This window comes from Macaca mulatta, chromosome 5 (assembly GCF_049350105.2).
Source record: "Macaca mulatta isolate MMU2019108-1 chromosome 5, T2T-MMU8v2.0, whole genome shotgun sequence".
NCBI lineage: Eukaryota > Metazoa > Chordata > Mammalia > Primates > Cercopithecidae > Macaca > Macaca mulatta.
In genome coordinates this window covers 41,152,736-41,224,824 of record NC_133410.1, presented here as the reverse complement: position 1 = coordinate 41,224,824, position 72,089 = coordinate 41,152,736, and the positions used below count along the sequence as shown (strand labels likewise).

At 39.6% G+C, this 72,089-nt stretch overlaps 1 protein-coding gene across 3 annotated transcripts; it reads right to left on the bottom strand.

Moving 5' to 3' along the window:
• Positions 1 to 16,797: 16,797 nt before the first annotated feature.
• Positions 16,798 to 38,296, bottom strand: TMEM33 (transmembrane protein 33). 3 transcript variants are annotated; one of them, XM_078001741.1, is made up of 8 exons: positions 38,179 to 38,296; positions 37,916 to 37,984; positions 34,757 to 34,851; positions 34,074 to 34,261; positions 29,481 to 29,548; positions 28,358 to 28,491; positions 23,572 to 23,655; positions 16,798 to 18,843 (listed from the first exon to the last, which is right to left on the bottom strand). In XM_078001741.1, the coding sequence occupies exons 2-8, from the start codon at positions 37,958 to 37,960 to the stop codon at positions 18,753 to 18,755; spliced, it is 705 nt and encodes a 234-aa protein (XP_077857867.1). In that variant the 5' UTR covers positions 37,961 to 37,984; positions 38,179 to 38,296; the 3' UTR covers positions 16,798 to 18,752. The 3 variants fall into 3 exon arrangements, with proteins under 3 accessions (XP_077857867.1, XP_014993652.1, NP_001248064.1); XM_015138166.3 differs by having other exon boundaries at positions 16,798 to 18,543; NM_001261135.1 differs by having other exon boundaries at positions 17,568 to 18,543; positions 37,916 to 38,291.
• Positions 38,297 to 72,089: the final 33,793 nt, after the last annotated feature.

Sequence of the window (72,089 nt, the reverse complement as noted above, 5' to 3'; positions counted from 1 at the left end):
GTTTCTTGAACACTAAGCCCATATACTATGGACTAAGTAGGCCCCCACAAATTCCTATTTTGAAGCCCTAACCTCTAGTATGTCTGTATTTGGAGACAGGGCTTTTAGGAGGTAATTAAGTTTAAATGAAGTCATAATGGCACTGTATTAGTCCATTTTCTTTCTTTTTTTTTTTTTTGAGACGGAGTCTCGCTGTGTCTCCCAGACTGGAGTGCAGTGGCGTGATCTTGGCTCACTGCAAGCTCCACCTCTAGGGTTCATGCCATTCTCCTGCCTCAGCCTCCCAAGTAGCTGGGACTACAAGTGCCCGCCACCATGCCTGGCTAATTTTTTGTATTTTTAGTAGAGACAGGGTTTCACCGTGTTAGCCAGGATGGTCTCGATCTCCTGACCTCGTGATCCACCTGCCTCAGCCTCCCAAAGTGCTGGGATTACAGGTGTGAGCCACCACGTCCGGCCTAGTCCATTTTCATGCTGTTGATAAACACGTACCCAAGACTGGGTAACTTATATAGATAAATGAGTTTAACGGACTTACAGTTCCATGTGGCTGGGGAGGCCTCAGTATCATTGCAAAAGGCAAGTAGTAGCAAGTCACGCAAAGAGAGTGCCTGTGCAGGGAAACTCCCGTTTTTCAAAACCATCAGATCTTGTGAGACTTATCACAAGAACAGCACAGGAAAGAGCCGCCCCCATGATTCACATATCTCCCACTGGGTTCCTCCCACAACACATGGGAATTACAGGAGCTACAAGATTAGATTTGGGTGAGGACACTGAGCCAAACCATGTCATTCTGCCCGGGTCCCTCCCAAATCTCATGTCTTCACACTTCAGAACGAATCATGCCTTTCCAGCAGTATCCCCAAAGTCTTAACTCATTACACCATTAACTCAAAAGTCCACAGTCCAACATCTCATCTGAGACAAGGCAAGTCCCTTCTGTCTATGAGCCTGTAAAACCAAAACCAAGTTAGTTACTTCCTAGATACAATGGGGGTACAGGCATCGGGTAAATACAGCTGTTCCAAATGGGGAAATTAGCCAAAACAAAGGGGCTACAGGCCCCACACAAATCCAAAATCCAGCAGGGCAGTCAAATCTTAAAGTTCCAAAATGATCTCCTTTAACTTCATACCTTGCACACGGGTCACAATGATGCAACAGGTGGTTTCCCACGGTTTTAGGCAGCTCTGCCCCTGTAGCTTTGCAGGTTATAGCCTCCTTCCTGGCTGCTTTCACGGGCTGTTGTTAAATGTCTGCAGCTTTTCCAGGTGCAGGGTGCAAGCTGTCGGTGGACCTACTATTCTGGGGTCTGGAAGATGGTGGCCCACTTCTCACAGCTCCACTAGGCAGTGCTCCATTAGGGACTCTGTGTGGGCTCCAACCCCATATTTCCCTTCCACACTGCCCTAGCAGAGGTTCCGTATGAGGGGTCCACCCCCGCAGCACACTTCTGCCTGGGCATCCAGGTGTTTCCACACATCTTCTGAAATCTAGGGAGAGGTTCCCAAACCCCCATTCCTGACTTCTCTGCACTCGCAGGCTGAATACAACGTGGATGCTGCCAAGGCTTTGGGCTTGCACCATCTGAAGCCAAGGTCCAAGATCTGTGTTGGCTCAGCCACGGCTGGAGCAGTCGGGACACAGGGCACCACGTCCCCAGGCTACACACAGCAGGAGGACCCTGGGCCTGGCCCACAAAACCACTTTTTCCTGCTAGGCCTGTGATGGGAGGGGCTACCACAAAGGTCTCTGACATGCCCTGGAGACATTTTCCCCATTGTCTTGGTGATTAACATTTGGTTCCTCATTATTTATGCAAATTTCTGCAGCCAGCTTGAATTTCTCCTCAGAAAATGAGATTTTCTTTTCTATTGCATTGTCAGGCTGCAATTTTTCCAAAGTTTTATGCTCTGTTTTCCTTTTGAAACAGAAAGCCTTTAACAGCACCCAACTCACCTCTTGAATGCTTTGGTGCTTAGAAATTTCTTCCACAAGATACCCTAAATCATGTCTCTCAAGTTCAAAGTTCCACAAATCTCTAGGGCAGGGGCAAAATGCTGCCAGTCTCTTTGCTAAAACATAACCAGAATCCCCTTTCTCCAGTTCCCAACAAGTTCCTCATCTCCACCTGAGACTACCTCAGCCTGGATTTCATTGTCCATAGCATTAACAGCATTTTGGTCCAAGCCACTGAATTCCAAACTTTCCCACATTTTCCTGTCTTCTGAGCCCTCCAAACTGTTCCAACATCTGCCTGTTACCCGGTTCCAAAGTCTCTTCCACATTTTTGGGTATATTTTCAGCAACACCCCACTACTGGTACCAATTTACCGTATTAGTCTGTTTTCATGCAGCTGATAAAGACATACGTGAGAGTGGATAATTTATACAGGAAAAAGGGTTTAACAGACTCACAGTTACACACGGCTGGGGAGGCTTCACTCATGGCAAAAGGCGAGGAGGAGCAAGTCATGCCCGATGGCAGCAGGCAAAGAGAGAGCTTGTACAGGCAAGCTCCCATTCTTTAAAACCGTCAGCTCTAGTGAGACTTATTCGCTATTACAAGACCAGCACAGGAAAGAGCCGCCCCTATGATTCAAATATCTCCCACCAGGTTCCCCCCATAACACGTGGGAATTATGGGAGCTCAAAATGAGATGTGGGTGGGGATGCATACCCATATTAGGCACCCTAATCCAATAGGACTAGTGGCCTTTTAAGAGGAAGACAGAGAGATATCTATTTATCTCTGCATACACACACACTGAGGTAAGGCCATGTGAGCACATGGTGAGATGGTAACTCCCAACAAACCAAGGGAAGAGGCCTCAGAATGAAACCCATCTTGCTGGCACCTTGAAGTTGGACTTCCTAGGTTCCAGAACTCTGGGAAAATACATTTCAGTTGTTAAACCATCCAGTCTGTGGCATTTTGTTATGGCAGCCCATGATGACTAATACACCACATTATAGAAGGAAAAGGTGGTCTTGATATTGACCAATTACATATACACACAAAATTCCAAGAATGTTCATTCACAATTTCATCCTCAGGCCATATGATCAAAACCATACAAGGTCCACAAATCCACAAGCCAATGAGCCTAGAATCACTGTTTTGATCTCTTCAACTTAATCCCTAAGTTCCATTCACAGCCACAGGGTGTTTGTCCTAGACTCTGGGGGAGCAATGTGAAGTGACACTATGGTTACCAGAGAATCTCCAACAATCCCCTTCATACCCTCAATACTTGTACTGTCCAGTATATTAGCCACTAGCCATATGTACCTATGGAATATGTACATAAATATTTGATATGTAGTCTAATATGATATGCTATAAGAATACCATACCAGATTTCAAAGACTTAGTATGAAAAAATGTGAAATGTTAACTTTTATGTTAATTACTGCTGAAACAATATTGTTGATATATTGTGTTTAATAAAATATATTATAAAAATTAACTCCACCCTTTTGCCGTTTTAATGTGGCTAATAGAAAATTTAAAATTACATATATGGCTCACATTAGTACCTTGCTTTATATTTCTATTGGACAGTGCTAATTCTCTCTCTCTCTCTCTCACACACACACACACACACACACACACACACACACACACACAGTCTCTTAATTCTTTTGATATACAGTACTCACTCCTCCATTGAAGTCCCTGCTCCAGCTCTTCTTGAGTCTTGTCTCCAAAGGATGTTGTCAATATTTCTCTACTCAAACTGGTTCTGCTGTTCATAGCAGTCAGGTTTCAGAACATGAGTGTGCATGAGGCAGAGGGGAAAAGTTCTCATGGGGGTCTGCCCCCCATGTAAATATCTGATGCAATTAGATATATTTTTCCTCATCACACTGATGCTTTTTCTGCTTTACTACCTTAGGCAATATTAAAAACCCATCCTTTATTTATTTATATTTTTAAATTGAGACAGGGTCTCACTCTGTCAACCAAGCTGAGTGCAGTGGTGCAATCACAGCTCAGTGCAGCCTTGACCTCCCAGGCTCAAGCAATCTTCCCACTTCAGCCTCCCCCAGTAGCTGGGACTATAGGCACATGCCACCATGCCCGACTAATTATTTATTTTATTTTTGTGGAGAACAGGGTCTTGCTATGTTGCTCAGGCAGGTCTCAAACTCCTGGACTCAAGCACTTCTCCCACCTCAGACTCCCAAAGTGCTGGGATTATAGTTGTGAGAGAGTGTTCCTGGCCAAAAACACACCCTTCTATTAAGATAGCCTTGAGAGATTTAACATTCTAGAAAATGGGAGTGGCAGGGGAGAGAACCTTCCACCACACAAAATTATTTTGATTCAATATTACTCTCCCAGTTTCACAAGAGGAAGCAGATGTTCAGAGTGGTTAAATTTGTTACCCAAGGTCACAGAGCTGTATGTAATTAATACTGACGTCTGGTATCTGATCTTTATTCATTCCTGTTACTATTATATCACAATATCATGTATCTCCAAAATTTAAATTTTGACATTTCAAAATTTTAGACCATCTGGGATGGAATAAGATGGGGGGTGGTCATCATTACAAATATCAATTACCAGAAAGTATCTGAAGAATAGTTATTTTCTAACCCTTTGGAATATAAATATGTGGGAAAGTATGTTAACTACTCAATTTATTCAATAAAGCAATTCACAGAATTATTCTAATCATAGATTCTATTAGTCCTTTCTCATGTTACTAATAAGGACATACCCAAGACTGATAATTTATAAAGAAAAGAGGTTTAATTGACTCACAGTTCAGCATGGCTGTGGAGGTCTCAGGAAACTTACAATCATGTCAGAAGGGGAAGCAAATACACCCTTCTTCACATTGAGGCAGCAAGGAGAAGTGCAGAGTGAAGGGGAGGAAAGCCCCTTATAAAACCATCAAATCTCATGAGAGCAGCATGGAGGTCAATTACCTTCTACCAGATCCCTCCATGATACATGGGATTATGGGAGCTACAATTCAAGATGAGATTTGGGTGGGGAAACAGCCAAACCATATCATTCCAACCGTGGCCCCTCCCAAATTTCATGTCTTCACATTTCAAAACACAATCATGTCTTCCCAACAGTCCCCCAAAGTCTTAACTCATTCCAGCATTAATTCAAAAGACCAAGTCCTAAGTCTCATCTGAGACAAGGCAAGTCCCTTCCACCTACGAGCCTCTAAAATCAAAGGCAAGTTAGTTATATCCTAGATACAATGGAGGTACAGGCACTGGGTAAATACACCCATTCCAAATGGGAGAAATTGGTTAAAACAAAGGGACTACAGGCCCCATGCAAGTCTGAAATCCAGTAGGGCAGTCATTAAACCTTAAAGTTCCAAAATGATCTCCTTTGACTTCATGCCTCACATTTGGGTCATGCTGATGCAAGAAGTGGGCTCCCACAGCCTTGGGCAGCTCTGCCCCTGTGGCTTTGCAGGGTACAGCCCCCTCCTGGCTGCTTTCATGAGCTGGTGTTGAGTGTCTGTGGCTTTTCCAGGAGCACAGTGCAAGCTGTTGATGGATCTACCACTCTGGGGTCTGGAGGACAGTGGCCTTCTTCTCAGAGCAACATGAGGCAGTGTCCCAGTGGGTACTCTGTGTGGGGGCACCAACCACACATTTTCCTTCCACACTGCCCTTGCAGAGGTTGTGCATGAGGGTTCCACCCCTGCAGCAAACTTCTGCCTGGACATCCAGGCATTTCCATACATCCTCTGAAATCTAGGTGGAGGTTCCCAAATCTCAATTCTTCTGCGCACCCACAGACTCAACACCACATGGAAGCTGCCAAGACTTGTGGCCTGCACACTCTGAAGCCATGGCCTGAGCTGTACCTAGGCCCCTTTTAGCCACAGCTGGCACACAGAGCACCAAGTCCCAAGACTGCACAAAGCAACGAGATCCTGGGCCCAGCCCACGAAACCATTTTTAACTCCTAGGCCTCTGGGCCTGTGATGGGAGGGACTGTCAGAAGACCTCTGACATGCCCTGGAGACATTTTCCCCATTGTTTTAGCAATTAACCTTTGGCTCCTCTTTATGCAAATTTCTGCAGCCAGCTTGAATTTCTCCTCAGAAAATGGGTTCTTTTCTATCACATCATCAGGCTGCAAATTTTCCAAACTTTTATGCTCTGCTTCTCTGCTTTTAAACTTAAGTTCCAATTTCAAACCATATCTCTGTGAATATATAAAACTCAATGTTTTTAACAGCACCCCAGTCACATCTTAAACACTTTGCTGCTTAATAATTTCTTCCGCTGGATACCCTAAATCATCTCTCTCAAGTTCAAAGTTCCATAGATCTCTAGGGCAGGGGCAAAATGCCACCAATCTCTTTGCTAAAACATACAAGAGTCACTTTTATTCCAGTTCCCAGTAAGTTCCTCATCTCCATCTGAGACCACCTCAGCCTGGACTTCATTCTCTGTATTACTATTAGCATTTTGGTCAATGCCAAAATGCTCTAGGAAGTTCCAAACTTTCCAGCATCTTCCTGACTTCTGAGCTCTCCAAACTGTTTCAACCTCTACTTGTTACCCAGTCCCAAAGTTGCTTCCATATTTTTGGGTATCTTTACAGCAGTACCCTAGTACTTGGTACTAATTTACTGTATTAATCTGTTCTCACACTGCTATAAAGAACTGCCCCAGACTGGGTAACTCACTCACTAACACAAGAACAGCAGAATGAGGGTAACCACCCTTATCAATTACTTCCCACCAGGTCACTTCCATGGCAAATGGGGATTATGGGAACTACAATTCAAGATGAGATTTGGGTGGGGACACAGCCAAACCATACCATTGATGATGACGATGACAGCCAAAATTACTGAGCATTATGTGAAACACTATGCTAAACACTCTGTATGTTTCAGCTCATTTTACCATTTCACAAAGTATGGGGTATTGGTATTCCCATTTTACAGAGGAAAAACAGGTCACATGGCTAAAAAGTAATGGCAACCAAGTCTATCATACTTCAGAGCCCTAGAGACTGGTCACGTTACATACTCATGCATTGCTTAATGAAGGATTACATTCTGAGAAATACATCATTAGGTGATTTAGTCATTGTGCAAACATCATAGTGTACTTACACAAACCTAGATGGTATAGACTACTATACAAATAGGCTAGAGCTTATTGTGTAGTCGATTACAAACCTGTACAGCATGTGACTCTACTGAAGACCATAGGCAATTGAAACACCATGGTTATTTGTGTATCTAAATACAGAAAAAGTACAGTAAAAAGAGAGTGTAAAATACTTTTTTTTTTTTTTTTAAAAAAAAGGGTAGACCTGTATAGGACACTTATCATGAATGGAGCTTGCAGGACTGGAAGTTGCTCTGGGTGAGTGAGTAGTGAGTGAATGTGAAGGCCTAGGACACATCTGTATACTACTATAGGCTTTATAAATACTATACACTTAGACTACACTAAATTTATTTTTAAACTTTTCTTTCTTCAATAATAAACCTTAGCTTACTGTAACTGTTTTTACTTCAAAAACTTTTTGACTTTTCTTTTTCCCCCCTGAAGACAGTGTCTCTCCGTTGCCCAGGATGAAGTGCAGTGATGCTATCATGGTTCACTGCAACCACCAATTCCTGGGCCCAAGCAATGCTCCCACTTCAGCCTTCTAGATAGCTGAAGCTACAGCTATCACCTGTAATCCCAGCACTTTAGGAGGCTGAGGTGGGCAGATCACAAGGTCAAGAGATCGAGACCATCCTGGCCAACATGATGAAACTCCATCTCTACTAAAAATACAAAAAGTAGCTGGGCGTGGTGGCACACACCTGTAGTCCCAACTACCTGGGAGGCTGAAGCAGGAGAATCACTTGCACCCAGGAGGCAGAGGCTGAAGTGAGCTGAGATCACGCCACTGCACTCCAGCCTGGCCAAAGAGCGAGACTCCATCTCAAAAAAAAAAAAAAAAGCACACTTCAGTGAACAATATCTGAATGAGCATTGTATTCCAAAGCTTTCCTGCAGAACTATCAGTAAGAGATTCTCTGACTTCTCAGTGGAATTTTAGTTTCTCAATCTTAAATTGAGACCTCAAAACATCCTTCTACTTGTTGCATAAATATATTAGCTCACTTAGGCACCCTGAAAACTAGTAGTATGTATTAACAAATGATAATGGTCTAAATTTTTTTTTTTTTTTTTTTTTTTTTTTTTTTTTTTTTTTTTTTTGAGACGGAGTCTCACGCTGTTGCCCAGGCTGGAGTGCAGTGGCGCGATCTCGGCTCACTGCAAGCTCCGCCTCCCGGGTTCCCGCCATTCTCCTGCCTCAGCCTCCTGAGTAGCTGGGACTACAGGCGCCCGCCACCGCGCCCGGCTAATTTTTTGTATTTTTAGTAGAGACGGGGTTTCACTGTGGTCTCGATCTCCTGACCTTGTGATCCGCCCGCCTCGGCCTCCCAAAGTGCTGGGATTACAGGCTTGAGCCACCGCGCCCGGCCTAAATTTTTTTTTTATAGCATGAAAAGGTTAAAATCACGACAAAGGAGCCCTTTTGAACCTTGCTTAGATAGCTTACTGTAAACACCAGCTGAAAATAAAATCAACAGTCAAAACCTGTTTCCTTTTCCCCCAATTTTTTTAGTTACAAGTAAAATGAGAGCCACTAGAATTATTTTTCAGAAAACTTACCACCAGGGGGCAGTTCACCTGTAATTTAGGTAAGATTCTAATCTGTCAAAATTTAAGAATCTGAATAATTACCAGTAAGTAGAAAATGAACAAAGAATGATTTTATAAACCTGCTTCAAGGTTATTTGAGAATTTTAATGCAAAGATTTAAAAACATTGATGCTACTGAAAGCATATTACTACTGTATGTAGGTATGTATAAAATTAGAGCTGCCAAAAAAACCATTTCAGAGTAAGTATAAAGAACACAAAAACCCAAATAGAGTTGTACTAAGTCTCCTTACAGATAACTTTGCCACAATATTAAAAGGCAAACAACAACAACAAAAAACTCTCTGGTAGGTTATTAGGATGTTTACTTACTTTGAAAACAAATTTTTTTATTCCCAGCAATATATCCATATAATTAAAAACATAACTAAAAATGCAAAAGAGCACAAATTAAAATATTTTCCTTGAAATGGTTTCAATATTTTTCTTTTGTTTTTTAAAGGAGATGAAGTCTTGCTGTTCTCCAGGCTGGTCTCAAACTCCTGGGCTTAAGCGATTCTCTCACCTCAGCCTCCCAAGTAGTCAGGATCACGGGGATGCAACCACCATGCACAAAGTCCGGATTCAATATTTTTCCAAGAAATGTTTCTTTTGCTTATATTTTGAAATTAAGGACTGTCCTCAGGACAGGAAAATATGAAGTTCATTAAAAAAAAATTAATTCAAAATAAGCCCAATAGCACAAGAGCCCAAAAAGGAAGTTTAGCCATCCAGATAAAGTGTTTTTTGTTTTTTTTTGTTAGTTTTTTTTCTTAAAGGCCGTTTCTAAACACTTCAAAAGATGAATTACATGCTTTGGATATTACTAAGTTGAACTGCCAAACACAATACTATGAATTCATAGTATCAAGACCTATTATTTTAAAAAAACCTAAGTATATGACTGTATCTTTTATAAATTAATGACAAAAAAAAAGAAAAACCTACTTTATTCTGGATCACTACAAGTTCAATTTCTGTGTCTTGAGAGTCTTGGTTTGTTACTTAAGTGGAATGGTCTATTACTGTTGGAACACTAGGCAATAATGGTTGTAAAGCTCCGAATTTGTAGGATTTAAAAAAATGATACAAACTACTATTTTTTTAAAGTATATAAAATTTTAAAGTAAACCTGTGATTAAATTCACAAACTCACAATCTAATTACTTGATATTTATTAATAATTAAGGGCAACTTAATGACGACAATGGTACTAATATTAAATTTACCTTAATTTAGTGGCATAGCCGCAACTTACCCCCACCCCTTCTTTGGTTAATGGGACTCCCTTCCTTTGCAGAACTTAACTACCTCCTATTCTGTTTCTGGTGACACCACCAACCAAAATCCCATATATTCAGGTTTTTAGGGAAAAATAGTTGGATATACTATCTCCACTGGGAGAGAGACAGTAAAAAGTAGAAAGGCAAAATCTCTTTCTATAACTTCCCCAAGAGGGACATGTTTATCTCTGCATTTTCCTGAGGGCAACAATATAGGGAAAGAAGTCTTCCCTTTACTAAAAAATATTGGAATTTCCCTCCTTTCATAATATATTGCAATAAAATCACGTAAGCCTTTTTCCTATCAGGGCATTACTCTTAATCATTTCTAGTCATCCAACCTAAAAGACCTATGATAATTATCGTTAACTTTTTATATTGATCTTAAAAAGCATCTGAAAGAGATACATAATCAAAATTTTACTAGGTGATTTAAAATAACATGAAATGATTTAAACCAGGAGAAAGGAAAGTGAACACGGATGAGGGTAGGGCACATTTGACCATATTCAAGGATTGTGAGGGCTGGGAGATAAGAATATGGAGGTTCATTACACTAATCTTTGTGCACGTTCAAAATGTGCCATGATAACATAAACTTTTAAAAGACCTTTGTTGACACACCACCTGCTCAGACTGATAATTCTCAAGGATCTCAGTGCACCACTTTTTTGGAGTTTCTCCATTCAACCAGCCTTGAGGAATAAAATATTTTTCCCTTCCCAAAGCTCAGAATTATTTTCTAAACAGCCCCAAATATTTCCATATGCTAAAGAAAAGAGCATTATGAATCAATAATGCATATGTCCCTAAGACCTCACACTATTAAATCTTTAGGAAATCAGTTTTCCTAACACTCTATTTATTGTGTTACCACTTTTCCCCTTATGTAGATAACTCATTTACTAATTAATATTTATTCACCTGTCAGAATTGCCTTTATACAACTGATTTCCATAATGCCTCTTAGATTACAATCTCCAAATAGACAAGGATTTAACTTCCTTGTACTGTGTATTGCTTACTGCCAGTTGTTAAAAAGCCACAGAAAATTCTACGTGTCAATTCTAAACACCTAGAAGGGAAATATATTTCTCTGTTATCCTGCGTTGACTGATGACTTTGGATATACTGCATACTGTGAACCATTATAGGGCTATAACTCATCTCTAGAGTATAAATTTCACCAGATTAAGAAAAAGTACAGAATCAAGCAAACAGCTGAGACATCAACGTAATTTTTTTTTCCTTTTTTTTTTCCCAGTTACCCTTAGATCACATTTTTCCCTGTTTCACATCAGACCTCAAAATCACGGCATCTCTATTATTTGTGATGGGCTGAGGATAAGAGAAGTGTGTTCGAATTCACCTTATTCTAACAAAAAGGCAATTAAGTTCAAAGGAAAGCTGATTTCTAACTACAAATGTTCTTAGTTCTTTGCAAGATAACATTTTTATATCTGCTTAAATCCAGAGAGATTTTTATTCCACAATTAGATTTTAACATCAATAAAATCTTAGATATAACAATGCAGATGAACAATTTAATTTGCATTGAAATAAATATTAGACATACAAAGCACATACAGCGAAAAAGGGTCACAATAAATTACAAGTAGAGACATTATTTCCCTCAATCACCAAAGAAAGCCCTTGATACTTCCAATTTCACACCATCAAATTTATCATTCTTGCTGATTTAAGCAGAACACAAAACAAATATGGATCCCAGGGCTTACTTTCACAGGTACCAGCATGGATAATTTACTACCGTGATCCAATTTGGAAATCAGTAGGGACCAGTAAATCGCTGCATAAAAGAAAGAGTGAATGAGGTCCTTTTTCCTTAGTGTCAGCAGGCTATGATTATTATGTTTATTAGATTTTCTTGAAAGGACTTCACATTTTCTCAGATATGCAGGAGAACTATATTTCCCCTCTGAGCTCTACATTAGCATTTATGTGCTTTGGTCTTGAATACAGGGGAATGAATTTTTCAATTTATTTTATAAATTTATATAGTCTGGATAGCATTGGCCTGAAGAATGTAACCCTCCAACCTGTACAATATTAGATATTAAAAATGGATTCAAGAGAAGTTACTAAGAAATGCTGACATACTGTCTATACAAATTTTTAGTTCAATATATGCCATTATATAAAGCACCAAAAGTAATGCATTTATAAATCAAACCATTTTTTATGACCCTGTTTCTAATCTTTGTAACCCTTTTACATTTGTTCCAATATACACACATCATAAATGATACTTGCTCAACACTTCACTGATTTGGTCTCAACTTAAAAAAAATACGTATGTAGGCAAAACTTAAATGTCAAAAGGAACTGTTCTAAGAGTTACAAGAGAAAATAGTAAATGTTTGGAACTAAACTGTCATGAACCAAGAAAAAAAAGGTTAGTTTCAAAGTGCTAAGCATATCAAGTGAGTAGCTTCAGAAGGCTAGATAGAATGAAATGATTCTTAGGCCATTCTTTCTCCTGGAATATGAGCTAACTGTTAGATCTCAGCAAAGATATCCACCTATAATTTTTTCCTATTGTTTTCTAAGAAAGGAATCTGCTTTAGATTTTAAAATACTGTGCTTTCTTTATCTGTTGTGACATCAACTCACACTGCAGGTCAGATTTCCTACATGCACAAGAGGAGAAAGGCTATAGAGTTAATCCATCACACTTGAACATGTTCCTTCTCAAGAACCCATGTGAACATTGCCTTAGAACATAAACATTTCCTAGAATAGTTATTACCAGGAAACCTCCCAAACTCTTAGCAGCTCCTTTCTTCTCCTTCATAGAAGATCCAATCATAACTTTCTACCCTGAATATAAGACTGCTCCTTAAAACAATCTCTGGAAATAACTCCTAGATTTACACAGGTATGCCTTTGGTATACTAAATGTTGAGCTATAATATCATATAGTCTCTGGAATTCTCCTAATCCTAGATAATTCCAGTGAGTTGTTAAGGGAAACTAGTTGTCTCAGCCAGGCTCAGTGGTTCACACCTATAATCCCAGTACGTTGGGAGGCTGAGGCGGGCAGATCACTTGAGGCCAGGAGTTTCAAGATCAACCTGACCAACATGGTGAAATCCTGTCTCTACTACAAATACAAAAATTAGCCAGGCATGGTGGTGCATGCCTGTAGTCTCAGCTGCTAGGGAGGCTGAGGCATGAGAATCGCTTGAACCCAGGAGGCAGAGGTTGCAGTGAGCCGAGACTGCACCACTGCACTCTAGCCTGGGCAACAGAGAGAGAATCTGTCTTAAAAAAAAAAAAAAAAAAAAAAAAAAGAGAGAGAGAGAGAAACTAGTTGTCTCTATAAGCCAAGCTTAATTTTCAAATCTAGGTACCATTCCTCATATAATATCTACAAATTTTATATTACTATCAAAAGTCTAAATTTTAAGAGGTTGAACTGGCTATATCTAGTCTACCTACAAAATTATAATGAAAACATTTTAAGTACTATTTTCCTACACATCTGAAAACGAAGGAGAAAGTACAATTTTATATTAGTGTGTTTCGGTGATTTAGGCACTTAGCATGAAAAGAAAAAACTGGATGGACCACGATCTTAATGATGTCACTCCAAATTGTGCCCTATTTTACTGTTTTCCTAGAAAGCACATATTGACAGGGTACTTCTTTTGAATAATTCAGTATTTTAAAAATGTAGGCTAGGTGTGGTGCCTCAGGCCTGTAATCCCAGCACTTTGGAAGGCCGAGACGGGCGGATCACGAGGTCAGGAGCTCAAGACCAGCCTGGTCAACGTGGTGAAATCCCGTCTCTACCGAAAATACAAAAATTAGCCAGGCATGGTGGCGGGCACCTGTAATCCCAGCTACTTGGGGGGCTGAAGCAGGAGAATTGCTTGAATCTGGGAGGTGGAGGTTGCAGTGGGCTGAGAGGGCGCCATTGCACTCCAGCCTGGCCAATAAGAGTGAAACTCCATCTCAAAAACAAACAAGCAAGCAAACAAAAAATGCTTAATATTTTTTCAATCTTGAATGATTACATATTTAAAAGAGTGATGGAATTCAGGGACTTAGTTTTATAGCTGACTCAGCACTTTTGGTGGCATTTAACCTTCAAACACACCATGTGAGAATGGGGGCCTACCTGAGGAAAGAGTGCCACCTACTGATTATAAACGTAACTGTCCGTGGCTACTTCTTCCTTGAAGTTTTCATTTCTTTTTTTTTTTTTTTTTTTTTTGAGACGAGTCTTGCTCTGTAGCCCGGGCTGGAGTGCAGTGGCCGGATCTCAGCTCACTGCAAGCTCCGCCTCCCGGGTTTACGCCATTCTCCTGCCTCAGCCTCCGGAGTAGCTGGGACTACAGGCGCCCGCCACCTCGCCCGGCTAGTTTTTTGTATTTTTAGTAGAGACGGGGTTTCACGGTGTTAGCCAGGATGGTCTCGATCTCCTGACCTCGTGATCCGCCCGTCTCGGCCTCCCAAAGTGCTGGGATTACAGGCTTGAGCCACCGCGCCCGGCGAAGTTTTCATTTCAAAGTGTCAAAATTAGTCTAATTTGTGTGACAGCTTTGAGACTGTCAGATTCTAAGGAGGTTGAAGAAGGAAGAGGTGGTGGTCAGAATAACTATGTTAATCAAAATAAACTCCTAAGCATTAGCATTAGTTAAGGTTCTTCACCTCAATCTCTCAAAATTAATGTTATTTTGAACTAAAACTTTAAAAAAAAATCTCTCAGTTCTACTTGTCTTATTACACATATACTCATCTTCTTTTCCAGAAAAAATAATATTCATGTCCTAAACTTAGAAACCTAACCTGAAGTTTTGATCTGGATTTTTAGGAAGAAGGAAGTATTGATAATTTCATCATTCTTAGCTCTATAACAGAATCTATTAATTTTTCATAATTTTTAGTTTAATATTATAGCTGACCTTGATGTTCTCTGTAAAGGACATTCTTAAATATTCAAGTCTAACTATCCTTTTTTCTTTTTTTTTGAGACGGAGTCTCGCTTTGTCACCCAGGCTGGAGTGCAGTGGTGAAATCTCACTGCAAGCTCCGCCTCCCAGGTTCACGCCATTCTCCTGCCTCAGCCTCCAAGTAGCTGGGACTACAGGTGCGCACCACCACGCCCGGCTAATTTTTTGTATTTTTTGTAGAGACAGGGTTTCACCGTGTTAGCCAGGATGGTCTTGATCTCCTGACCTCGTGATCCGCACCCCCTCGGCCTCCCAAAGTGCTGGGATTACAGGCGTGAGCCACCACGCCCGGCCGAAGTCTAACTTTCTTTAAAAATTCGCTTGCTTTCTTTCTTCCAGGAGGATCTACCTCTGAATTTTATTCCCCCAAAAAAAAAAAAAAAAAAAAAAACTAAATACAAATTGCACTTAATAAATTTCTCTTTAGACTGATTAATATTAGAGTTTAAATTAATAAGGTACCAACTATACAAAAGGACAGAGAATCCTTGCTAAAATAAAGTAGATTTTGTATAAGGCTTCCATCTATCCAAAAAGGTTTAATATTTAAGTGCTGGAAGAACAATGGTACTACACCACTTCCTGAAGAATTAGACACTCTGGATGTTAAATGAACTTCTTTTAAACCTGTAATTAACAATAAGTTGAACGATGCAGTAAAGAGTTAATTTCTCTTACTACATTCATTCTATATATTGCTATTTTATTTCCTTAATTTTAATTTGATAGGTATACATGTTAACACTGTAATTTCAAATTCCAAATCAGCTGGTTGTAGATATTTCTATTGCAGAATTTCTAACTATGAGTTCATGCAAACTAAACATCCAGTAATGCTTAAATTGTAAAACTTACTTTTTCATGAGTTTAAGAGTACCTTTTTTGTATATTAAACCTTCCTTTAAGAAACAAATGTTTCAACTTGTCAAACATGAGTATATCAGAAATATTGTAATTCTGCTATAATGACACAAAACCTCAATGTAAAGCACAGTGTTGTTTTATATTGCAGTAGTTTTAATGTTAAAATTCTTTTTGTTAAAACCAACATGGATTACTGACCAATTATCTTGACCAACAGTACTTTTCAAAATAAAAAGGAAAAACTCAAAAAAGAGACACACAGATCTTTAAAAGATAATCATGATTTGAAAAAAAAAAAATCATGGATCATGGTATAAACAGAGCACACAAAAGGAAAATAAGAAATGAAAAAAAACTGTTGAAATTCAAATAAGTTTTATACTTCAGTTAGTAGTATTGTTCTGGGGCTAATATCTTACTTTAGATAAACGTTCTACAGTTATGTAAAATGTTAACATGAGAGGAGCTGAGTAAAGGGTATGCAAAAGAACTCTTCTAGGCCAGGCGCGGTGGCTCACACCTGTAATCCCAGCACTTTGGGAGGCCAAGGCAGGCAGATCACGAGGTCAGGAGATCGAGACCATCCTGGCCAACATGGTGAAACCCCATCTCTACTAAAAATACAAAAATTTTGTATTTTTACAATACAGCTGGGACTACAGGCATGGTAGCGTGCACCTGTAGTCCCAGCTACTTGGGAGGCTGAGGCAGGAGAAGCACTTGAACCCGCGAGGCAGAGGCTGCAGTGAGCCAGGATCACGCCACTGCACTCCAGCCTTGGCGACAGAGAGAGACTCTGTCTCAAAAAACAAAAACAAAACAAAAAACCTCTCTTGTACATTTCTGACTCTTCTATAAATCTAAAAGATTTTTTTAAATTATAGGAAAAGCCTTCAGCTGCCAAAATTTCTTGACATAATTCAAGACTTCATTTTTAAAAACATAATTAGAAATCAATGTTTACTTAACATTATAGTCATTTTATTGCTCTAGAAAATTTAGTTTCTAAAACCATTAGATTACTTATACAGTGACAATAAGACTAGCCACATACACACAAAATCAACTGTATATTATGAGGCTGCTTCTCCAACTTTGTGGACAAATATTACAAAAATACAAAAATAGCTGATTATAGTTAAGCTATCAAGTATAATTTTTCATGTATTTATCCTAAGAATATCCCCTTTTTATAGATTAGGAAGATGAACAAAAATAAAACTAATGTTACTGATAAATTACTAATGAATGTATTTGAGAAATTCAAATTACATGCAGAAAAAAACTGGTCACAAAAACCATTACACTACTCTGTACTAAAACTGTACAATGTTTTAAACATTTCCAATCATGCAACGGTAACGAAGATCAGCATGTATTTTATAAAAGAGTTGATGGGAGTTCAATGAACAGGATTTAACACATTTTACAACCCAAATCAAAGTGGCATAATACATCCAATTCCCCTAAATTTATCTATGCATTAAGAGACTGAAATGCACACTATTCCCCCACAACTCCTCCCCCTACTCCATTCCAATCAATTACCTTACTTATAAAACCTTCCATTTAACCTTTTAAGTCAGATTTGATGGGTAAACATGTAATCTACAGTATACTCTCCATTATTATTTCAGAAGAGACACACATATAGTCAGAGGCTAAATCTTCGTTACATTCCTTTCAAAAGGCATCTAAACTGTTTCAATGGTCAATGAAAATTTAAGCCTAAGAAACCAAGAAAACTGGCAGTCAAGATTCTGAACTAGGTAGTTCTACAAACTATAATACGAATAATCTATATGTCCGCATTAGTAAAAGAAGGATTTCCTATTTGAGAACTGTTTCTCAATGGCTCTCTGAAGGGAAAGCTGTGTCACAACTGCTTTCTGCTTTCAATGGCAAGGTGACCCCAAATATTTATCCAGTTGGCTAAGAGGCTTACAGTTGAGCCTTTTAAAAAATACTCAAGGCCACAGAAGTACTTATGGAAATAAAATTTTAGAAGGTCGTAGTTTAAGATACACAGAATTCTTCTTATAATAGTACATTCAAAACACATCTGTCCTAACAAAGCAGCATAAAAGCAATTAAAAAACAATTTGAAATTAAATACACGGAGAAGTGTTAAAATCGTTAACCAAAATTACTGAATGATAGAATACTGTCTCAAAATGTACTGAATTCACATATGTTTATGACCATAATGAACTCATGCCAGATATAAACTCAGGTTACCAATTCGGTTGAAACAAATTTTAGAGCTATTTTTACAAGAGAAATAAATGTACTTCATGATATAGGCACAACAGCATCTTTTTTAAAAAATTGGTATGTGTATCACTAGATACAGACTTTTTAACCATTAGCAACACAGCGCAGTAAAATTTTCTCAAAACTTTTTAAGCTTGATTTAACATGCCAAGAAAATGATTATTTTTCCACTGAGATGCATTTATGTAAATTATGTAAATTGGATTGAGGTCAGTGTAACACCTGGAATTTACAACCCCTAGCAGAAGTACCAGCTGCTAATAATGCTTATACTATATTTGTAGCTTAACTAGATGTTAAACTACGGAACTGTTGGTGCCAATCTGCTTATAAAGGCAATGCTCTGGAGACAAAGTCTTCTCACAAACAGTGGGCAAGCAGGTTTCATTATTATGTGTTCAACAACAATCCTCAGTTCATTAAATAAGGTCCTGCAAGATAAAATAGTTTTCTTTGAGAAACACAAGGAAAAAGCAATACACAGGCTTACCTCATTTTATTGCACTCCACAGATATTTCATTTTTTACAAATTGAAGGTTTGTTGCAACACCGCATACAGCAAGACTATCAGCGCCACCTTCCAACAGCATGTGCTCACTTCATGTCTCTGCGTCACACTTTGCCAATTCTCCCACTATTTCAAATGTTTTCATTATTACTGTATCTATCATGGTGATCTGTGATCATGCTCTTTGGTGTTACTATTATAACTGTTTTGGGGCACCACAAACTGCACAAATATAAGACAAAGCACTTAATCAAGGCCATTCCTGGTTGGTCTCTTTCCCTCTCCTCAGACCCACCTATTCCCTGAGACACAATATTGAAATGAAGCCAATTAATAACCCTACAATGGTCTGTAAGTGCTCAGGTGAAAAGAGGGCTCCCATGTCTGTCACTCTGGATGAAAACTAGAAATGATTAAGCTTAGTGAAAAAAGCATGGCTAAAGCCAAGACAGGCCAAAAGCTAGACGTCTTGTGCCAAATAGCCAAGCTGTGAATGCAAAGGAAAAGTTCCTGAAGGAAATCAAAAGTGCTATTTCTGTGAACGGATGAATGATAAGAAAGCAAAACAGCCTTATTGCTGATAGTAATGCTATTGCACACTTAACAGACTACAGTAGAGTGCAAACATAACTTTTGTATGCACTGGAAAACCAAAAAATTCATCTGACAGCTTTATTGTGATATTCACTTTATTGTGGTGTTCTGGAACCACTCCCACGATATTTCTGAAGTATGCCTCTAATGCTAAACAAATGCTGATGAAGGAATATATCACAGCCATTAGAATTTGAAGTAAAAGAAAAACTAGAATTCATTGTAGAGAAAACACAAAATACACACAATGAAATTCTCAAACTCAACATCTACATCTTTTATGGGTGGAAACACTCATTTAACAAAGGTATTTAATAAATGGCTAGCTCTAAAACCTCAGATTATATTTTTAAAATTATATATTTTGTCTTTAGAGTCACATTTTCACATTTAACTTACGCAATTTCAACTAGTTTTTTAAAAGAGAACAAGAAAAAATATATAACATGGGCACTGTTATATACTTATTCACCTACTATTTCCCTAAATGTACATATTTCCCCTCAGAGATTTCCTCTTCTGTAAAATAATTCTGAGTTGTGGTGAAGTTTAAATATGACACAGATGTTCAGTAAATGTAACTTCCCAGTTGGATCATAACACTGAACTATGACTCTTTTATGCCTTCAGACTAAAGCCCAAGTCCTCAACATAACACCCAATACCCTCCACAATCTAGTCTCCATCTAATTTTCTGTCCTATCTCCTGCCACTCCCTGCCCTCGCTCCTATCATGGACTTATGCTACATGTTTGTGCCCAAAACCATGTGGGCTTTGCCTATGCCTTAACTGTGCTCACTGCCTACAAAGTATTATTACATACTGTACACATCACATACATTATACAGGCTAGTATACACAAAATCATGTATACTGTACTGACATTTATAAGTGATATGAAGGATCATCAAAGGTAATTTTAATCATTCACAATTTTCACCTTATGTGTTGACTCATCCTGTATAAAGATTCAACTCCTATTCTACCTTTCTGTGTCCTCTTTTACTTTTATGGTTAGAAAAAAAGCAACAAATTACTTTTCTAAACAAGTAGTCAATATGCTTGCACAGAAAGACAGAAATAATAATATTTGGAGTAATGCATAATTTTCCAAAACCTGACCTTCCTGTATCTCCTGTCTTCGTGAGAGCACCATTACAACTCTCTTAGGCTTCCAGGCCAGAAACCCGCGGGTCTTTAACTTACTCTTTTCTCTCAAGCCCTAATATCCTACCTCCTAATATCTTTCATATCTGTCCCCTTTTCCTTTTACCACTGGATTAGTTCAGGCTCTAGACTACTCTAACAGTCTCCAAATTGGTATTTTTCTTCTCTTGGTGAGCTTGCAATCCATTTTCTGGAATATTTCTAAATCAGATTTCATCATGGGGGTTCCCAATCTCTCCATGTTACAATCTTCAAAGGCTCTCCTTATCTCAAAATAAAATCCAAACCCTTTCATGATGTAGTGCTTTCTACCATCTACCTTTCTGGACAGAAATATTTATCAATCCTCTATATACTTCCTGAGCTCAAGTATGCTAAGCACTTTTCAGGCACCCATGTGTCAGAACTCAGATTCATTCTTTAAAGATTTGGCTTATGTCCCCACCTCCTCAGTGAATTCTCATTTGTCTCTGTCTGTTCTCTATACTTTCAGAGCACCTTCATCATCACACTGACTTACATAGCTGTCTAATTTACTCAGCAGTGAATACCTCTGAAAGAAGATATTTTAATTCCACATAAGTTCATCAACATACAATCCCTGTTTTAACCAATCAGTCAAATGAATAAAGCTAGAAGATATGAGGACTAATGAAGTCAATCATTTTCACTAAAGTCACATAGCTAGTTCTTTTATTACTGGCTGCATCACTGGCACAGACCAAGTCAGAAAGTTCCTTAACAGCGCGGACAACAGAACTTTGAGCAATGATAAAATTGTTGCATATCTCTGCTGACAGACCAAGTTACAGAGTTCCTTAATAGCACTGACAAGAGAACTTTGAGCAATGATAAAATTTTTGCATATCTGTGCTGACTCACAGTTTCCACCAGCAACATATGGCTTTTGAGTACCCACGTGAACTGTGCTCAAGGGAACTGAGTTTTAAGTTTTATGAATTTTATTTAAATGGTTAAATGTGGTTGCTGTGCTGTATTGGACAGCACAGCTATAGACAATCTGTACTAGATATCCAAAAAGAACTGAAACCACCAACTTGAGAATAAATATCATAGTGAAAATGGTACAAACTGTGAATACAGATGGTCTCAAAACCTTTAATTTAAAAAAGTGTAGAATTGAAAATAGTTTTATAGCCTGTTTATCAATATTTACAAGTTGAAATATTTTCCATTACCTTTCCAATAGTTTTGATTAAAATGGGTGCTTGTTGGCCGGGCGCGGTGGGTCAGGCCTGTAATCCCAGCACTTTGGGAGGCCGAGACGGGTGGATCACGAGGTCAGGAGATCGAGACCATCCTGGCTAACACAGTGAAACCCCGTCTCTACTAAAAAATACAAAAAAACTAGCCGGGCGAGGTGGCGGGCGCCTGTAGTCCCGGCTACTCGGGAGGCTGAGGCAGGAGAATGGCCTGAACCCGGGAGGCGGAGCTTGCAGTGAGCTGAGATCCGGCCACTGCACTCCAGCAAGGGGGACAGAGTGAGACTCGGTCTCAAAAAAAAAAAAAAAAAAAAAAAAAATGGGTGCTTGTAAGAGAGCTTTGAAGATGTTTACTAGCACATATTTGTGTTATCTTGATTCACCGCTATTCTTTCCTTTTCAGTCCTCTGAAAACTAAATTCTAGATGTACTAATATGATTTAAGGGTATATGGAGAAAATAGGAATGGCGAAGGAGGCACAAAGAAGCACAGAAAAACAAATGTGCTGATTAAAATAACAGATGTCAGGGCAAAAAACTATAACATAATGTCTGAAATGAATATAGGGACCGGAAAGAAAAAAGGCTAAAACTCATGAAATCAAGTAAAAATGAATGTTAATTTGCTACCACAGACTCATTAAGAACGAATGTCTAAAGTAAGTTCTATTTTAGAAAGTATTATAAAAAAGACATTGTCTATTAGCACAAAAACACTCTGAACGGAAAATCAGATCATAGAATAACAAAAATAAACTAGTAAGAATGTAACAGTCGAAGTACTTTTAAAATATTACTTCACTTCACCCCCAGAAGGAGTTATTTCCTATACCAGTGAAGAAATCCAAATTTAAATAACTTGCCTACTCACACAACTAGTTAATGATGGATCAGCATTCAAATTCAAGTTCTTTTTACTGTACTCATGAAAATATAATGTACAGATTGCTGTAATGCACTTATTGGATTTCTGGCTGAATTCTACTCCATTATTTTAAACTTGAAAATAGAGTATGTTAATATTAGTATCTGAGTATCATTTTTAAAGCTATTAAAAACATCTATTCATTTTAGTTTTACTCCAATGCTTGAGATCAGAATGTATAATTTAGTGTATATTAATTTAAGCCTCCATTCCTGAAAACTACAGTAATTCCCTAAAATTTCTCTGCTTCCCCATTTTTCTGCTTCAAACTCTTCTGGCACAAGGCTATCAGAAGAATATCTGACCATGTCAAAACCATCATTCCCATTCACCTAAAAGATAAATTCCAAACATCTTACCCTAAAACTCAAGAAGTTTTATAATATGGCTCCAATATACCTTTCTAATCTTAGCTCCAGCAATTCACCATTCGGAATCTCCATTAGAGTCAAAACAGCTCTAAATAAAGTTCCTCAAATATGGCCTGTGCTTCTCGTCTCTCTTGCTCCTACTATTTCCCCACCTAAAATGGTTTTCCCTATTTTCACTATTCAAAAGTTTTATTCCTCCCACAATCTTAATTTTGTGAAACCTTCCTGGGCTCATCTATCTTCTGGCCCAATGATATCTCCCTTCTATGGACTGCAGTACTGATATAATAAAGCAAACGTATGGCATTCATTACCTATTGGATAGTGAATACTGTATCCTAATCATTGTTTATGTAATTGACATGTGTTTTCTTCCTTCAACTAGGAAAGTTGAGAATGAAACCTATGTCCTACATATTTTAAAATTTGCTAAGTTTTAGCAGTGCTGTAGAGGTGGCTTAGATAACTGCAGTCTATGTTTCCAAAAAGAAATACAACCACTTCCTCACCAACCCCAGTACATTCTAAGGCCTACAACTTAAAATTACCGAAACACTGCTTGCTTCTAAATTCTAACACATTAGCTAAGTAACTCTTAAGAATTACAAATACTATATATTCATAATACTCTCAACAAATAAAACATGCATAAAATAATCATCAGCTTACCGACAATATGGATTTCTTCGAGACGAATATCGAAGAGTAAGAAATCTATAGTATATAAAAGGTTGGAGCAAACTTCCTTGACCACTGAAATAAAAAAATACAAGGGTGATAAATATACATTATTAATTCATGTGTATGCTCTCAAAACTTAAAGGCAATTCAACTGGAGAATATGTGTATCTTCATTCATCAAATGGTCATAGTGAAATCTATCATGTCTAAATCCAAGTTATCTTTGGATATAAAAGAATGTATATGATTGGTAAAGAGTAAAACGTTAAATTTTTACAGATGTATTCTTGTATGTACCACTTTTGAAATTTTTTAAAATACCAAATAAATCAGAAAATGTTACATAAATACTTCCATAATTACTAATTGATGAAATCAAGTTGTAAATCTTCATAAAATATGCAAATAAAAAGTGACTTATTTTATATATATTAAAAAAAACAAACACTCCCCCGCCAACCACAAAAATTACACTGGCTCATTAGTAAATCTACATAGCCTATACTAATTATTGTTCTTGGTTAAAAAACACAATTACAATACCCCAAGAATTATATATATGTTTATGAAATACCAAGTCTGGAATTCTTCCCTAAGAAAAACTATCTGAATTAAGACATTCACTGAAATAACTACAAACAAAATGTGGCAACAACCTAATGTGAAGCAGAATTAAACAACTTACATTACGGTGAAGCAGAATTAAACAACTTACATTACGGTTATTTAATAGATTTAACATGCAACTACCTAGAATCTTGGTTATGAAAATTACATAGCAACTTTGAAAAAAGCAGAATATAAAACTATACATATTATTACAACTATATTTTTAAATTGGAAGAAATATATCAAGATGCAAAATGTGTTTTATTAGGTTAATTTTTTAGCCTTTTCTTCTAAATTGTATTACTTTCGTAACAAAAATAATTTACACGATTACAAACTTACCGCTAAACAAATGCAACATCCATTTTCCCCAATAATTTGACAAATTTTTATCTTTTTAAAGTGTAAATGTAAGAGACACAACACAGAAAACAGAAATAGAAAACATTCACTTAAAAAACAAGTTTCCCATCATACAAATTAGCCCTTTCCTCAAACTTATACCACAGTCTCAAATATGTCCTTTCAGAAATGTATATATACAAGTGTATATAATGACTAACACTAAGATAGTGCTCATTTTATAATTCACTAAATCTGTTTAACAACTCTAGGACAGAGATGGTTTATCATTCCCAAAAAACTGAGACAGAAACATATCTATGTCCTTACACACACATGCCCCACAAATATAAATGGAGAATACCCTACACAACTACGTTTAACTTATTATATCTTGGTGATTATCCCATATCACAATACATAAATTACCTGAATCTTTTTTACAGCTTCAAATATACCATCTAATGCTTGGACTATTATGTAACAAACTCCCTACTAATGAATATTTGGGTGGCTCCAGTCAATTAGAAATAAAGCTACAAAGATATATATATATAGATATATATATATATTTTTTTTTGAGACGGTGTCTCCCTGTCTCCCAGGCTGAAGTGGAGTGGCAGCATCTCCACTCACTGCAAGCTCTGCCTCCCGGGTTCATGTCATTCTCCTGCCTCAGCCTCCTGAGTAGCTGGGACTACAGGCACCCGCCAGCACGCCCAGCTAATTTTTTGTATTTTAGTAGAGATGGGGTTTCACCGTGTTAGCCAGGATGGTCTCGATCTTCTGACCTCGTGATCCACCCACCTCAGCCTCCCAAAGTGCTGGGATTACAGGCGTGAGCCACCGCGCCCGGCCTACAATGATCTTTTTATCTGTCTTTGCACACGTGCACAATGCATATGTAAGATAACTCATAGACTATGCATCAATTTTTAAATACAGAGCTTGAAGCATTACTGGTGCAAATACAACTTGATAAAGCCTCCTAATATTAGACTGTGTGTCTACCACAAAGGGTAGCATATTAGGAATAGCAGTAATGTAAGATTGTTCTTAATTTTATTATTTAGGTTATATTCAAGCTACCTACTTAAGGCATTAACAGCTTTTCCTAATAGGAAGTATAAGCTGATTTTAATTTTTCAAACAAACAAAATGATTTCTCTATTTAAACATTTCTGGTAAAGTCTCATCTTCTTTACAGTAATCTTAAAAATTAAGACAGTAAGTTTGTACAAATAAACGTTTAAATTAAACATTTAAGGAGCACAACTCAACGTACCAACGCAGTCAAAACCTGGTGCTCCTAACAAAAAATTCACTATCGTTCCAAAGTGAAGTCTTTGTCTAAGTTTGCATGGCATCTCAGAATTTCATTAAAATTATCTTAATCTGATTTAACAGGAGCATAAGAAATTATTTTGCTTACTAAACAGAATCTGGAGGTTTCAGAATATAGATATCAATTATACCCATATAAAAAAACTAGTCTCAGTACCTACCCTTTTTTTTTTTTTTTTTTTCAGAGAGTCTCGGTCTGTCACCAGGCTGGAGTGCAGTAGCACGGTCTCGGCTCACTGCAACCTCCACCTCCAGGGTTCAAGCAATTCTTGTGCCTCAGCCTCCTGAGTAGCTGGGACTACAGGCGCGCACCACCATGCCCAGCTAATTTTTGTATTTTTAGTAGAGACGGGGGTTTCACCATATTGGCCAGGATGGTCTCGATCCCCTGACCTCGTGATCTGCCCGCCTTGGCCTCCCAAAGTGCTGGGTTTACAGGCGTGAGCCACCGTGCTCGGCCTGGTATCTACCATTTTAACTTCCATCTAGTTACATGAAACAAATCACAGAACCTGGTCTGACCCAAAAGCAGGATTAAGTGACATAAAAACCCCAGAAAAATGAATAAAAAAAGTAAGGGCAAAAATTTCCTTTTCCTAATTAATAATTAAAGTTTCTAAGTGTAGATCAGGATCACAAAAGAGGTGAAAAGAAAAACCTATAAATGATAGGAAAAATATTAGAATGTTGATCTTGTCCCTTTTTCTGTTGTTCCAGATTACATTACCCTTTTCTTTTATATGCTTTCAGCTTCTAGGAGAAGAGAAGGCTTTTACTAAATTTTAGGGTCAAGGTTTTAGAGTTAATTTACAAATACAACTGCATCAAATCTAGTTGGGACCACACAACTTAAGCAACACCTGCCAGTCCTGGAGTTCTCAGAAGAAAGCACCACTTAAAAGAATGAAACAGATATACGTTTATAAGGAAATCTATAAAACTCTGTTCTTAGTTTGAAGAGACTGCTATGGAAAGAAGTAATTGTCAAGTACATGAAAACTTCACTAGTTAATCAAGCAAGGTACATTTAAAATTATAAAATATAACTATAAAATCAATAATGACAGTTTGTTACAAACTAACAAGATTATGAAAAACAGGTAACACAGACATTTTAAAGAATAATTTAGCATGGTCCATTAAACACAAAAGGCACCTAGCTTGTACTTAGCAAAATCTTTTCTGGTATCTATGTTAAAGAAAACACTGGCATTAAGTATAAGCAGGTAAAAAATATTTACTGGTCAATATTTGAAAAACTAAAAATTTGGAAACAAATTTCCATGATCAGGAGATAAGCTGGAATTCTATATGGCTTTAAAAAAAACAAAAACAAACAAACAAAAAAACAGAACTGGATATGCCAAATCAAATAGGTTATGAAAACATACAAGGGGGAAAAAGGTACAGAATAACACCTTTTTTTTTTTTGGTGAGACAGAGTCTCACTCTGTTGCCCAGGCTGCAGTGCAGTGGCGTGTTATCAGCTCACTGCAACCTCCACCTCCTGGATTCAAACAATCCTCCTGCCTCAGCCTCCCGAGTAGCTGGGATTACAGGCATGTACCACCATGCCCAGCTAATTTTTGTATTTTTAATACAGACAGGGTTTCACTATGTTGGTCAGGCTGGTCTTGAACTCCTGATCTCAAGTGATCCGCCCACTTTGGCCTCCCAAAGTGCTGGGATTACAGGTGTGAGCCACCATGCCTAGCCAGAATAACATCTTTGATGTAAAATAAGAACTAAACAAATTAACCAACAAAACTCCACATCCACAATATATATGTTCTACAAATTTCTATAAGTATTTTTAAAGGACTACATACGTAAGACACATATTAAACTCCTTACACCTCTGGGAAGAGGACAAAATTGCAACTAGGATTCATATAGTCAAATGTTATTTTAGCTTTTATCTGTAATGTCTCTTTACTTGTAAAACTAAAAATTGATAAAGCAATCATCTGGGTAGCAAGGTGTATTGTTTTAAAATGTAATGCAAGAATTTCAATGCAGAGGTCAATACTATCTTAATGTTCACACTTTTAAAAGGATGGCTTTCTTTATTCACGTATTACTTCTATAATTAAGATACAAACAAAATAAGGTGATAGTAGTCACTATTAATATAAGAACATAATTTTAAAAGTTTTTCTCTAGTGTAAGAAACATCATCTCAATAGTGACAGAATGGACTAGATTAGACTTCATAAGATTCTTTCAAAGGTGGTAACTATGAAAGTAATTTTTAAAATGTTAAATGATAAATCACAAGAAATAAGACAAATTCCTAGGTCTACTATATTTCAAGTTCTCTACTATAAACAACAAAGGTTAGATTAGGCGACTGCTAAGATTCATCTAGCTCTACATGTCAATACCTACCTTCAACAGATTTAAACAGAATAAAACTTGAGTTTCTACCTTTATTATGTGTATTCATCAGCCTCCCAAAACAAATACAATTTTTCCTTACCTAAAAAGCATAAAAACTGTGGCAGGCATCAGGAATATTTCATTGCAAGCAATGAATTTCAGAATATTTTGTTGATTAGCACTTAGTTTGTCCAAGACAGATCTCAACAGAGGTAAACTATTTGAGCCCCTTGCCTAAAACAAAAGAAAACCAACATTAGAAATAAGTGAAGCATTTCTGATAACAATAAATACTTTCTTTCTGTAAGTAAATAGCCTATCCAACAGGCAATACAATCAAATATACTACTTTGGAAATGATGGTACAAAGTTCACAAACCATTTAAGGACAAATATAGTATTTTTCCTGCTTTTTCATATATTTAGACTTAATATAAAAAACAACTTTGGTAAAAGTACTTTTCATTCTTAGCTGCTTTTTCTCAAGAATGATTATTTAACAAAAAATAGTGGTTATTTCTCTCTAACCATGACAAAATCTGACTATCCAGTAATACAGTTAAAATATCTGTGACTCCTTCCTTAGCTAATGTTGGAATTATACAGCAATGTAATTACTGCTGTGACCAAAGAATTACAGGGATAAAGAAAAAGGCCAATACAAAGCATAAATCTGGATATTTTAATTCAAATTTCAGTATATATACTGTAAATGTGCTTGGTAAATTTGCCTGGATATTTTAATTCAAATTTCAGTATATTCTGTCAATGGCCTGATGCCAAGTTAGGTTTAATGCTCCAACCTAGCAATAAGAAAGAATTTCAGGAAAGCAGCAGTTCTGAAAATTAATGTAAAAGAGATTTATTCAGTACACTCAACTTATCTGGTATGCCAGAATTAAACACTGACAGAACAAGAGATCTGACAACTCAACAAACTTTAGAGACACAGGTTTCAAAAAAATAGATCTATTTCAAACTTGAAAAAGTCCCCTGGAGACCGGGGGGTGATATTAAGTGCAATCCTTTATCTATAAAATGTTCTAGTTTGTGAAACTTCAATAAACATTTCTAAACTTAAAACTTTCAAATCACTAAATAATTCATAACAAGTTTGTAAGGAATGGAAGGACTTTTTGTGACAAATACCAAAATGTCTTAGAATGAGAATTCATGTCAATGATCTGTAATTCAGAAGTCAGACAAGCAGCAGTTTTACTTACATCAAGGACCTTTTTCGTATATGTGGCAGCATGAAGCAAAGAGAATAACAAGACTGGGAAGATACTCACTAAAGAAAACAATTAAGGAAAACATTTAAAAGTCATCAAGTATTCTGCAAAACAGACTATGTATTATGTCCAAATATACAGATCTGAAACATCTGCTAAAATGAGTTCAGTGGAATGGTTTGTTTTACTGATACACTTTAAGCCAAATCAAATTTTGTTAACTATAAAGAAGAAAGTAAACTATTTCATTTTCTAAAATTCAGGTTTTTTTGTTTGTTTGTTTGTTCTTTGCTTGTTTTTTGAGATGAAGTCTCACTCTTCTCCCCCAGGCTGGAGTGCAGTGGCGCAATCTTGGCTCACTGCAACCTCCGCCTCCTGGGTTCAAGCGATTCTCCTGTCTCAGCCTCCCGAGTAGCTGGGATTACAGGCACCTGCCACCACGCCCAGCTAATTTTTGTATTTTTAGTAGAGACAGGGTTTCACCATGTAGGCCAGGCTGGTCTCGAACTCCTTACCTCAGGTGATCTGCCCACCTTGGCCTCCCAAAGTGCTGGAATTACAGGTGTGAGCCACTGCACCCGGCCAATTCACAGTTCTTTTTATGACAAAAATTAATAGTGAAAAAGCTTTTTCATTCATTTCTACTGGGTAACAATTTAAACACTTGCTAAATTAAATTGAAATCTAGGTAACCCCAAAGGGTTGTAAGTATAGCTTTTAACCCTACAACGGCTTTCTTGGTCACTCTAACTTACCCTTCAAACACAGTAGTTTTATAGTGCTTTCACAATCTCAAATACTGAGGAAAGAGTCTAAGGTAATGGTTTAAAGAGTAATTCACAAATTTTTAGTCCCGAAGACTAAAGATCTTTTATTACTTCTTTCCTACAAAGACTCTAAAATTTTGAGATACTATACCACCTAACAAGTTGTTACAGTTATGCTCTCAATTTGTAAAAATTAAAATGGCAGTATATATTTTGCTTTGTATACAGTCAATTGAAACTCTTAACAGCTTAATTACAGACATAAGGAAAGAATCCTTTTGAATCCAACTGTTTGGCTTTATGCCATGAATAAACATATTTTTCATTCAGCTTTTTGTAAAATGGAAATTGTTCAAAAGACCCCATTCTCCACCCCAATTTCTACCAGGTTGATTTAAAAAAAAAAATTGTCAAGTAGTTCCACAAAATGATATAGACTGTTAGTCAATCACAAATGGCAAAAATACTTGTCCTAAAAATATTAGCAGTTCCTAAGAAATGAACCATTGTATTTTTCCATACTAACTGAAGGCCTGATATGACAGGAAATGGTGATTGCCATAACATAATCTGAGTATCAAATTCATTATAACCATAACTCATTTAGGAATCCAAGGGACCCAGTTTCCAACTGAAAAGCAAGATACCAACCTATATCCAAGTATTAGAAGAACCATAACTCTCTAACATAGTTTTCCAAATTAATATCCTGACCAACTTGTTCCCACCTCTAACAAGAATTAAGAAAAATGTCCATTTCCTAAGTAGGGATCATATATGTATATAAAAAGTTTTAAAATTTTTAATGAATCATAGACTACTTTGAAACTGATGGAAGCTACAACTATCTCCTAAAGTCACTATAAAACTCTGTTGATCCTTAAAGAATTCAGTTCGAACTTTGACGCATATCCAGACTGAATTCAATAAAAGGGGCAGTGTCAGGTAGTGAAAATATAGCCCTGAATTGGGAGTCGAGATACCTGGGTTCCACTCCTGACTCTGTCACTAACCTAATTTTCCTAGGCCAAGTTTCATGCTCTGGCAAATGAGTATGCAGAGATCAAAGCTAGAAATTTCCAATGAGTCTTTAATCTCTAACATTCTATAGTTCACAAATCCTTGTTAAGAGATTCATAATCTTAGTCTTCAACATCACTTTTAAACTATTAATACAATGTATTTAGAAAAGATAAGAGGTGAAATGCCGTAAGTACCTGTTATCCTTTATAAGAACAAAAATCAGAACGCAAGTCTGTAATATTACTTTGGGCCCACTTTTATTTATTACCATATCACCTTAATAACCAGATTAGCATTTCCTGCCAATTACTAGTTTATGTTATTCCCACTGTTTACTACATTCCCTTTTTAAGAATTTAAGGAATAGGAAATCCTTAATCTTCAACATTCCCAGGAAAGAGGGGCTACCAAATAACCAACTGTATAAAAAGGCAGAAAGGCTTTCTTCACTAGTCATGAGTCTCATTTGGCAAGACCTCAGGATTCACTCAACAAAACTTTCTGATCTGTGTAAGGCACTGTTCCCAAAGTTATTGATGTATTCAGTTTACCTGACATTAAAACACATTTTCTGTCATTTCTATTTCTCCCTCCGAAGAAATTTTAAGCTACTAAAAGGCATGACCAAAAATCTCTACGTAACTTCCTGTTATAGCTCAGAAAGTCTAGAATTTTAACATTGGTGACTGCAAAGCACTTCAATCAACAGAGGCCAGTCAAGCCAATAATATGCCAAACAAATGTGATTATCATTTACAGTCATAGTATAATAATCATTTAATAAGTTTTACCTAAAAATGAACCAATACAAATTATGACGGGACATTACAGACCCATGCATTGAAACAGGAAAAATTTTATCCTTACATTTCAAACTACCCATATTATCTCAGTGAAGCATGTAATTTAAAGGGAATCTCTATATAATGAACATGTAAATGAAGTTACCAGCTTTACCCACATAGAGAAAGAAATATCTTTAATGTACACTTAAGTGTTACTCACCCACTAACTGTAGATCAGGTAGGGCTTTTAAGTTAGAAAGACCTTTTCAGCATTACTACTTACTAGCCAATATGTGGGAAGTGGATACTGATAATCAGCAAATCAGCATCTTTATTAAAAATATACCACAATGAGTGGTATATTTTTTAGAGTGCTACAAAGATTAAATGTCAAGTTCTTTTTTTTTTTTTTTTGAGATGGAGTCTCGCTCTGTCGCTCAGGCTGGAGTGCAAGTGGCATGATCTTGGCTCACTACAATCTCCACCTCCAGGGTTCAAGCGAGTCTCCTGCCTCAGCCTCCTGAGCAGCTGCAACTATAGGCACGTGCCACCATGCCCAGCTAATTTTTTGTATTTTTAGTAGAGATGGGGTTTCACCATATTAGTCAGGATGGTCTCAATCTCCTGACCTCGTGATCCGCCCACCTCGGCCTCCCAAAGTGCCACCATGCATGAGCTACCGTGCCTGGCCTAAATTCAAGTCCTTATACTGGCAAAATAGGTGCTCAGGAAATTTGTTTCCTCCTATTTCTTTTGCTTAAGACTTATAAAAATCTATTTAAAAGTTTGATACTTCATGAGCATAAGTATCTAAATAGGTAATATTCAGTCTCAGAGGAATATTTTATTGTGCTTTACATATAGATGTATCATAATATTCAAAAGCTCTCAGAGCAGCACTTCTCAATGCACAAAATGATTCGCAGAGATAATCTACAGGAAAAAAAACCAAAACAGTTAAGTTTAAAAAACCCTGGTAACTCTTTTAGTTTCACAACACACGTTAGAATACCAAAGTCCCTATAGTAAAGAACCTATTTAAAAATGTTTAACCTGGCCGGGCATGGTGGCTCACACCTGTAATTCCAACACTTTGGCAGGCCAAGGCAGGTGGATCATGAGGTCAGGAGTTCAAGAACAGCCTGGCAAATATGGTGAAACCCCGTCTTTACTAAAAACACACAAAAATTAGCCGGGTGTGGTGGCAGGCGCCTGTATTTCCCAGCTACTCAGAAGGCTGAGGCAGAGAATTGCTTGAACCCAGGAGGCAGAGGGTGCAGTGAGCCAAGATCGCACCATTGCACTCCAGCCTGGGCGACAGAGCAAGACCCTGTCTCAAAAAAAAAAAAAAAAGTTTAACCTGGCGTTCACTATAGAACCTCTTCCCTATTTTTCCCCCTCCTTTATGGAATACCCAGTATCATCCCACAACACACCTTTGAAATGTGAAAACATACAAATTCCAAACGAGTTATTTCTCATTAGCTTCACAGATTATCCATGTGTGTCCTTATTTTCTACTCTATACACAGCAAATATTAACTTCTTTGATTTATCTCATTCCCTGCTTAAATAAGTTATTTCTTGGTTAAATTGCATTTGTGTCTAGTTCACTGGGGGTTAAGATAGAAAGAGCTAAGGACCTCTCTTTTTTAAAGCAAGACATGACACTTTGCCAAAAATGTGAATTAAATGAAAAAAATTTTAAATATTAAAGTAAGTTCTGCATAAGCTTATACTTCGAAGCAGAATTTGAAAATATCCATTCTAACAGAGAAGATTACAAGAGGCAAGAACAAAGATAGTTTAAAATTCCTAAATCAGCTCTTCAAAGTTTACATTTCACATTTTAAAAGTCAGAAATTCTTACGCTAAACATATCTTCATTCAAATGAAGTGCCAAGAACAAACCCAGACTTCATGGAATGCCTTCATTGCTGAAATAATCAGAAGAGATCTCCTATATACTTAGTTGGCAATTTCATTGTTAAAAAGGTAGAAAAGGATACTTGTAACTGGGTAGGAGTTTACAAAGATGAGTGAATACAACAGGTAGTGACAGCTGTCCTCTAACAAAGCCTGGGCCAGGAATGCTCTGCTTAACTGGAAGTGTGGTAATCTTTGGTGCAGCCTCAGAGCACTGGTAAGAGCATTTGCCAGCAAAGCACGTTGGTAAAAGCTTGCTGCTTCATGCAACCTGCAAATTACCAGAGGAGAGGTTATCATGAGACATAAACAACTGCAGTGTCTCTTCCTCCTTTGTGAATTGCATCATAATTGCACAACACCTAAATCACTTGTCAATAGAAAAAAATTACATGAACTTATTCTACCTTTTTAATAGCATCACTTCATATATACGTCCAACTGAATTTTTTATAATCAATTTATAAAACTGAATTTTATAAAGCAGGATCTTCCATCAAGTAATAAGTAAAAGTGAAAAAAACATGAACTTATCTCATTCCCACACATCAATTTTTCCTTGGATTTTCAATGTGTTAGTTTCACAAGATATAAAATATTCCTCTAACTGACAGTGTTATTAGGTTGTTAGTATCTTAAGGCTGGAACTTGTATTTTATTTGTCCCTGAACCCTTTACAGGTTAACAAGTCTTACACATAAAAGGCATTCCAGATAAACTGACTCAACAACTGAATATCAAAGGCAGCAATATGTATAATACATACCCAAGAAGAGGCAGAACAAACAAAGCAGAGCAGTAAACTGTGAACAAGCGAGAAAGCCACATTGCCGTGTCCAGTTTATTGGTCATCATGAATTGCTAAATTTAAAAAGAAAAATACTGTAAGCTATGCCTGCAAATTATGTTTTTAAGCATCAAGACTGTGTGGTTTTTATGTCTACTCAAAATATTTTAATCTTGCTCCATTTGTTTTTTAGATCATTAGGTGAAAACTCTAAGGCAATTAAATGTTTCATGTATATGCTTAATGACAAGTCCGAACACCTTATAGTTTTCATGTAGAAAGCACAAGAAGTACTTAAACAGAAATAAACAGAAAAACATCAGCTGACATTTGAAAAAATGCAAAGACTAATTAATTAGAAAAAATAATCTTAACAGAAATTCAACTACAATTGTCTGTATTCCTTTAATACTTGTAATATTGGCTTCTTCTATTTTAAAAGAACATTAAACAAAAACTAATTGCTCTCAAGAGATCCATATGCCTATTCTTAGCAAAAACTCTCAAATCTGAATAGGTAGGTCTCAGAGCTGAGTAAAACATCACATAAAGCCAGTTTGGATTAAAGAAACCTTTTGAAGAAGAAATATAAAACCATGATAGTAGTAACAACTGAACTCATTCGCCTTGTAATCTACCTACATGCACAAGAGCCTGGCATACTGTAGGTGTTCAAAATACGGCTGACAGGTATTAAATGGCCACCTGCCTCTCTGATTACACCACTCTCTTTATCACCTCCATGTTCCCCCACCAAGTCTTACCCTAGTTTTGATAGTGCTAGATTAAACATCCGTATACCATTTTCTTCTCCAGTTTTTTCGCATTCTGCCTTTTCCTTTGCTGCTTTCCCCCCAATACCTATGTCTATTACCACTAAAGCAGAATCTTAAAATTTGTTTTCTCATTAAAATGTATCTTATATTCAAATTCTAAAGTGGCTTTTACATGTTTTGTCTAGGATCTTCGTAAGTAATTTTAATATCGAGATCCATATACATAGATATATAAACAAAAGTTTCACAAACAATATTTACCCCACTGTACATAATGGATTTTGACATTTTCTATTTAATTTTTAAAAAATAGCTGGTATTTTCACTAAACTGACTTCTCAACTCACTAACGGGTCTACCTGAAGTCTAAAAACACTGCTCTACGTAATTTAATTTCATTATCTTTTGAAAAAAACTATGAAAAATTTGAGGGGAAAATGCAAGTACATTGTAAAATTCCAGGCTGTTCTATTGTATGTCTTTTTAACCCACATGTAGGTAATTTCAGAAATATGAAATACAACTTGGATGTATTATTAAATCCAGACTTACCATACTGTGACTCCAGTAAATTGAAATGATTAGCAGTAATCAAGTGAAGGATGAATCCAGCTTACTGTGCTCAGTTTCTCAACAAATATTACAACTGTGCACCACAGTTTGAAAGTTAGTTTTAGAACATTCTCCTTAAAATCTATTTGTTCAGGGTGTTTATTCTGCAATAAATCATTGAGCTATGCGTTTTGTTTTGTACACGCTTATGTATATTTTATTAGACAATTTTAAAAGTTTAAGAAAGTGTATTGGTATACATTTTTTAAGAGTAAACTGTCCAACCATCATACTAATAAATAGCTCAGGCAAAAAAAAAAAAACCAAAATCACTAGATCTTTAGGTGAAAAATTGTTGAGGAGCAATATTCACACAGTCTCACAGTATCATGCCAAAGAACACTTCAGTTAGAAAGGAAAAAAGGAATCTTTACAATGGAGAAACTGGTGGACACCACCTTAATCAAATAATCAAACTCTGCAATGATCGGATAAACCAATGTAAAATGCTTCCTGATATATAATATAGATACACATATATGCTGCAAAATATGTCTGGACTCACAACTATCAGTATCTTAAAAGATAAAAAAGGGGAGGAGAGGGCAGAACTGTTCCTAGATTAAAAGGGAGTAAACAAGATACAGACAGTAAATTTAATGCATGCTTTTTGAGACAGGGTCTCCCTCTGTCACCCCAGGCTGGAGCGCAGCAGCACACCCCGCCTCAGCCTCCCGAGTAGCTAGGACTATACCGGGACTATAGGAGCGCACCTCCAAGACCGGCTAATTTATGTTTGTTTTGAGAGGAGGTTTTGCTCTATAGCCCAACCTGGAGTGCAGTGGTGCGATCTTAGCTCACTGCAGCTTCAACTTCTCGGGCCCAAGCGATCCGCCCGCCTCGGCCTCCCAAAGTGCTGGAATTACAGGCGTGAGCGACCACGCCCCGCCTAATTTGTTTGATTTCTAGTAGAGATGAGGTCTCGCTGTGTTTCCAAGGCTGGTCTCGAACTCCTGAACTCAAGCGATCCTCCTGCCTTGGACTCCCAAAGTTCTGGGCTTACAAGAGTGAGCCACTGTGCCCGGCCATCGATGCATGTTTTTTGGCTGAATCCCGGATGAGGAGAAAGCAGCTTTAAAGGACAATTATGGAAATTTGCACATGGACTTTATATTAGGTAATATTTCTCAAATGTGGTAACTGCATTGTGGTCACACAGAAGAATACTTAACTATTTATGGATTAAAAAGTAGAGGACAATAATGCTCCGGGCACAAATAACTTGTTAGTTCCAGATCAGCATCTTAAAAAATTTACAAAAGCATAATGGTATTTCTCTTCATAAAGAACAAAGTGAAGAAGAAAAAGACCACCGCTCTCCTCCTTTTGCATAATTTGTATATACAATGGTATATACTAGGCAGAAACGTTCTTTGCCGGCACCCGTGTGCTCCACGTGGTGTGTGTCATGGATCATGCGTGTCATGGCACAACCTCATGTGGCATCTTTAACCCTGAGGCCTACGATAAACAAGAGACGGAGGTGTGAGAAGAGGAAAGAAGGCCCAATTTCCATGGCATACAGGTGAGGGCCACGAGCTGCAGTCAGTCTATTGTCGCTTCGGAAACAAACTTGTAGTTCCCTCCATATCTTCGCTCAGGACCTCCCCTCTCCCCGTTCCAACTTCCCCACCCCAACTCATTAATCCCAGTCCTGAAAGCACTTCTGGAACGCCTCGGGACTCGCAACACTTCCTGCTTCTTCCTAACTCTTGCAAATCAAGCCAGGCTACCCTGCCCTCGCACTTACCACAGCGCCCGCCCCTTGGGGGCCGTTCGGGGTCGTATCTGCCATGGGCTCACACTAGCGTCTGCAACGCTGCAACCGCGGAGAGAAGAAAGGGGGGAGAAAACGTCAGCGCTGGGGCCAGGACCCGGGTACCGGCTTCCCTGCCTCGCGCCACACACAGGCCGGATTCACCCGGCCGGAACTCTGAGCCTCCACCAGGAAAGGGTCTCGCTCGCCCGGTGCAGCCTACTGGATCCAGGGCACCCGCAGCAGCCGCGAGGTACCTGTCCCGAGATCAAAGCCGTGTTTCCAGAAAGACGGGAGCGAAGGCGGAGCTTAAGGGTGAAGCCCTAGAGAGCCAAACTACGCCGCCGGCTCCAGGTTATGGCCCAACCCGGAAGTGCTCCTTTCATTTCCGTAGGGAAAAGGGGGTGACGAAGGGGGGAAACGGGAGTGGTTCCCAGAGGCATGACGGGAAGTGTAGTTTTTTTCTCCTAATTTGCGCTCCAGCTGTCCTACCCGCCGATTGGCCAAGTGAGCTAAGAAATCAGGAAGGGGGAGCAACTTTTGCGTCAAATACAGCTCACAAATAATACTCCCTGCCCATGCTCAAACCATGAAATTTCTGCACTTCCTGATATAGAGGCCTCAGAAACATCTTTGATCCCTTTCTCCAGGGACTCACTAAGCCCTGTGGTTCTATATCTATTAATTCTTTAAACAAGTATTTATGAGGCCTGCTATGTGACAGGCTCCATACTTGGCAAGGCGGATAAAAAGAGGAATATGACACAGATTGCAAAAAAGAGACAAATAAACGGAAATCAGAGCATAGTGATTGTGTAATATGTACAGAGGCTGATTTAATCACAGGGAGCACAGAGGACGGTACCTAAATCAGAAGGGGTCTGGGGAGGTTTCCTGGAAAAGATAATTCCGGCCCTTGGTCTTGAAGGACAAAAAGTTGGCTGAAAGTGTTACCGGTGGAGGGTGTCCAAGTTCTTGGCGTTTTGAACATAGAAACGGACAAAACGCACAAAGCAAGGAAAGAATGAAGCAACAAAAACAGAGATTTGTTGAAAATGAAAGTACACTCCAGAGTGTGGGAGCGCTGGACAGCAGTTCAAGGGCCCTGGGTACAGAATCTTCTCGGGGCCAAATACCCCCTAGAGGTTTCCCATTGGCCACTTGGAGTTCACTTCATGTAAATGAAGTGGTGGCCCCCAATCAGAGGCTGAAGTGAAGTTACAAAGTTGCAAACGTCTGATTGGTTACAAAAAGCAACTAATCAGAGGTACTTTGAATTTCCCATCTGCTGTGCAGAACAGGTCCGGGCTTGCAAAGGGAGTAGTGTCTGTTCCTTCTGTTACTTAGGCATGGAAAGTAAGGATTTTCCTTTCAATTTAGTTCTAGGAACTCAGCAAGAAACGGCATTAGATTCCCTGCCTCTATACGATATTCTGCTGCCTCAAAAGGGGAAGAGGACTCCAGACAGGGTAACAGAAACTGCAAGAAGTAACAGGATAGCCAGAGGACTAGTTTAGTGTGACCAGAATGATGGTGCAAGTCAGGGGATTATGAAAGATTTGGGCTAGAAAGGCAGGCAGGCGTGTACTGAGGAAAGGATCTGAACTTGACCCTGAAATCCAGAGAACTATGGTACGATTTTAATCAGAAGTGTGACATCATGAGATTTAGAAAGATCTCTCTGGCAACAGGGTGGAGGATGACCAGAGGGGCAAACTAAAGGTCAGGAAATTAGTTGTGAAGTCATTTTTTTATATATAAACTAAAAATAAAATCCTAAGTCAGGGGTCTGTCGACTGACTGGATAGATCCGTCTCTTGGCCAAGGGGACCCCAGCCATGATGGGACAGGAGATCAGACATGCCTCATTATACCCCCTCCCTTTTGTAGTTTAGACACAACTGACTAGCAACTACTTAGGCATGGAAAGTTACGGTTTTCCTTTCAATTTAGTTCTAGGAAGTCAATCTACTTTTAACATGTTAATATTACAATAAAGATCATAACATTGACAGAACAAACTCTTTGTAGGAATAGGATACCAAATTATAAACAGGACCTAAGGCCATGCCAGGCAAGGGTTAAGTAATGCACCCCCTACACTTAAAAAACAGGTGCTGGAGAGGATGTGGAGAAATAGGAACACTTTTACACTGTTGGTGAGACTGAAAACTAGTTCAACCATTATGGAAGACAGTGTGGTGATTCCTCAAGGATCTAGAACTAGAAATACCATTTGATCCAGCCATCCCATTACTGGGTATATACCCAAAGGATTATAAATCATGCTGCTATAAAGACACATGCACACGTATGTTTATTGCGGCACTATTCACAATAGCAAAGACTTGAAACCAACCCAAATGCCCATCAGTGGTAGACTGGATTAAGAAAATGTGGCACATATACACCATGGAATACTATGCAGCCATAAAAAGGATGAGTTCATGTCCTTTTTAGGGACATGGATGAAGCTGGAAACCATCATTCTCAGCAAACTATCGCAAAGACAAAACACCAAACACCGCATGTTCTCACTCATAGGTGGGATTTGAACAATGAGAACACTTGGACACAGGAAGGGGAACATCACATACCGGGGCCTGTCGTGGGGTGGGAGCAGGGGGAAGGGATAGCATTAGGAGATATACCTAATGTAAATGACGAGTTAATGGGTGCAGCACACCAACATGGCACATGTATACATATGTAACAAACCTGCACGATGTGCACATGTACCCTAGAACTTAAAGTATAATAATAAAAAATAAAATAAAATAAACTATGTTCTGCCACAAGAGTTTCCCCCCCACACACACACTCTCTGGCAGCTAAACAACCACCGGCCTAGAGAGAAGCAATATTAAAACAATTACTACTGATCCAGCTTACAGACACTAACTGAACCCCTGCTATACCAACCATAGCTACAGCTTTGATTGCACAAGAGACTGATTTCAGTAACTTTCTCCAGATGAGGCCACTGACCATAGGCTGATTCTGGCCACTTTACAGAGGCCATGCACTTGTGTGCCTTCATCTCTGCTTCACCTTTTGATGTACAGGGCCTAACTGTAACACATTAAATGTTAAGTCTCCACCCCAAGGTGAACACAGGTTGTATGTAACATGCATGTTGTTCCATACGCATGGATCAGGATCATAAAATACTTTTATGAATATTCATAGCTCCTCCTATAACCTGTTGAATATGTAAGTTTAGCCAACCTATTCAGCATAAAGCTCCTACCCAGCCCCTCTTCCTTTAAAGTGCCTTTCTCTGGTCCTTGCTGGAGGCTGTGCTTCTCAGCCTGTGAGATGCCACCTTGCAGGCTGTATCTCCTTATAAGAAATAAAGTCTCCTTTTCTAAATGTATAGATCCTGTGAGTTTTAAGTTAACACGTACATGTAGGAAAGAAGTGACGAGATTCTGGATTGAGGTAGTGTTGTTGGGGAAAAGAAGAGGAAAGATGACTTGGAGGTGGCTTCTAAGATGTGGTGTCTAACTAGGTACGGGTGTGTAGGAAAGGGAATGTCATCTGCTGAGACCTGGAGAAGAGTGTAGAAAAAAATGCATTAGAAGAGCAGTAGATTGAGAATCAAGACTTGGGACCTACTGGAAAGGTGGCAACCTGTTGGAAAACTGGCATCCTGTTGGAAAACCAAGAGACTGTAATGCTCTTCCTCTGTCAGATGTGTGGTTATCCTCTAGTATCCATGGGCAGACCCGGTGCTAGTCAGCTGCAGCCAAGAAATCAAATGGGGTTCTCCTGAAACAGTACAAACCTCTTTTTCTAAGGCCCTGCCCAAGTTCAGGTCCTTCAAATCTCTAGCCTGGATTACTCATCCTCCTAGCTGAGCTAAAATGCCACCTTCTCTGCATTCTTCCCATATCATTTACTCCATATTTTTATAGCACTTACACTTTTTAACATTTCTTAGAATTATATGTCTACTTGCCAGTGTGTGTGTTTGTGTGTGTCTATGGTAGTCAACTCAGGCTGCCATAATGAAATACCATAAAGTGGGTAGCATAAGCAACACAAATTTGTTTTCTCACAGTTCTGGAGGCTGGGAGGTTTAAGATTCAGGTTGCAGCAAGGTAAGTTTCATTTTAGCCACAGGCAGCTGCCATTTTTTGTGTGCTCAATTTAGGAGGCAGTGAATGATCTCTCTCCTCCTCTCTTCCCCTTCTTATAAGGTCGCCAGTTCTGTCGGATTAGGACCCCATCCTTATAACTTAAGTTAGCCTTAATTACTTCCTAAAGATCCTGTTTCCAAATATATACAGTCACATGAGGGTTAGGGTCTTGACATATGAATTTGGGGGACACAATTCAGTCCATAGCTATATATATATTATATATATGTATGTATGTAAGGACATACATATATTTTTTACTGATTTAAAGAATCATCTTATTACAAAAATATTAAAATACAAAATGTTCTCTGTTGCAAATTCCATATAGCTAATTAATCTCACAGATACTTTTTTTGATTTTGCTGAACTCTCATATCCATAGAAATATATAGTTGCCATTGATGAATGAGTATAATTCCATGAATGTTGCTTGATATTTTTGTTAAAGAGTAAAATGAAAGTGAAACAACTAAGACATATATCTTCAACTTTGCATATTAAAATAATTGCAAGTTTACTGCCCTAAGTAGTTGTATCTAGTGTATGAGAACAGCCCTAAGCCCTGCCAAAATTTGCTATTTTTAGTTCTTACCAATATTAGGTATATAAAACGGTATGTCATTATTTCTTCAATTTTCATTTTCCTGAGTAGTATTGAGGCTGAGCGTCTTTTCACAACTTTATTGGCCATTCAGATTTTATCTCCTGTTGCCTTTTTTTCTTTTTTTTTTTTTTGAGACGCAGTCTTACACTGTCGCCTGGGCTGGAGTGCAATGGCACAATCTTAACTCACTGCAGCCTCCGCCTCCCAGGTTCAAACGATTCTCCTGCCTCAGCCTCCTGAGTAGCTGGGATTACAGGTGCCCGCCACCACTCTGGGCTAATTTTTTGTATTTTTAGTAGAGATGGGGGTTTCAGTATATTGGCCAGGCTGGTCTCAAACTCCTGACCTTGTGATCCACCCGCCTCAGCCTCCCAAAGTGCTGGGATTACAGGCGTGAGCCACGGTGCCCGGCCTCTGTTGCCTCTTTTCTACTGAGCTGTTTGTCCTTTATTACGGTCCATTATTATTGATTTGTTGGCATTTTAAAATTTTTTTGTTAAAATTGTGTTTTGATACTAGTTTTTTGTTATGTTGTTACTGGTAGAGGGTCTTGACTGCAAGTTGTCCAGATTCTTGGCATTTTGAACAAAGAATTGAACAAAACACCCAACAAAGCAAAGAAAGAATGAAGCAAGGAAAGAACAAAAGCAGGGATTTGTTGAAAACGAAAGTACACTACACAGTGTGGGAGCTGGCCGATACAGAATCTTCTCTGGTCCGAATACCCTCTAGGTTTACCATTGGCGACTTCATGCTCACCTCATGTAAATGAAATGGTGGCCTGGAATCAGTTGCTTTGTGCAGCCAATCAGAGGCCGAAGTGGAGTTACAAAGGTCACACTCCTGTGCAAACATCTTCACCTTGTGGGGAACAAAAGGCAAAATAATATGACTACTCTGAAAAGATCAGAGGTAGACAATCTTTTAGTAGACATGCATATATTTAAGAGCCCAAATGACATCAAAGAAAACTGTGTTCTTGTCTCTGCTTCCCTCTGAGTTGACTTCATTGTCAAGTTGATTCTCCTTCAACTTTAGTCCATATTCCACAAGATTAGCAAGACCAGCCTGTAGAAAGTGCCTCTTGCTTGATACTTTCAATTTAATGAGCCAGGCTTGATTCTCGCTGCATCAAATTTGGTCCCATAAAAATTTCTACACCGATCATTTAGTTTAAGAGACAGATTGACCATGCTTGGGTCATTCACTCACTCTTGTTTGAATGGAGAGTTCTGAAGGGAATGTATGCAAGATCATTACAGCAGGTAGCTAGCATAGTATGAGGAAGACAGGAAAGGGCACCCCACCCCCCTCCCCACACACACTAGGAATATTGGGTAAGCATCAGGGGATGGTTGGGCTGTTGTTAACTGTCTCTCTCGAGTAATAATTAGTTATAGTCAGCACCAGGGAAGGGCAGTCTCCTGGTAGATAGAAAATACCTGAAACTGGCGATCAGTAGCTTCCTGATAAGATCTCAGGAGTTGGGCAAGTAGGCTCAAGCAAGACAGCCCACCCCAGGGGAAGAATCAGGGGAGAAGTAATGCAAGATCCCGGAAGTATGCCAACATGTGACGCCCTAGGTGAAGAGGTCAAACCATGCATTTGATCTCTCAAGTCGCCCACTTGGCCCTCTTCCAAGTATACTTTACTAACATATCTGACGTATGCCTGTCGGTTGAATTCTTTCTTCTGAGGTGGCAAGAATTGAGGTTGCTGCAGACCCATATGGATACAGATTCACAGCTGGTAACTGGATGAACCTCATTTGACACTCTGTCTGTTGCTATAATAAGAACAATATATGGACTCCAGGTACAGCAAAAAAAAAAAAAAAAGATTCTACTACACTCCTTGTTTTTAAACTAATGTTTTTTATATTCTACGTTCTTTCAGTGACTGCCAATTAATTTCTATTTGATAAGAGTTTCCATAGGGTCAGAGTCAATTCCTAAGTGTTACCTAGCTTATTTTAATTGAAGGTAAGAAAATCCAAATGTAACACAAACCCCGAAGCTAAAGCAGTTGACTACCAAGAGGCCATTATTCCATTTGGCTAGAAATTGGCTGATGAAACAAGAATTGATTCCAGAGTTATTGATGACTTGGCTCTCCCCCTGTTTTCAAGGGGGATTCTACTGAACCATCAAGTGATCAATTTGCTCATTTCTGCTTCCATCAGTGATTAATAATTCTGTGGTTGGATAGGGTATCTTTGCAATTGCTAAGTGCTAAGTCATTCATTTCATTAGTAATACATTCCTACTTTTATTTGCTGCCTGAAAACTAAGCTCAATAAGCTCTGCAGTTATAGCTTGAGTATGAGGTCTCAACTAAGAAATGAAATTGTTGTTACCTTTAAAAATTGCTAATGTGAGAAAACCTTTAAGACTTTGGAATGGGTGCATGTTCAGTGGAATGCTGAAGACTGGGGATTATCTGATGCTGTATGAATGTATCTTTGTCTTTGACTAGGTTATTTTTTAAACTCCTTAAATTGTAAATAAATGATAGCAATGCAACTACTTCTTAGCTATTACCTCTCTATTGATGATGTGACAAATTATGACAAGATTCATGACTTAAAATAACACAAGTTTATTATCTTATAGTTCTGAAGGTCGGAAGTCCCACACAGGTCTCCCTGGGATAAAATCAGGGTCTACAGGGTTCTACTTCTTTCTAGAGGCTCTAGGGGAGGATTCATCTTCTTCCCTTTTCCAGCTTTAGAGCTCATCTTTGATTGTTGGACTCCTTTCTCCATTTTCAAAGCCAGCAATGTTGCATCTTTCTGAACATTTCTCTATAGGCATTTCTCTACAGGCACAAACCCCTCTGACTCTCTTCTGCCATCCTCTTCCACTTTTTTTCTTTTTTTGAGACAGAATCTCACTCTGTCTCCCAGGCTGGAGTGCAGTGGCATGATCTCCACTCACTGCAACCTCCACATCCTGGGTTCAAGTGATTCTCCTGCCTCAGCCTCCTGAGTAGCTGTGCCACCACACCTAGCTAATTTTTTTTTTTTTTTTTTTTTTTTTTTTTTTTTTTTTTTTTTTAGTAGAGATGGGGTTTCACCATGTTGGCCATGCTGGTCTCAAACTCCTGACCTTAGGTGATCCCCTCACCTCGGCCTCCCATAGTGCTGGGATTACAGGAGTGAGCCACTGTGCCTGGCCCACACTTTTCCACTTTTAAAGATTTATGATTATTTTGGACCCACTTGGATAACCCACGATACTCTCCCTACAAGGTCAGATGATTAGCAATCTTAATTCCACCTGTAACCTTAATTCCCCTTTGTCATGTAATTTAACAAATTCACAGGTTCTGAAGATTAGGATGTGGACTTCTTGGGATGAGAGGCAGGGAAGGGTGGTATTATTCTGCCTACCACATCTATAGACATGCAAATAAATTCTGCCAAATGTAGACTAAATTGGCTTTTCTACCTATCTACTCCTATATAAAAATCCAGTTTTGTTTCTATGTGTAACTTCATTTCACTATTCCTTTATTCTATATAAATTTGTAGTCTTTGAGTGGGGTGTGGTGGCTCACTACTGTAATCCTTGCACTTTAAGAGGCTGAGGCAGGAGGATCATTTGAGGCCAGTATTTAAGACCAGTCTGAGCAACATAATGAGACTCCTATCTCCAAAAAAAAAAAAAAAAAAAAAAAAATTAACTAGCCAAGCATGGTGGTGCACACCTGCAGTCCTAGCTAGGATTGCTTGAACCCAAGAGTTCAAGGCTGTAGTGAGCTATGATTGTGCCACTGCCTTCCAGCCTGGGAAAGAGAGCAAGACTCTCTCTCTCAAAATAAATAAATAAATAAATAAATAAAGGAAAACTTAGCTGCCAGAGATAGAAAAAATACATGCACACTAGAAATATTCTAGAGCTTCAGAACATGAGTCTATCCCCCACTGTTTTCCATCTTCTTATAAATATCAATGTGCACAGGAGATGGACCTCCCTGGGACTGTAATGGCTACTAGTTGAAAGCTGGAGATCAGATTGCTTCTCCCTGATACTTGAAACTCAACTTTGCGCCATAATCGATTCAAGGGAATTGTTTAAAATCGCCTGTTAATTTCACTAACTGGGTCCTGGAGAAACTTTACAATCTACTTTTCTCCCTGGTTTTCAAAGTTTGTTTATTTGAGTAGTTTCTAGCCCTTATTATGTTTGCTCCTGAGAGGCATGCCGAGAGAGAGAGAAAAAATTCTTGGGCTAATTACACAGTCTATTACACTGAGGTGGAGGTGGGCTCCTGGCAGGCTCAAGCTACAACTAGTAAAGAGGACAGTTTTGAAGCTGCAGGAAGCGGTGGCCCAGGCAACAACAGGCCCCAAGGCATGCCCCATCCAGCCATGCACCAAGAAGTAAGTCTTAGCATGGGGTGGGGGAAGGGGAGACCCAGACAGATGCCTCCACAGCAGTGCCTCCCACCCACCTTGCTTGTACCCTCTTTCTTTTTGTTGTTGTTGTTGTTGTTGTTGTTGTTTTTTGAGACGGAGTCTTGCTCTATCGCCCAGGCTGGAGTGCAGTGGCATGATCTCGGCTCACTGCAACCCCTGCCTCCAGGGTTCAAGCGATTCTCCTGCCTTAGCCTCCCAAGTAGCTGGGCTTACAGGTGCCCACCACCATGCCTGGCTAATTTTTGTATTTTTTTTTAGTAGAGACGGGGTTTCACCATCTTGGCCAGGCTGGTCTCAAACTCCAGACCTTTTGATTCACCTGCCTCAGCCTCCCAAAGTGCTGGGATTACAGGCATGAGCCACCGTGCCCAACCGCCTGTACCCTCATAGCTATGCCCTTCCTAGTCCTCTGGAGAGCCCACCACCCCAACAATAGCCAAGACGGTGGCTCTCCTGTGCATGCATATACATGTGTGTGCGTAGACACACATACCTTCCTTACCCACAGCTCCAGGAAAAGCAGCCCTGGCAGAGCCACAGTGGCTTTCTCTGTGGGTGGCACAGCGCACCTGTACATACAAACCCCACTCAGGACTCAGATCCAAGCAGAAACACCTCCTGCAGCCTTTCCTGTCACCAACACAGTGGGAGAAGGTACTGCATGGGGGAGGGGGGTGCCCATCAGAGGCCTCAATTGGCTAGACATGTGGCAATGGCGTGTGGCAGACTAACCAGTTGCCTTTCACTGCTTTGATGTCACTCAGGAGGTTCCAGGCCAGAAAGATGCCAAAGATCTGGAGGCAGGTGATACTCACAAAGACCTTGGTTATGACGATCAGGTTGTCCAGCAGCCATTTCTCAAACAGGCCCATGCAGCCTTTGGTATGGATGGAGCCCTGCCGCTCCAGCTCCAGTTTAAGCCAGACATCACAGTGAAGTGGTATCATTGTCTGGGGTAACACCCAAGGTTTGTTGACTCATGCCAAGGAAATTAAGGACATAGACACACACAGGAGTGTTTAAGAGCGGAGGTTTAATAGGTGAAAGAAGGAGAAAAGAAAATAGCTTTCTCTTCTGCAGAGAGAGAGGGTCACTCGAGTTGGTCTTCCAGTCCCATGATGATGTGCACAGGGGTTTTGTAGACTGGCTTGAGGAGGTGGTATCTGATTTACACCGGGCCCAAAGAATGGTTGGACCAGGTGAGACATTTACATAGTGCATGAGGAAGCTGGCCGCCCCACCCTAGTCTTCTGTTATGCAAGTGGCTTCTCTTCTTTACCAGCTTCATGTTGTCTGCTCCTTACTGTACACGTTGTTGGCAAGGAAAAGGGATGATGGAGCCGCCATGTTGAACATGCCTAGCCCCCTGGTAGCCTTATTCTATTGGAACAGCTGCTAGCATTCATCTGTGCAAGGTTCCAGCTTGCTTATTTATGTCTGCAGTTCAATTTTACAGGCTGCTTTGTGTTAGAAACACATGTTGTAAAGGGAGGGGATGTTCATGGAAACTCAGAAAAAGGAAGTCATGTAGAGAGGGCTGCACTGGCAGCAGCTGTAACCTTTGGTCGGGGAGGCAGCCATTCCTGCGGCATCCCTACAAGGAGGAAGCTGGAATAAAATACTCAACCTCAAAACTGGCTGCACCCATAGTCTCAGCTACTCGTGAGGCTGAACCAGGAGGACCACTTGGGCCCAGGAGTTTGAGGCTATAGTATACTATGATTGCCTTCGTGAAAAGCCACTGCACTCCAGCCCGGGGAATACAGGAAGACTTGTCTCTAAAAACAATGACAAAAACCCAACCTCTTTATTCCTATCTCCCTCTAATCTCCTACCAGGGATCCTCATTGGCCAAATCCAAATTGAAGCCAGAGAGCAAGTAAATTCATTGAAGCAACCCAAGCAGGTCAAATTCCCAGGGTCAAGAACAGGATGGATTAGTGTGGAGAATGAATCCGGAGAGGCAAACAGAAGATATTCAGCACAAACCCTATGAGATGGGTAGTATTATTGTGCCCGTTTTATACATGTGGAAATTGAGATGCACAAGGGTTAAATAATGTGCCCATAGATAATAGGGGGATAAAAGTGGCATTGAAGTCCAAAGTCTGTGTTTAATTGCTATCTATACTGCTACTACTTTTTTCTCCATGATATCTCCTGCATAGTGCCATATGTAATAGAGGCCCTCAATAGATACATTTTGAAAGAGAAAAAAACAAAAGAAGAGATTAAGTAAACTATTTATGAAGACTTTAAGTTAGTTCTCTAGAACAGTGGTCGCCAACCTTTTTGGTATCAGGGATTGGTTTCATGGAAGATAATTTTTCCACAGACGGGAGTAGGGAATGGTTTTGGGGTGAAACTGTTCCATCTGAGATTATCAGGCATTAGAGTCTTATAAGCAGCATGCAACCTAGATCCCTTGAATGTTCAGTCCATAATAGGGTTCGAGCTCCTATGGGAATCTAATGCCACTGCTGATCTGATAGGAGGTGGAGCTCAGGTGGTAATGCTCACTAATCCACTGCTCGCCTCCTGCTATGAGGCCTAGTTCCTAACAGGTTAGTACTGGTCTGTGCGCTGGAGGGTGGGGACCCCTGCTATATTAGTCCATTCTCACACTGCTATAAAGAACTGCCTGAGACTTGGTAATTTATAAAGGAAAGACATTGTTTCCCACAGTTCCATAGGGCTGGGGAAGCCTCAGGAAACTTACAATCATGGCAGAAGGGGGAGCAAATACATCCTTCTTCACATGATGGCAAGAAGGAGAAATGCCAAGCAAAATGGGGAAAAGCATCTTATAAAACAGTCAGATCTCATGAGAACTAAATATCATGAGAACAGCAGCATGGGGCTAACTGCCCCCATGATTCAATTACCACCCACCAGGTCACTCCCATGACATATAAGGATTATGGGAACTGCAATTCAAGATGAGATTTGGATGGGAACACAGCCAAACCATATCATTCCAACCCTGGCCTCTCCTCAATCTCATGTTCTCACATTTTAAAACGCAATCATGCCTTCCCAACAGTCCCCCAAAGTCTTAACTCATTCCAGCATTAACCCAAAAGTCCAAGTCCAAAGTCTCATTTTTAATAAGGCAATGAGCCTTCCACCTATGACCTTGTAAAATCAAAAGCAAGTTAGTTACTTCCCAGATACAATGGGCTATAGGCATTGGGTAAATACACTTGTTCCAAATGGGAGTGCCGGGTTCTACCTGCAGACCCTGACCCAGTGACTGATGAAAAAATGCACTCAGACACAGATATCCAGTGAAAGAGTGGGCTAGGGGACCGGGCCACTCACAGACCCTGAGGAGGGTGCTGTAAAAAGTCAGCAGCCTGGTGGCCTCAGTTAGCCAGAGAAGTTCGCATTTATTTAGTACAGATTAAATGACAAAGGTCTTGAGTAAACACCACTAGAGGGTAATTAACATTGCCGACCTCCCAAGTAGAGAGCAGTTATGCACCACAGATGATCAAAGGTTAGTCTTAGGACCACATGAGTAAACAAGCTATTTAGATAAACTCCTCTACATTCCTATGTAAGCTTTTAAGATAATTCAGCTGCTTCAGTCAAATCTTTTACTGAAGTTATGCAAACCTACCAGTATTCCAAGAAGGTTTGTGTCTATTTCCTATAACTTTATCTTTATAATTTATCCCACCACTGTGACTGATTCCATACAGAAATTGGCTAAAATGAAGGGGCTATAGGCCCCAAGCAAATCCAAAAATCCAGTGGGGCAGTCAAATCTTAAAGCTTTGAAATGATCTCCTTTGACTCCATGTCTCACATCCAGGTTATGCTGATGCAAGAGGTAGGCACTCACAGCTTGGGCAGCAACATCCCAGCTTCCATCATAGGCTGGCACTGAGTGTCTGCAGCTTTTCCAGGTGCAAGTTGCAAGCTGTTGGTGGATCTACCATTCTGGGATCTGGAGGATAGTGGCCCTCTTCTCACAGTTCCACTAGGCAGTGCCCCAGTGGAGACTCGCTGTGGGGACTCTAAGCCCACATTTCCCTTCCACACTGCCCTAGCAGAGGTTCTCCATGAGGGCTCCACTCCTGCAACAAACGTCTGCCTGGACATCCAGGATTTTCCACACATCCTCTGATATGTAGGCAGAGGTTCCTGAACCTCAGTTTTTGACTTCTGTGCACCCACAGGCTCAACACCACATGGAAGCTGCCACGGCTTGGGGCTTGCACACTCTGAAGCCACAGCCCAAGCTGTAGCTTGGCCCCTTTCAGCCATGGCTAGAGCTTCTGTGACACAGGGCACCAAGACTGGGTAATTTATAAAGGAAAGAAGTTTAATTGACTCACACTTCCACAGGGCTGTGGAGGCCTCAGGAAACTTACAATCATGGCAGAAGGGGAAGCAAACACATCCTTCTTCACATGGCAGCAGCAAGAAGAAGTGCAGAGCAAAGAGGAGGAAACCCCCTTATAAAACCATCAGATCTCATGAGAACTCACTGTTATGAGAAGAGCAGCATGGGAGTAACTGCCTCCATGATTCAATTACCTCACATCAGGTCCCTCCCATGACATGTGGGGATTATGGGAACTACAATTCAAGATAAGATTTGTGTGGGAGCACAGCCAAACCATATCACCTGCTCTAGAAGAATGTCCTGAGCGTGGAGTCCTAATTAGGGAAAAGGAGTCAGGCTGGCAGGACCTTGGGAAAGCAAAGCGATAAAGCAGATAAGCTATAGATCTACCTTTCTTCATGGTCCAGGATGTGTAAACAAATAGAGGAAGAACATAAACTATAGGTTTGCTTGTTTGTTGTTGTTGTTGTTGCCCAGGACATGTAGTCTTCCTGTGCAGATAACATACCTAACTCACAAACTTCCTGCTTATCAACAAATTCCTCAATTTATCAAACAACTCAGCTGACAGAAGAATGCAAGTTGAGCTCCCCGCTACCTTGGCATTATCAATCAGCCCAAAAACTATTCTATAAAATATCCAGCAAGCCTGTATTTCCTTGCAGTTACCTCCTCTTCTGAATGTATTTTCATACTTTCTTTAATAAATCTTTCTTTCTCCTCCCTCCCTTCCTTCCTTCCTTCCTTCCTTCCTTCCTTCCTTCCTTCCTTCCTTCCTTCCTCTCTCTCTCTCTCTCTTTCTCTCTTTCTCTCTTTCTCTCTTTCTCTTTCTCTCTTTCTCTCTTTCTCTCTTTCTCTTTCTCTCTTTCTCTCTTTCTCTCTTTCTCTCTTTCTCTCTTTCTCTCTTTCTTTCTTTCTTTCTTTCTTTCTTTCTTTCTTTCTTTCTTTCTTTCTTTCTTTCTTTCTGTCTCTCTCTCTCTCTCTCTCTCTCTCTCTCTCTCTCTCTCTCTCTCTTTCTTTCTCTGTCACCCAGGCTGGAATACAGTGGCATGATCTTGGCTCACTGCAACCTCCACCTTCCAGGTTCAAGCGAATTTCCTGCCTCAGCCTCTCAAGTAGCTGGGATTACAGATGTGCACCACCATGCCCAGCTAATTTTTGTATTTTTTTTAGTATAGATGGGGTTTTACCATGTTGGCTAGGCTGGAAATCTGTCTTTTTTTACCTACAACTGTCTTGGTAAATTATTTTACCCCCATGCCACCAGCCCAGATAGTCACCCCTCACCCAAGACGTTTGGTTGACAACAGTAACAGATGCTCATTTCTGGCAAATTTTCTTAAACTTGATAAATCCTTGTTTTTAAGGATTGCTTAGGTATACTCTGCCTTAGACGAGGCCCATGAATTACAGAAGCGGTCTCCAAGGCCCTCTCCATGATTCTATGTAATCACATGGTTTCTTTTCTGGTTTTTTTTTTTTTTTTTTTTTTGGTGGTAAAATATACATAAGATTGCCATTATAACCATTTTCAAATGCCACACATTTCAGTTGCACTAAATATATTCAATTGTTATGCAACCATCACCACTATTCATCTCCATAACTTCTTCAATTTTCCAAACAGAAACTCTGTACCCATTAGATACTAACTCTTCTAATCCTCCTCCCCATACGTTATAGCATCTCCCATTCTTCTTTCTGTCTCTATTGATAAAAGAAATACTTTAGGTGAATTAAATCTGAAGGAGTTTAATTGAGCAATAAACAATTCATAAATCGGGCAGCCTTTCCAGCCAGAGTGGGCTCAGAGACTCCAGTGCAGCCATGTGGTGGAAGAAGATTTATGGACTGAAAAGGGAAAGTAATTTATAGAAAACAGAAATGAGGCATGGAAACAGCCAGATTGGTTACAGCTTGGCATTTGGCTTATTTCAACATGGTTCCAACTGTTGGCTACATTTGATTGGCCAAAACTCAGAGATTGGCATAAGTATAGGCTACAGTCTGTTTACACCTCCACTTGTTATAGTTCACGATGTACAGAGAAACCCTTAGACCAAACTTAAAATATGTAAGGAGGCAGCTTTAGGCTAAACTTGATTTAACACTATGACTTTCACTACTCTAGGTACCTCATAGCAGTGGAGTCATACAATATTTGTCCTTTCCTGTCTGACTTATTTTACTTAGCATAATGTCTTCAAAATTCATCATTCAAGATTCATGTTAGGATTTTATTCCTTTTAAAGGCTGAATAATGTTTCTTGTATGTATAGACCACAATTTCTATATTCATTCCTCCATCAAAGGGACATTTAAGTTGTTCCCACCTCTTGTCTATGGTGAATAATGCTGCTATGAACATTGGTGTACAAATATTTGTTTGCTAAGAATTAAAAGTGCTCTTGCTTTTAATTCTGTTAGGTACATACTCAGAAGTGAAATTGCTGGATCATATGGTAATTCTATGTTTAATTTTTTGAGCAAGTTTTATACTGTTTTTCCATAACAGCTGCACCATTTTACTTTCCCATTAGCAATGCTTATAGATTCCAATTCCTCCACCTCTTCACCAACACTGTTATTTCCTGGAGATTGTTTTGTTTTGTTATTTTGTTTATTATAGCCATCCTAATGGATGTGAAGTGGTATCTCGTTGTCGTTTTGATTTGCATTTTCCCAGTGATTACTGATATTGGACCTCCTTTTGTGTGCCTACTCTGGCCATTTGTGTCTTCTTCAGAGAACTATCTATGCAAGTCATTCACCCATTTTTAAAATCAGATTGTTTGGTTTTTTTGTTGTCGGATTGTAGAAATTCTTTATATGTTGTGGGCATTAATCTCTTATCAGATATATGATGTGCAGATATTTCCCCCATTCTGTGGGTTGTCTTTTCACTGTCAATAATGTCTTTTGATGCACAAAAGTCTGTATATCAAAAGTTTGATAAAGTCCAATTTACCTATTTTTTCTTTTGTTGCCTGTGCTTTTGGTGTCATATGCAAGACATCATTGGGTAATCCAGATTGAGTGCTCAATAAATACCTTTTGAGGATCAAACACGTAAGCATTAAGAGCTAAAACTATAAAACTTTTAGAAGAAAATACAGAAAAAAGCTTCTATTTACAGAATTAGGTACTGAGAGGGCAACAAAAAAAATGCTAAATCTTCCTTTCAAATCCAGTAGGCAAATTGTGACACAGAAGCTAATGCAAATAAGAAAGGAACATGTGCTGTCAAAAATTACATATCAAGTGCTTTTGGAAAGTTGAAAGGAATGGCAGATCAGCGAGAATTTCATGGATGCCATTTGAGCAAGTTCTTGACGGGTATTTAGAACTTGGATTATGGACATGAATATAAATAGGCTGAAAGCATATTGTTGGCATGCACGGGAACTAGTAGTAGTTCCATAGCTAACATGTTGAGTATGTATGTTAAAGGAAGAGCAGGAGTCTAAAGCTGAAAATGCAAGCCTGACGCATGCATGGGAGAGAGAATACACCAGATAATACTTAAATCCAAGACATCCCTAGTACAAACATTCCAAATGACCTTTCTGGGGTATTAACATTTCTGTTAATAACCAGAAATCTTGGAAATCTATCCTTCTGTAGACTCCTAAGAACATTTCCTCTTGCAAAACGAAATTTTCCTAAAAGAAAAGGAAACTTACATAAATCCTTGTGGCCCATAGTTTCACCTTGTCCCATAGTAGGTTTCAAAAGGATCACCTGCCATGCTTTGGCCCCAAGCTGGTTTAGCAGCTCCTCTTAGGTCTAATAACCCTGTGTTCCAGCTAAACTGTCCCAGGAGGCTGAAACCTAACTGTATTACTTTACTGGGGCCTAGATAGCTTTCCACAGCAAGTGAGGTGCTGAGGTTATATGAGGTACATAATGTTATGTAGGCTGGGCACAGTGGCTCAACCCTGTAATCCCAGCACTTTGGGAGGCTGAGGTAGGCAGATCACGAGGTCAGTAGTTCGAGACCAGTTTGGCCACATGGTGAAACCCCATCTGTACTAAAAATATAAAAATTAGCGGGGCATGGTGGTGGGTGTCTGTAATCCCAGCTACTTGGGAGGTTGAGGCAAGAGAATTGCTTGAACCCGGGAGGCAGAGGTTGCAGTAAGCCGAGATCACGCCACTGCACTCCAGCCTGGGCGACAGAGCAAGACTCCATCTTGGAAAAAAATTAAAAAAAAAAAATATATTATATAAATCTAAAAGGAAATTTTCTAAATGATCAATAATAATTTTAAAAATCAGGGCTGGGAACGGTGGTTCATGCCTGTAATCCCAGCATTTTGGGAGGCTGAGGGAGGTGGATTACTTGAGGTCAGGAGTTTGAGACCAGTCTAGCCCACATGGTGAAACCCCATCTCCACTAAAAATACAAAACTTCGCCGGGCGTGGTGGCAGGCGCCTGTAGTCCCAGCTACTCAGGAGTCTGAGGCAGGAAAATCACTTGAACCCAAGAAACAGAGGTTGCAGTGAACTGAGATCATGCTACTGCATTCCAGCCTGGGCAACAGAGTGAGACTCCATCTCAAAAACAATTATCATAATAATAACAATTTAAAAAATCAATCATGCAGCCTGGTGTGGAGCTTTATGCCTATAATCCCAGCACTTTGGGAAACCAAGGCAGGCAGATCATTGAGGTCAGGAGTTCCAGCCCAGCCTGGCCAACATGGTGAAACCCCATCTCTACTAAAATTACAAAAATTAGCTGGACGTGGTGGCAGGTACCTGTCATCCCAGCTACTGGAGAGACTGAGGCATGAGAATTACTTGAACCTGGGAGGCGGAGGTTGCAGTGAGCTGAGATCACGCCACTGGACTCCAGCCTGGGTAACAGAGTAAGACTCTGTCTCAAAAAAAAAAAAAAGAGAGAGAGAAGAAGAAGAAAAAAAATCAGTCATACTGAAGGAAAGACTGAATGATCTTTCTGATCTCTCTTTAGAAGCTGAGCTTGTATAAGCCAGGAGGGGCTAAAAAAAAAGGAAAATATTCTAAAATTGTTGTCTTGTGAGGAGAAGATCAAGTAGCTTGGAGCTAAAACATGCAGGGAAAAAAAGCATCATAGAGGTGAGTTAGGCAATTAATTAATAAACATGTTAATTAATAAGCATGTGTTACTTACCTACATTTGTATGTTTGTAGTATTCGTTAGTCCAAAACTCTGCTAACATTTTGGATTTTAAACAAATTCTAGGCCAAACATGGTGGCTTATGCCTGTAATCCCCGCACTTTGGAAGGCCGAGGTGAGTGGATCACCTGAGGTCAGGAGTTCAAGACCAGCCTCGCCAACATGGTGAAACCCCCTCTGTATTAAAAATACAAAAATTAGCTGGCCATAGTAGCATGCATCTGTAGTCCTAGCTATGCGGGAAGCTGAGGCAGGAGAGTTGCTTGAACCCAGAGGGTGGTGGTTGCAGTGAGCTGAAATCATGCTATTGCATGCACTCCAGCCTGGGCAACAAGAGTAAGACCCTATCAAAAAAAAAAAAAAAAGAAATTCTAAATAAATTTTCATTTTTGTAACCTAACTTTGTATTAGTAACATTTTTTTTTTTTTAAAGAACATCCCCAAATATATAGAAACTTCAAGCTCTTCAAAATTGATATCTGCCTTTGGTCTTCATTCATTTATTCAACAAATATTTGTTGAACTCCTATGGTGTGTCAGGCACTGTTTGGTGCTTGGACTATAGCAGTGAGCAAATTAGATACAGATAGCCTTGTAGAACTGCCTGCAGTTCTAGAGTCCCTCTCCAAGACTTACATCAAGACTTACAATTTGGCCCTCATCTGCCAAAAATTGTAGGAGCTTAAATGTGGTTTGGGGGCTCAAGGGAAAACAAACACCATACTAGCTCCCACGTCCTCCTCTTTCTCTAGTTTTTGGCTTCTCTCTGGGGAAAGAGTTTCTTCTCTCTTGGGGTACATATACGTCAAGGGTCTACTCCATGTTGTCTCTATTCCAGTGCCCAGGCTGAGGAAATTGTCCCCGTATGGGACATGTGGTCTTGTGGCACAAGGAAAAGAGAGTGGACAGGTCACATGAGGGCTTTTAAAGCATCTGCTTGGAGTGGTATATATCACTGCCACTCACATTTCATTGGCTGGCCAAAGCAAGTCATGTGACCAAGCCTGAAGCCAATGTGGGAACTATAGTTCTCCAATAGGGAAGGACTCCAAATATAGCTATACTTATTTGTAACAGTAATGCAATCTACCTCATAAGCCCTCTGGGACTGATTAGAGATAAAGATATTTTTGGCTGGGTGCTGTGGCTCATGCCTGTAATCCCAGCACTTTGGGAGGCCAAGGCAGGTGGATCACCTGAGGTCAGGAGTTCGAGACCAGCCTGGCCAACATGGAGAAACCCCCTCTCTAGTAAAAATACAAAAAAATTAGCCAGGCGTGGTGGCGCATGCCTGTAATCACAGCTACTTGGGAGGCTGAGGCAGGAGAATCGCTTGAACCCGGGAGGTGGAGGTTGCAGTGAGCCAAGATGGCGCCATTGTACTCCAGCCTGGGCAACAAGAGCAGAAACCCTGTCTCAAAATAAAATAAAATAAAATAAAAATCTTTGTTATCATTTCTTTATCTCTAAAGAAATGTTACAGCTGTCTCCAGAATGTTGGCTTTCAAATGTCCATTTGTAGAATATAGATGAAAACTAACAATCACATTGGTTTTGCTGAAGTATTTTAAAATAGATTATAAATCAGTGCTGTCCAAAATAAATATTATGGAAGCCATGAATGTAACATATTCTAGTAGAGTAAAAAGAAACACATGACATTTCTTTTAATAATACATTTTATTTAACCAACATATCCAAAATAATATCATTTTATTATGTAATCCATATAACAAAATATTGAGGTATTCTACACTCTCTTTTTCATTTAAGTCTTCAAAATCCAGTGTGTATTTTACACTTAGAACATATCTTAGTTTAAACTAGCCACATTTCAAGTTTTCAATAGCCACCTGGGCCTAGCAACTTTATGAGACAGTGAAGGTTTCGAAAATCTAACCTTGTAGAAATAGACTGGTTCACTGCACGTGTGGGTTCACCTTGCCCGCTGCCTAGACAGAGTGGATTTATCAAGGCAGGGGAATTGCAACAGAGAAAGAGTTATTCATGCAGAGCCAGCTGTGGAGGAGACCAGAGTTTTATTACCACTCAAATCAGTCCCCCTGAGCATTCGGAGATCAGAGATTTTAAGGATAATTTGGTGGGTGGGGAAAAGCCAGTGAGTTGAGAGCACTGATTGGTTGGGTTGGAGATGAAATCATGGGAAGTCGAAGCTGTTCTCTTGTGCTGAGTCAGTTCCTATGTGGGTACCACAAGATCAGATGAACCAGTGTATTGATCTGGGTGGGGCTAGCTGATCCATCAAGTGCAGGGTCTGCAAAATATCTGAAGCACTGATCTTAGGAGCAGTTTAGGGAGGGTCAGAATCTTGTAGCCTCCAGCTGCATGACTCCTAAACCATAATTTCTAATCTTGTGCCTAATTTGTTAGTTCTACAAAGGCATTCTTGTCCCCTGGCAAGAAGGTTTGTTTTGGGAGAAGGGTGTTATCATTTTTGTTTTAAACTATAAACTAAGTTTCTCCCAAAGTTAGTTTAGCAGATGCTCAGGAAGGAACAAGCACAGTTTAAAGATTAGAAGCAAGATGGAGTCAGTTAGGTTAGATGTCTTTCACTGTCTCAGTAATAATTTTGCAAAGGCAGTTTCAGATAGACCCTCAAAACTGGAAGTCAAAATCCTTTCTTGTAAAATGCAGCTTTAATATATTTCAGGAAAAGCAAGGTGATTTCAGATATAATTATTCTGCTATTGAATATTTAGCTATATCTTCTTTTATCTCATGAAGAAATATATCAGGAGAAATTAAAACTTTTTTCCAACTTTTATTCAGACTTTGATTTGGTGAGCAGGAGCCAGCTAAGCCAAGAGCATATGAACTTGGCATGGATTTCTGATGAATAATATTTCTGCCAAATATTATTATTTTTGGCAATATTCTAATACCCATCTACAGAACTAGGGTGGGCAGAATGGCCTCTTGACAGACCATATTATTTTACTTGTGTTTATGAATATTATGTATTAGCACCTGTATATTAGGTTGTTCTTGCATTGCTAGAAAGAAATACCTGAGACTGGGTAATTTATAAGAAAAGAGATTTAATTGGCTCACAGTTCTGCAGGCTGTACAGGAAACAGTGCTGGCATCTGCTTCTGGGGAGGCCCCAGGAAGTTCTTACTCATGGCAGAAGGTGAAGTGGGAGCAGGCACTTCACATGGTAAGAGCAGGAACAAGATGGGGGCAGTGCCACACACTTAAACAACCAGATCTTGTGAGAACTCACTCACTATCAGGAGAATAGCAGCATGAGGGATTGACCCTGATGACCCACCAGGCCCTACCTCAAACCAGGCCCAACTTCCAGCATTGGGGATTCCAATTCAACTTGGGAGTTGGTGGGAACATATATTCAAACCATAGCTGCACCACTTCCTTTAACGTATATGTTTATAGTTTGGTTTTCACTTTTGGATGAAAGGAAATAAATATCTATGTTTTCTCTTAACTTTCTAAATAGAAGTATCCTTCCTTGTAGATAATGATAAAATTGTTCTATTGTCATGAATCAGACAAAGCATTACACGACAAAGTTTCCACTATCAGCAAAGGGAGGGAATTTTCATTAACTGTGGGGAAAAAAAAAAAACAGAAAATAATCTGAGGCATTATTCTAATTTTTAAGTGTTGAATATATATATATATTTTTGAGACGGAGTCTCGCTCTGTGGCCCAGGGTGGAGTGCAGGGGCCGGATCTCAACTCACTACAAGTTCCTCCTCCCGGGTTTACGCCATTCTCCTGCCTCAGCCTCCCGAGTAGCTGGGACTACAGGCGCCTGCCACCTCGCCCAGCTAGTTTTTTTTGTATTTTTTAGTAGAGACGGGGTTTCACCGCGTTAGCCAGGATGGTCTCGATCTCCTGACCTCATGATCCGCCCGTCTCAGCCTCCCAAGTGCTGGGATTACAGGCTTGAGCCACCGCGCCCGGCTAAGTGTTCAATGTTAAGCAAACCTGTGCAGTAGATCAATTTGTTCATGTAACCCAGAGGAGTGCTTTGTGGTTAATTCATGTGATAGGTCTCTAATTATATTGAAGTTTATATCCCCAACACCCACTGCAGAGCTGGGCAGGTCATATGGGTCCATAAATATTTGCTGAATTGAATTAAAGATGGCCATGTAGAAACCTGTATTGTATGGGGCTGTGCCAGAGGGAGAGTAGGTACTGGAGAAGATAGGGGAGTAAAAATTGGGCAAGGAACCCTCAACACAGAATGGCAAGAGTTCTGGAGACATCCACACAAAATGCTGAGATGAGTTTAAAGGTCTCTCAGCAGTTCTGTACTTCAAAATAGATACTATGAGCCAGGTGCAGTGGTTCATGCCTGTAATCCCAGCACTTTGGGAGGCTGAGGCGGGTGGGTCACTTGAGGTCAGCAGTTTGAGACCAGCCTGTTCAACATGGTGAAACCCCATCCCTACCAAAACATACAAAAATTAGCTGGGCGTGGTGGCACACGCCTGTAATCCCAGCTACTTGGGAGGCTGGGGCAGGAGAATCACTTGAACCTGGGAAGCAGAGGTTGCAGTGATCCGAGATCATACCATGTACTCTAGCCTGGGCAACAGGATGAGAATCTGTCTCAAAAAAAAAAAAAAAAAAAAAAAAAAAAAAAGACACTACGTAGTAATAAGAAAGCCATTCCTAGCCAACAGAGTAGGCTTAAAAATCTTTAGTATTACAACATTGTGTGTTTTATTTTGCAGATACAAAGGAAGTTTTTCTTGGCCTGGGCTTGACTTAACAGTGACTTTAGTACTATCCCGTTCAGACACCTCAAGTCTTCAGAAGAAACCAGACGATGTGAAAGTATATCTAGGTCCCCAAGAGAGATGCAAATTACCGCACCAGCTGTATTCCCTCATGTCAGGAAAAAGAGGGTCCCATATATTTCTTGTCTAATACGAAATCGCAGAAGTCTGAAACACCTTAATTAGAAAATGGAATGCAATTTGGATTCAACTACCTGCTCTCATGAAAGGTAACAATAGTTAATAATGTTTGCAATTCACAGGATGTTAGAGATAAAAGAGTCCTCAAATATCCTCCAGCAAAATCTCTCTCCTTTTACAAATGGGCAAAATAAGGACAAGAGAAGAAAGATGAGTCAAGCCTTCAGTCTTATGCTGTGATCTGATGGTGAGCTATAAAATCACTGTCAAGAGAGCCCCTCCAACCACCTGTGCTCCTGGAATTCATGAGGGAAACACATTCCTAAAACAAAACTAGCAACATCAAGATATTACCAAATGCTCTTTTTCCACTGTTACTCTTCAATCTCCAGTAATTTAGCACTCTGTTAACTATATTATAATCTAAAAAGTTCAGGAATAAGCTGGGCACAGTGGCTCAAGCCTGTAGTACCAGCATTTTGCAGATCACTTGAGCCACGGAGTTCAACACCAGCCTGGGCAACATGATGAAACCATGTCTCTATCACAAAAAAAAAAAAAAAAAATTAGCCTGGTATGGTGGTGTGAGCCTGTAGTCCTAGCTACTTGGGAGGCTGAGGTGGGAGGATCAATTGAGCCCAGGAGTTGGAGGCTGCAGTGAGCCATGAGTGCTCTATTGCACTCCAGCCTGGGCAACAGAATAAGAGCCTGTCTAAAAAAAAAAAAAAAAAAAAAAAAAAAAATTCTACTGTAGGGGTGGCTGGCAAGATAGCCAAATAGGAACAGCTCTGGTTTGCACCTCCCAGCGAGATCAACACTGAAGGTAGGTGATTTCTGATTTCTGCATTTCCGTTTTTTTTTTTTTTTTTTGAGATGTTTCGCTCTCGTTGCCTAGGCTGGAGTGTAGTGGCGTGATCTTGGCTCACTGCAAACTCTGCCTCCCAGGTTCAAGCAATTACCCTGCCTCAGCCTACCAAGTAGCTGGGATTACAGGCATGTGCCATGATGCCCGGCTAATTTTGTATTTTTAGGAGAGACTAAAAATAGGTTTCACCATGTGTTGGCCAGGCTGGTCTAGAACTCCTGACATCAGGTCATCCACCTGCCTCAGCCTCTCAAAGTGTTGGGATTACAGGCGTTAGCCACCACACCTGGCCTGCATTTCCAACTGAGGTACATGGCCCATCTCACTGGGATTGGTTAGACACTGGGTGCAGCCCACAGAGGGTAAGTCGAAGCAGGGTGGGGTGTCACCTCAACTGGGAAGTGCAAGGGGTCGGGGAGCTCCTTCCCCTAGCCAAGGGAAGCCATGAGGGACTGTGCCATGAGGAATGGTGCATTCCAACCCAGATACTATGCTTTTCCCATGGTCTTCACAACCCGCAGACCAGGAGATTCCGTCGCGTGCCTATGCCACCAGGGCCCTGGGTTTTAAGTGCAAAACTTGGAGGCCGTTTGGGCAGACACTGAGCTAGCTGCAGCAGTTTTTTTTTTCACACCCCAGTGGCTCCTGGAATGCCAGCCAGACACAACCTTCACTCCCCAGGGAAGGGGGCTGAAGCCAGGGAGCCAAGTGGTCTAGCTCAGCGGATCCCACCACCACGGAGCCCAGAAAGCTGAGATCCACTGGCTTGAAATTCTCGCTACCAGCACAGCAGTCTGAAGTTGACCGGGATGCTTGACCTTGGTGGGGGGAGGGGCATCCGCCATTACTGAGGCTTTAGTAGGTGGTTTTCCCCTCAGAGTGTAAACAAAGCTGTTGGGAGGTTTGAATTGGGAGGAGCCTACTGCAGCTCAGCAAAGCTACTGTAGCTAGATTGCCTCTCTAGATTCCTCCTCTCTGGGCAGGGCATCTCTGAAAGAAAGGCAAGCAGCCCCAATCAGGGGCTTCTAGATAAAACTACTATCTCCCTGGGACAGAGCACCTGGGGGAAGGGGAGGCTGTGGGTGCAGCTTCAGCAGACTTAAACATTCCTGCCTGCTGGCTCTGAAGAGAGCAGTGGATCTCCCAAGCACAGCGCTTGACCTCTGCTAAGGGACAGACTGCCTCCTCAAGTGCGTCCCTGACCCCCATGCCTCCTGATGGGGAGACGCCTCCCAGCAGGGGTCAACAGACACCTCATACAGGAGAGCTCCAGCTGGCATCTGGCAGGTGCCCCTCTGGGATGAAGCTTCCAGAGGAAGGAACAGGCAGTAATCTTTGCTGTTCTTCAGCCTCCACTGTTGATTCCCTGGGCAAACAGGGTCTGGAGTGGACCTCCAGCAAACTCCAGCAGGCCTGCAGCAGAGGGGCCTGACTATTAGAAAGAAAACTAACAAACATAAAGGAATAGCATCAACCTCAACAAAAAGGATGTCCACAAAAAAACCCCATCCACAGGTCACTAACATCAAAGACCAAAGTTAGATAAATCCACGAAGATGCAAAAATGCTGAAAATTCCAAAAACCAGAACACCTCTTCTCCTCCAAAGAATCACAACTCCTTGTCAGCAAGGGAACAAAACTGGACAGAGAATGAGTTTGATGAATTGACAGAAGTAGGCTTCAGCAGGTGGGTAATAATAAACTCCTCTGAACTAAAGGAGCATGTTCTAACCCAATGCAAGGAAGCTAAGAACCTTGAAAAAAGGTTAGAGAAATTGCTAACTAAAATAACCAGTTTAGAGAAGAACATAAATGACCTGATGGAGCCGGAAAACATAGCACGAGAACTTTGTGAAGCATACACAAGTATCAATAGCCTAAGCAATCAAGTGGAAGAAAGGATATTAGAGATTGAAGATCAACTTAATGAGATAAAGTGTGAAGACAAGATTAGAGAAAAAAGAATGAAAAAGAATGAACAAAGGCTCCAAGAAATATGGGACTATGTGAAAAGACCAAACCTACGTTTGATTTACCTGAAAGTGACGGGGAGAATGGAACCAAGTTGGGAAACACTCCAGGAGAACTTCCCCAACCTAGCAAGACAGGCCAACATTCAAATTCAGGAAATACAGAGAACACCACAAGGATACTCCATGAGAAGAGCAACCTCAAGACACATAATTATCAGATTCACCAAGGTTGAAATGACGGAAAAAATGTTAAGGGCATCCAGAGAGAAATGTCAGGTTATCCACAAAGGGAAGCCCATGAGACTAACAGTAGATCTCTCTGAAGAAACCTTACAAGCCAGAAAAGAGTGGGGGTCAATATCCAACATTCTTAAAAAAGAATTTTTAACCCAGAATTTCATATCCAGCCAAACTAAGCTTCATAAGTGAGGGAGAAATAAAATCCTTTACAGATAAGCAAATACTGAGAGATTTTGTCACCACCAGGCCTGCCCTACAAGAGCTCCTGAAGGAAGCACTAAATATGGAAAGAAAAACCAGTACCGGCCACTGCAAAAACATGCCAAATTGTGAAGATCATTGACACTGTGAAGAAACTGCATCAACTAATAGGCAAAATAACCAGCTAGCATCATAATGACAGGATCAAACTAACACATAACAATGTTAACCTTAAATGTAAATGGACTAAATGCCCCAATTAAAAGACACAGACTGGCAAATTGGATAAAGAGTCAAGACCCATTGGTGTGCTATATTTAGGAGACCCATCTCGTATGCAAAGACACATGTAAGCTCAAAATAAAAGGATGGAGGAATATTTACTAAGCAAATGGAAAGAAAAAAAAAAGCAGGGGTTGCAGTCCTAGTCTCTGATAAAACAGAGTTTAAACCAACAAAGATCAAAAAAGACAAAGAAGGGCATTACATAATGGTAAAGTGATCAATGCAACAAGAAGAGCTAACTATCCTAAATATATATGCACCCAATACAGGAGCACCCAGATTCATAAAGCAAGTTCTTAGAGACCTACAAAGAGACTTAGACTCCCACACAGTAATAGTGGGAGACTTTAACACTCCACTGTCAATATTAGACGGATCAATGAGACAGAAAATTAACAAGGATATTCAGGACTTGAACTCAGCTCTGGACCAAGCGGACCTAATAGACATCAACAGAACTCTCTAACCCAAGTCAACAGAATTTGCATTCTTCTCAGCACCACATCGCACTTATTCTAAAATTGACGACATAATTGGATGTAAAACACTCCTCAGCAAATGCAAAAGAACAGAAATCATAACAAACCGTCTCTCAGACCACAGTGCCATCAAATTAGAACTCAGGATTAAGAAACTCAGTCAAAACCACACAATTACATGGAAACTGAACAACCTGCTCCTGAATGACTACTGGGTAAATAACAAAATTAAGGCACAAATAAATATGTTCTTTGAAACCAATGAAAACAAAGACACCATGTACCAGAATCTCTGGGACACAGCTAAAGCAGTGTTTAGAGGGGAATTTATAGCACTAAATACCCACAGGAGAAAGTGGGAAAGATCTAAAATCAACACCCTAGCATCACAATTAAAATAACTGGAGAAGAAAGAGCAAACAAATTCAAAAGGTAGCAGAACACAAAAGTAACTGAGATCAGAGTGAAATTGAAGGAGATAGAGACACGAAAAACCCTTCAAAAAATCAATGAATCCAGGAGCTGGTTTTTTGAAAAGATTAACAAAATAGATAGACCGCTAGCCAGACTAATAAAGAAGAAAATAGCGAAGAATCATATAGACACAGTAAAAAATAATAAAGGGGATGTCACCACTGATCCCACAGAAATACAAACCACCATCAGAGAATACTATAAACCACTTTACACAAATAAACTAGAAAATCTAAAAGAAATGGATAAATTCCTGGACACATACACCCTCTCAAGACTAAATCAGGAAGAAGTCGAATCCCTGAATAGACCAATAACAAGTTCTGAAATTGAAGCAGAAATTAATAGCCTACCAACCAAAAAAAGCCCAGAACCAGATGAATTCACAGCCGAATTCTACCAGAATTACAAAGAGGAGCTGGTACCATTCCTTCAGAAACTATTCTAAACAATAGAAAAACATGGACTCCTCCCTAACTCATTTTATGAGGCTAGAATAATCCTGATACCAATCCCTGGCAGAGACACAACAAAAAAAGAAAATTTCAGGCCAAAATCCCTAATGAACATTGACGTGAAAATCCTCAATGAAATACTGGCAAACCAAATCTAGCAGCACATCAAAAATCTTATCCACTATGATCAAGTTGGCTTTATCCCTGGGATGCAAGACTGGTTCAACATTCACAAATCAATAAACATAACCCATCACATAAACAGAACCAATAACAAAAACCACATGATTATCTCAATATATGCACAAAAGGCCTTCGATAAAATTCAAAACCCCTTCATGCTAAAAACTCTCAATAAACTAGATATTGATGAAACATATCTCAACATAATAAGAGCTATTTATGACAAACCCACAGCCAATATCACACTGAATGGGCAAAAGCTGGAAGCATTGCCCTTGAAAACAAGTACAAGACAAGGTTGCTCTCTCTCACCACTCCTATTCAACACAGTATTGGAAGTTCTGGCCAGGGCAATCAGGCAGGAGAAAGAATAAAGGGTATTCAAATAGGAAGAGAGGAAGTCAAGTTGTCTCTGCAGATGACATGATTGTGTATTTAGAAAACCCCATCATCTCAGCCCAAAATCTCCTTAAGCTGATGAGCAACTTCAGCAAAGTCTCCGGATACAAAATCAATGTGCAAAAATCATAAGCATTCCTATACACCAATAACAGACAAACAGAGAGCCAAATCATGAGTGAACTCCTATTCACAATTTCTACAAAGAGAATAAAATACCTAGGAATACAACTTACAAGGGATGTGAAGGACCTCTTCAAGTAGAATTACAAACCACTACTCAAGGAAATAAGAGAGGACACAAAAAAATGGAAAAACATTTCATGCTTAAGGATAGGAAGAATCCATGTCATGAAAATGGCCATACTGCCCAAAGTAATTTATGGATTCAATGCTATCCCCATCAAGTTACCATTGTCTTCCTTCACAGAATTAGAAAAAACTACTTTAAGTTTCATATGGAACCAAAAAAGAGCCTGTATAGCCAAGACAATCCTAAGCAAAAAGAACGAAGCTGGAGGCATAACGCTACCTGACTTCAAACTATACTACAAGGCTACAGCAACCAAAACAGCATTGTACTGGTACCAAAACAGAGATATAGGCCAATGGAAAAGAACAGAGACCTCAGAAATATTGCCACACGTTTACAACCATCTGATCTTTGGCAAACCTGACAAAAACAAGCAATGGGGAAAGAATTCCCTATTTAATAAATGGTGTTGGGAAAATTGGCTAGCCATATGCAGAAAACTGAAACTGGACCCCTTCCTTATACCTTATACAAAAATTAACTCAAGATGGATTAAAGACTTAAATGTAAGACCTAAACCATAAAAACCCTAGAAGAAAACCTAGGCAATACCATTCAGGACATAGGCATGGGCAAAGACTTTATGACTAAAACACCAAAAGCAATGGCAACAAAAGCCAAAATTAACAAATGGGATCTAATTCAACTAAAGAGCTTCTGCACAGCAAAATAAGCTGTCATCAGAGTGAATAGGCAACCTACAGAATGGGAGAAAATTTTTGCAATCTATCCATCTGACAAAGGGCTAATATCCAGAATCTACAAGGAACTTAAATAAATTTACAAGAAAAAAAACAAACAACCCCATCAAAAAGTGGGCAAAGGATATGAACACATACTTCTCAAAAGAAAACATTTATGTGGCCAACAAACATATTTTAAAAAGCTCATCATCACTGGTCATTAGAGAAACACAAATCAAAACCACAATGAGATACCATCTCATGCCAGTTAGAATGCTAATCACTAAAAAGTCAGGAAACAACAGATGCTGGAGAGGATGTGGAGAAATAGGAACGCATTTACACTGTTGGTGGGAGTGTAAATTAGTTCAACCATTGTGGATGTGGAAGACAGTGTGGCGATTCCTCAAGGACCTAGGACGAGAAATATCATTTGACCCAGGATTCCAATTACTGGGTATATACCCAAAGGATTATAAATAATTCTGCTATAAAGACACATGCACACATATGTTTATTGCAGCACTGTTCACAATAGCAAAGACTTGGAGCCAACGCAAATGCCCATCAATGATAGACTGGATAAAGAAAATGTGGCACATATATACCATGGAATACTATGCAGCCATAAAAAAGGATGAATCCATGTCCTTTGCAGGGACATGGATGAAGCTGGAAACCATCATTCTCAGCAAACTAACACAGGAAAAGAAAACCAAACACCACATGTTCTCATTCACAGGTGGGAGTTGAGCAATGAGAACACATGGACACAGGGAGGGGAACATCACACACCGGGGCCTGTCAGGGATTGTGGGGCTAGGGGAGGGAGAGCATTAGGAGAAGTACCTAATGTCGATGATGGGTTGATGGGTGCAGCAAACCACTATGGCATGTGTATACCTAGGTAACAATCCTGCATGTTCTGCACATGTATTGCAGAACTTAAAGTTATTAAAAAAAAAAGTTCAGAAAGTGTGCACACAATTCAGCCCCTTCAAAAAGAGACATGAATAGTAACAAATATGTTTATATACAATCTATGTGTGTACACGTATACACACAAGTACATGTTTATAAATATACACACATTTACAAATATCAGCTCATACATAAAGAGACATTATCAATAGTTAAACAGCATAAATAGAACACCTACATTCTAAAATATAACCACTGTTAAATGTATTGGAAAAGAGAAATAAAAGCACATTTTCTACTTATCAATATTTCAAAGTGTTTGTGAAAAATTTATCACTCTGTGCTTCTGGTAGGTTCAGTTGTCAATTCTGGGATTTTACGCCATCTAGTAATAAGGCTTAAGTCAATTATCCTAAGGAACAATGATCTACCCTGAGATATTTGCTTAATATGGATAATCCAAAATTGTTTGTAAAAGAACATGAACTTTTTCTTAAAACATTTACAGTATTCATCTTTTGTCAAATTTTAGCGATTTGGCTCTAACTTAATTCTTCTTCTCACCATTTTGTAAAGGGAAGCGGGTATGTTCGTAAGCCTGTGCAGAATATCAAAGTCTAAATGTAAAAATTATATGTTTTTTTAACATTTGGACCAAAGTCCAAATTATCTTTACAATAATGTAAAGATGCTATGAGGAAATTAATTCCACTGGAATTGGATGTGTTTCAGAGTATTTCAATTATGATGATTTCTGGTGATATGTGTTTTTTGACCTTTGGACTTCTGACACACACACACACACACACACACACACTGGTCTAAGGTAGTACATACTAGAATTTTGTATTATTACAAAAAAGAACCATATTATTAAGGAAGTGCATTATTGCTTAAAGATTAGTGGTTTGATTCCTGAATATGAAACTTTATGGCAGCATAGCAGAGTAATTGCGAACATGGACTTGGGTTCTATTACTTCCTAGCTGCAACCAGGGCAAATTATTTAATCTGTGCCTCAATTTCCTATCTATAAAATGGGAAGAATCATAGTACCTACTTCACAGAGTTGCTAAGGTTTTTTAAAGTGCTTGGAATAGTGTCTAGTTCACAGTAAGTGCCTTGTGTGTGTTTGTCATTATTATTACAAGGTCATCCCCTACAAGGATTACCAACGATTTGACTAAATCTCCGGTATGGTGGGGAAAGATATTGCCAAGTCATTTTACTCATGATCAGCAGGCAAAATCCTCTGTCGTCTGCACCCCTGACCAGCCTGTGGACCACTTTCCCTCACCATTATTCACATAGAATTGACTCTTGGCCCTGATATCTGCATTGCTTGGTTATTTGAAAACAACATTTTAATGCAAGAGTTTATTGAATGAATCTGGTTTTGCATCCTTGTCTTAGTCAGTTTGAGCTGCCTTAACAAAATGCCATAAACTGGGTGGCTTAGCCAGCAGAAACCTTTTTTCTTGCAGTTCTGAGGCTGAAATTCCAAGATTGGGTGCCTGTATGATCAGGGTCTGGTGAGGCTTCTCTTCCTGGTTTGCAGATGGTCACCTTCTGTCTCTGTCTTCCCACAGAAGAGAGGGACAGACAGACAGCAAGCTCTCTGGTGTTCTCTTCTTATCAGCACCTAATCCCAGGTCCCTTCACTCCCAGGACCTCATCTAAATGTAATTACTCACAAAAGCCTCATTTCCAAATACTATCATATTGGGGGTTAGGACTTCAACATATAAATTTTAGGAGATCACAATTCAGTCCATAGCAATCAGGAAACCCACATGTATCAGATTTTTGTGTCTTCCAGATGTTTGTAGATGATGACATGGTCATAAACAAAAGGGGGAGAAATATGTCCACTTGCTCCCTAAACCTCTGCTCTTCTTGATGTGTCTAAACTCACATGACCTGCCTCTTATGGTTTTGCTGAACCACATTCAAGTTTTCCTCTCAAACTGCTAGATCAAATTTTTCTTCTAAGAAATACTTTTTATTTATTTATTTTTAGAGACAGAGCTTTGCTCTGTCACCCAGGCTAGAGTGCAATGGTGCAATCCTGGCTCACAACAGCCTTGATCTCCCAGGCTCAAGCAATTCTCCTACTTCTTAGCCTCTGGAATAGCTGGGACTATCGGCATGAGCCACCACACCTGGCTAATGTTTGTATTTTTTGTAGAGGTGGGGTTTTGCCATGTTTTCCAAGGTGGTCTTGAATGCTGGGGCTCAAGCGATCCACACACCTCAGCCTTACAAAGTGCTGATACTACAGGTTATGAGCCACTGTGCCTGGCCAAGAAATACTTTTAACAATATAATTGGAATTAACCATACTATACAAATAGTTGTTAATTTTAATTTAATTTAATTTAATTTAATTTTATTTTATTTTATTTATTTTTTTGAGAGGGAAGTCTCGCTCTTTCGCCCAGGCCGGACTGCAGTGCCGCTATCTCGGCTCACTGCAAACTCCGCCTCCCGGATTCACGCCATTCTCCTGCCTCAGCCTCCCGAGTAGCTGGGACTACAGGCGCCCGCCACTTCGCCCGGCTAATTTTTTATATTTTTACTAGAGACGGGGTTTCACCATGTTAGTCAGGATGGTCTGGATCTCCTGACCTTGTGATCCGCTCGCCTCAGCCTCCCAAAGTGCTGGGATTACAGGCGTGAGCCACCGCGCTTGGACGGTTAATTTTTAAAAGCAAAATAGTTAATATAGGTTGAATTGTGTCCCCTCAAGAAAGATACGTTGAAGCCGCTAACTCCCATTATTTCAGATTGGGTCATTATTTGAAATAGGATCTTTGCCCACGTAATTAGTTAAGACAAGCTTATACTGAAGAAGGGTGGGTTTATGGGAAGGTGGCTGGAAATCAAGATTGGAGTGATGCGTCTATCAGCCAAGGAAGGCCAAAGATTGCTGACAAACTACCAGAGTGAGGAAGAGGCAAAGAACGATTTCCCTACAGGTTTTCCCTACTGGGGTAAAATGGCCTTGCCGACCACACCTTGATTTCAGACTTCCAGCTTCCAGAGCTGTAACACAACACATTTCTGTTGTTTTAAGCCACCCAGTTTGAAGTACCTTG

Excerpts from the sequence above, each read along its gene's own strand:
- TMEM33 (XM_015138166.3), bottom strand. The coding sequence starts at position 37,960 with ATGGCAGATACGACCCCGAACGGCCCCCAAGGGGCGGGCGCTGTG. Across the intron at positions 29,549-34,073 it reads AAACTCCTACCCAGTTACAA|TGAGTATCTTCCCAGTCTTG; the intron begins GTATCCTTTTCT and ends TGTTTTCTTTAG. Across the intron at positions 28,492-29,480 it reads ATACGAAAAAGGTCCTTGAT|GCAAGGGGCTCAAATAGTTT; the intron begins GTAAGTAAAACT and ends CTTTTGTTTTAG.